Below are 59,292 nucleotides of genomic sequence, written 5' to 3'. Positions count from 1 at the left end.
TTCTCCACTGAGTCCCACCCTTTGTATGCTCCACTCTGTGCTGGGCCGGATCCTGGTTCCAGTTGTTCCCAGAACACAATTGTGGAGCCTTGATTCAGGCCCTGTTTCCTGCCCCACAAGGGGACGCCTGAAACAGAACGATCCGTGATGTCACAGATACTCGGCAACCCAATTCCGAAGCTTCTAGAACAACACGGTTGCTATTAGCAAGAGAAAGGAAGGAAGACACCTGCGGGAAGGAAGGGAGGAAGGGAGGAAGGGAGGAGGAAGAGGTGACACCCAGAATGAAAGACTAAGGCACGTGGCGATAGGCTTCCAGCAGAGGAGCCATGAGTCCACCTAGCCTTTGGGCTGCTTTGGGGAAAGACCGCTCCTGAACAAAGCAAGGAAGGCCAGAAGAGGGGAGTGCACCACTGGATCAGTGAGGGGGGGGCAGTGAGAGTGTGGTGGGAGCTCTTGCCCGACAGCAGGTGGAAGGATGGACGATTCAGAGTCTAGTCTGGATGGAATTGTTTCTGAAAGCAGTAAAGCCAGTGAAGAGGCACCCGATGCCGAGGGAGAGGCACAGAATCACGGAATCAACGGGGAGAGCGATGTTGAGGCTGCCTCCCACCCAGAGAGTGGAGACATGGCCCCAGCAATGGAACAAGACACTCCCAAGAGGCCAGCGCCTGGCAAACTGTTGGTAGATCAAACTCTGCAGACGGATAGCAAAGTGAGCATTTTTAGCCACAAAGAACTCAGGGACCAAAGTAACCAGATAGATATTTCTGGCAGTGAAGCCACTGTCACACCGTCTCCTAGAAAGCAGTCCCAAAGCAGCCAGCAGACCCCAGGCCAGGAATCCCACCGGAGCAGCCAGCAGATCCCAGGCCAGGAATCCCACCGGAGCAGCCAGCAGATCCCAGGCCAGGAATCCCGCCGGAGCAGCCAGCAAGTGCCAGGCCGGGAATCCCGCCGGAGCAGCCTCCAGGTCCCAGGACCAGAACCCTACCGAAGTATCCCGCAGATTCCTTCCCAGGAATCCCACCGGAGTAGTCAGCAATCCATCAGCTCCCACATTCCGCACAGTCAGAAGTCTTCCAGAATGCAACTCATAAATGAAGCTGAAAACAAGGAAGACATGAGTTGGATTAGCCAAAGAACAGGGAAAGTTATGAAATGTGAAATCCAGCAGACAAGTCAATTGTGGGAATACAAACCACTCGCTGACATTCTGCACCCTGTCAGTCTGCAGAAAAGCAAAAGTGCAGACCAGGAATCCATTCCCGTTCCTCCCGAAGGTAGAAAATTGGAACAGGCTGCTGCAGAAGAAACCAAACAGAGGACCCAACTGCCAGAGTGTCAAGAAACCAAGGAGGACATACCTCGGATCAGCAAAAGAACAGGCAAGCTCCTGAAATGCACAAGTCAGCAAACAAACGCATTTTGGGAACAAAAACCTCTTGCAGAAATTCTTCGTGCTCCTACTCAATCCCACATTGTCAGCAATGTTAGAGAAACGGTGCGGAATATTGAACAGGATTTCAGTCCTCCGATGGATATAGAAATGGAGCAGCTACCTCAGCATGGCAGTCAGCTGGTGGAAGAGCCTCAACATATGGAAGAGTCTCGGCGTAGCAGTCAACAGGTAGAACGTCAGGAGTCTCAAGTTAGCAGTCAACTGGCGGAAGAGCTTCGGAGAACAGGAGAATCTCGGCGTAGCAGTCAACAGGTGGAAGGACAGGAGTCTCGGCTTAGCAGTCAACAGGCGGAAGAGCTTCGGAGAACAGGAGAATCTCGGCGTAGCAGTCAACAGGTGGAAGGACAGGAGTCTCGGCTTAGCAGTCAACAGGCGGAAGAGCTTCGGAGAACAGGAGAATCTCGGCGTAGCAGTCAACAGGTGGAAGGACAGGAGTCTCGAATTAGCAGTCAACAGGCGGAAGAGCTTCGGAGAACTGGAGAATCTCGGCGTAGCAGTCAACAGGTGGAAGGACAGGAGTCTCGGATTAGCAGTCAACAGGCGGAAGAGCTTCGGAGAACTGGAGAGTCTCGGCGTAGCAGTCAACAGGTGGAAGGTCAGGAGTCTCGGCTTAGCAGTCAACAGGCGGAAGAGCTTCGGAGAACTGGAGAATCTCGGCGTAGCAGTCAACAGGTTGAAGGTCAGGAGTCTCGAATTAGCAGTCAACAGGCGGAAGAGCTTCGGAGAACTGGAGAATCTCGGCGTAGCAGTCAACAGGTGGAAGGTCAGGAGTCTCAGCTTAGCAGTCAACAGGCGGAAGAGCTTCGGAGAACTGGAGAATCTCGGCGTAGCAGTCAACAGGTGGAAGGTCAGGAGTCTCGGCTTAGCAGTCAACAGGCGGAAGAGCTTCGGAGAACTGGAGAATCTCGGCGTAGCAGTCAACAGGTGGAAGGACAGGAGTCTCGGATTAGCAGTCAACAGGCGGAAGATCTTCGGAGAACTGGAGAATCTCGACGTAGCAGTCAACCGGTAGAAGGAAAGACAACTTCTGCTGAAACGATGACAAATCAGACTCTTCAAACTGATAGCAAAATGAGCGTTTTTAGGCAAAAAGAACTATCGGACCAAGGCGAACAGACAGACTTCCCTAACAGTGTAGCAAGTAGCACAACAACTCTTAAAAAACAAGATAGCCAGCTTCATGAATCTCATCATAGTATTCTGCAACTTGAAGGACAAGAATTAGAATCTACTAACAAACAGCTTGAAGAGGAGGCCCTTCAGAGTGAAAGCGGGCAAATACACACTCAAGAATCTCATCATAGTCAGCAGCTGATTAGGCAAGAATCTCAGAAGAGCAGTCAGCAGTCCCTAGGGCCTGAACCCATGATGGAAGATGAAAATGTGCTAGACCAAAAATTACCTTTAGATGCAGATGACAACCAAGCATCTGTTTATGAAGTGCAAAGTACCTGGGTGGACATAAGAACTGGAATCTAATGAGATCTAGTAGTCAGCAGACTACAGAGAGCTTGTTCATAAGCTATCTAGAAAAAATATATAGGAAGGCTCCAGACCATGTGGGTGATGAAACAAAAGTCAAACAGGAGTCCCAGAAGAACATTCAACAGCCAGAGGTGCAGGAATCCCGAAAAGGAAGCAAAGACCAAGAGGTTGAAGGGTCCAGAAAGAGCAGTCAACCTCCAGAATCACAAGAGTCCAGAAAAAGCAGCCAGCACTCAGAAGCACAAGAGTCTCGAAAGGCAGCCAAGACCAAGAGGTTGAAGGGTCCAGAAAGAGCAGTCAACCTCCAGAATCACAAGAGTCCAGAAAAAGCAGTCAGCACTCAGAAGCACAAGAGTCTCGAAAAGGCAGCCAAGACCAAGAGGTTGAAGGGTCCAGAAAGAGCAGTCAACCTCCAGAATCACAAGAGTCCAGAAAAAGCAGTCAGCACTCAGAAGCACAAGAGTCTCGAAAAGGCAGCCAAGACCAAGAGGTTGAAGGGTCCAGAAAGAGCAGTCAACCTCCAGAATCACAAGAGTCCAGAAAAAGCAGTCAGCACTCAGAAGCACAAGAGTCTCGAAAAGGCAGCCAAGACCAAGAGGTTGAAGGGTCCAGAAAGAGCAGTCAACCTCCAGAATCACAAGAGTCCAGAAAAAGCAGTCAGCACTCAGAAGCACAAGAGTCTCAAAAAGGCAGCCAAGACCAAGAGGTTGAAGGGTCCAGAAAGAGCAGTCAACCTCCAGAATCACAAGAGTCCAGAAAAAGCAGTCAGCATTCAGAAGCACAAGAGTCTCAAAAAGGCAGCAAAGACCAAGAGGTTGAAGGGTCCAGAAAGAGCAGTCAACCTCCAGAATCGCAAGAGTCCAGAAAAGGCAGTCAGCACTCAGAAGCACAAGAGTCTCAAAAAGGCAGCAAAGACCAAGAGGTTGAAGGGTCCAGAAAGAGCAGTCAACCTCCAGAATCGCAAGGGTCCAGAAAAAGCAGTCAGCACTCAGAAGCACAAGAGTCTCGAAAAGGCAGCCAAGACCAAGAGTTTGAAGGTTCCAGAAAGAGCAGTCAACCTCCAGGATCGCAAGGGTCCAGAAAAAGCAGTCAGCACCCAGAAGCACAAGAGTCTCGAAAAGGCAGCCAAGACCAAGAGGTTGAAGGGTCCAGAAAGAGCAGTCAACCTCCAGAAGCTGTGGACAAAGCTTTGCAGACATACAGTGTCATTTCTCTTGAAGCTGGCATCTGGCTGAACAGAAAAACTGGCAAGTTTTTGATAAGTCATAGTTTGCAACTAGTGTGACTTCAGTTTGGAAAGCTAATGGGAAAGCACACAGAAGCCATGCCGACACAAGAGCAGTTCCAAAATTACCTGCACTTGAGGCAGATGCTGCAGAAGGAAGTCCAGAGATTGAAGAGTCCCTTCAAAGCAGTGTCCTTGTCGCTGGAAAGGATGAGGATGACCAGCCACCCACCAGCCAAGACTCACATCGTGGCAGCCAGGAAACCTCCCATCAGGAATCACACGGTGGCAGCCAGGAAGCCTCAGGTCAAGGGTCACACCATAGTAGTCAACAAGCCTCAGGTCAAGGGTCACTCCATAGTATTCTGGAAGCCTCAGGTCAAGGTCACTCCATAGTATTCTGGAAGCCTCAGGTCAAGGGTCGCTCCATAGCGGTCCGAAAGATGAGAGCCCAGAGCCACCCGAGAACGAGGACGTCCAGGGTCCAGATGAGATGGAGAAAGTCGTCAGCCGCCGCTTGAGCGAGGCCACGATCCAAAGCATAGCAGCCGCGGAGTTAGACACGAAGTCTGAGTTGATCTACAGTGCTGTCGAGAGAGAGGAAGGGAGCTGGGTGAACACCAGGACGGGCAAGCAGGTCGCCTCGCAGGGGCAGCAGACAGACGAGTCCTCGTTCCAGACCCCCAGAGGGGACGTGAACGTGCTTCATATCCTAGATGGAAGCGAGATGGAGATCCCCGAGCCAGGCCCATGTTAGACCCGTGGGGGAGGGGGAATAACACGTAGGAGTCCAAAAGAGAGGGTGGGCTTTGTGTTAGGACGGTGAGGGAAACGGTGGGGCGAGCCTGTCCAGGGACTTGGTGAGCTGTCTGTGGAACTAGGGAAGACCTGCGAGGCAGACCCCTGTGCCCTAGAAGAGTTGACGGGCATCTGAGACGGACGAGGGGCTACCAGGCAAAGCAACGGGGATCCCCTTTCATCTAGAATGGCTGGCCTTAAGAGGGAGAGGAGAAGAATAAACCAAGCAGTAAACTCTAGACTGGAAATTTGTTTCTTTAGATGTTTTCAAAATTTGGGGCCGATGGGAATTATCCCTGTGGCTGTCTTCATCTTGCAATGGGGTTATATTCTCCACCAATACGGCCGTAGCTGGATGTGATGCTTCAACGGGTGGGGATTGAATTGTGAATTGCAGGGGGTTGGGCTAGATGACCCTGGAGGTCCCTTCCAACTCTTTGATTCTATGGAACCTGGGTCCAGGGCTCAAAAAATCAATGGTTGCCACTTTAGTGCCAGCTTGTGGAACGGTTAAGTGTGACAGACTTTAATCTGGAGAACTGGGTATGATTGCCCGCTCCTTCTCCACATGCAGCCAGCTGGGTGACCTTGGCTAGTCACAGTTATCTCAGAGCTGTGATCTCAGAGTAGCTCTCTCAGACCCACCTCCCTCACGGGGCGTCTGTTGTGGAGAAAGGAAGGGAAGGATGTTTGTAAGCCGCTTGGGAATTCCTTTGGGTAGTTCAGCAGTGGAATAGGCTGCTTAAGGAGGTGGTGAGCTCCCCCTCACTGGCAATCTTCAAGCAAAGGTTGGATACACACTTTTCTTGGATGATTTAGGTTGCTTAGGGCTGATCCTGCGTTGAACAGGGGTTGGATTAGATCAGGGTAGTGAAACTGCGGCCCTCCAGATGTCCATGGACTACAATTCCCAGGAGCCCCTGCCAGCATTCGCTGGCAGGGGCTCCTGGGAATTATAGTCCATGGACATCTGGAGGGCCGCAGTTTCACTATCACTGGACTAGATGGTCTGTATGGCCCCTTCCAACTCTATGATTCTATGATTCTGTAATTCTGTGATTCTGTGAAAAGCAGGATATTTAAAAAGCTCTTCTCTTCTTCAACAGTGCTGTAGATTCAACCCTCCGAAGCTTCCATATCCTCCAGGGGAAAAGACCTCTTTAGCCTGGAGATGAGCTGTAACTTTGGGGCTCCCCAGGACCCACCTGGAGGCTGGCATCCCTAGTTGCCGATAATTGTGAGAAGTTTCTCCAGCAAGTTGGGTGTGGTCTTCAGGGGAAAGGGATGTCGTTTGCAGGGGGTTGGACTAGCTGACCCTGGAGATCCCTTCCAACTCTAGGATTCTAGGATTCTGACCTGGGTGCTGGCATCCCTAGTTGCCAACAATTGTGAGAAATTTCTCCAGCAAGTTGGGTGTGGTCTTCATGGGAAAGGGATGTCGTTTGGAGGGGGTTGGACTAGCTGACCCTGGAGATCCCTTCCAACTCTAGGATTCTAGGATTCTGACCTGGGTGCTGGCATCCCTAGTTGCCAACAATTGTGAGAAATTTCTCCAGCAAGTTGGGTGTGGTCTTCAGGGGAAAGGGATGTCGTTTGCAGGGGGTTGGACTAGCTGACCCTGGAGATCCCTTCCAACTCTAGGATTCTAGGATTCTGACCTGGGTGCTGGCATCCCTAGTTGCCAACAATTGTGAGAAATTTCTCCAGCAAGTTGGGTGTGGTCTTCATGGGAAAGGGATGTCGTTTGGAGGGGGTTGGACTAGCTGACCCTGGAGATCCCTTCCAACTCTAGGATTCTAGGATTCTGACCTGGGTGCTGGCATCCCTAGTTGCCAACAATTGTGAGAAATTTCTCCAGCAAGTTGGGTGTGGTCTTCAGGGGAAAGGGATGTCGTTTGAGGGGGGTTGGACTAGCTGACCCTGGAGATCCCTTCCAACTCTTTGATTCTATGGAACCTGGGTCCAGGGCTCAAAAATCAATGGTTGCCACTTTAGTGCCAGCTTGTGGAATGGTTAAGCGTGCCAGACTTTAATCTGGAGAACTGGGTATGATTGCCCGCTCCTTCTCCACATGCAGCCAGCTGGGTGACCTTGGGCTAGTCACAGTTATCTCAGAGCTGTGATCTCAGAGTAGCTCTCTCAGACCCACCTCCCTCACGGGGCGTCTGTTGTGGAGAAAGGAAGGGAAGGGTGTTTGTAAGCCGCTTGGGAATTCCTTTGGGTAGTTCAGCAGTGGAATAGGCTGCTTAAGGAGGTGGTGAGCTCCCCCTCACTGGCAGTCTTCAAGCAAAGGTTGGATACACACTTTTCTTGGATGATTTAGGTTGCTTAGGGCTGATCCTGCGTTGAACAGGGGGTTGGATTAGATCAGGGGTAGTGAAACTGCGGCCCTCCAGATGTCCATGGACTACAATTCCCAGGAGCCCCTGCCAGCATTCGCTGGCAGGGGCTCCTGGGAATTATAGTCCATGGACATCTGGAGGGCCACAGTTTCACTATCACTGGACTAGATGGTCTGTATGGCCCCTTCCAACTCTATGATTCTATGATTCTGTAATTCTGTGATTCTGTGAAAAGCAGGATATTTTAAAAAGCTCTTCTCTTCTTCAACAGTGCTGTAGATTCAACCCTCCGAAGCTTCCATATCCTCCAGGGGAAAAGACCTCTTTAGCCTGGAGATGAGCTGTAACTTTGGGGGCTCCCCAGGACCCACCTGGAGGCTGGCATCCCTAGTTGCCGATAATTGTGAGAAGTTTCTCCAGCAAGTTGGGTGTGGTCTTCAGGGAAAGGGATGTCGTTTGCAGGGGGTTGGACTAGCTGACCCTGGAGATCCCTTCCCACTCTAGGATTCAAGGATTCTGATATTCTGCTTTACATGCACGTTGTGGAGAACTGCCCTGGAGAAGGGCGATCCTGAGATTCAACCCTGGGTGCAAAGGGCCATGAAAAGGACCTCCCACAGCCAGGCTGAGAGAAAGGTCTTCTTGGGTTGTAGGAACCGGGATCCCTCTTCCCACAGCCCAAGAGAGCAAAGCCCAGTGCTGGCCAGGCAGATTACTATTCCACCCCCCCCCCCCCCACATGATGAGCTCTGCAAACTGGAGCTACATTTAATTTCATTCAAGGCCTGTCAGTCAACGGCAGGGCAGCCGGAGCCTCCAACAAGCACGGCTAAAAAGGCCGTTCGAAAGAGACGGCCCTGACAGCTACTTCATCTTTATTCCGAGCTGCCATGGCTGGTTTTCCTTAACTGCTTTTTAAAAAAGTCATTTATTAGCTTAACCAGGTAATTAATGTTTGAAAAATATTAGCCATCCTAACACAGAGCGATCTATTACGGCCAACGAAAGCTCGACTTAGCCCCAGGAGAGGACGTGGTTGTGGCTCGATCCGGAGCACGGAGAGGGGCAGGACCGCTGGGCAAAAACAGAGCCTGGATCCAGGGCCGGTGTGTCCAAAGGCCCCGCACTTCCAGAAGCCCCACACCGTGCCTTCCCCCCTTGAATCGCGGATGTCGCTTCCCTCCCCCCCTTTCCCTCTTTAAGGATACTCAGAGTGACACCCCTTCCCACTGCGGGGGTCCTCTCTGTTCCCTGCCTGGCTGCTCCTCCTGCAGTTGTACTTTGCTATGGCCCTGCAAATCCCCAGACCATTCCTCTGTGGATCGCAAAGTTATTCTCCTTCTCTAGGCCTATTCCGCACACAGAGGATAATGCACTTCCAAGGTGCTTTTGCAGCTGGATTTTCCTGTGCAGAACAAGATAATCTACTTCTACTGTGCAGAACAAGATAATCTACTTGACCCGAGAAACCACAGACCAGTGAGTCTGACCTCTGTTGTGGGGAAGATAATGGAGCAGATATTAAAGGGAGCGATCTGCAAACATCTGGAGGACAATTTGGTGATCCAAGGAAGTCAGCATGGATTTGTCTCCAACAGATCCTGTCAGACCAACCTGGTTTCCTTTTTTGACCAAGTAACAGGTTTGCTGGATCGGGGGAATTCGGTTGATGTCATTTACTTGGATTTTAGTAAAGCTTTTGACAAGGTTCCCCATGATGTTCTGATGGATAAGTGAAGGACTGCAATCTGGATTTTCAGATCGTTAGGTGGATAGGGAATTGGTTAGAGAACCGCACTCAAAGAGTTGTTGTCAATGGTGTTTCATCAGACTGGAGAGAGGTGAGTAGCGGGGTACCTCAGGGCTCGGTGCTCGGCCCGGTACTTTTAACATATTAATGATCTAGATGAGGGGGTGGAGGGACTACTCATCAAGTTTGCAGATGACACCAAATTGGGAGGACTGGCAAATACTCCGGAAGATAGAGACAGAGTTCGACGAGATCTGAACACAATGGAAAAATGGGCAAATGAGAACAAGATGCAATTTAAGAAAGATAAGTGTAAAGTTCTGCATCTGGGTCAGAAAAATGAAAAGCATGCCTACTGGATGCACACTTTTGGCTGTTTGGCTACCCTCCTTCCTTCCTTCCTTCCTTCCTTCCTTCCTTCCTTCCTTCCTTCCTTCCTTCCTTCCTTCCTTCCTTCCTTCCTTCCTTCCTTCCTTCCTTCCTTCCCTCCCTCCCTCCCTCCCTCCCTCCCTCCCTCCCTCCCTCCCTCCCTCCCTCCCTCCTTCCTTCCTTCCTTCCTTCCTTCCTTCCTTCCTTCCTTCCTTCCTTCCTTCCTTCCTTCCTTCCTTTCTTCCCAGGGGCCTGTGAATGGACCTGGAATGAGTAGGGAGGAAGCAGTCCAGCTGAGTGGGGGGGGGGCTTGCTTTGTCATGGTTCCTGCTGCCCAACCTCCAGACTGTGGTCCATTTCCATGTAAGAACAGGAAGCCTGGCCTGAGAACGAGCCTCCTTTCGGGCAGGTGGGCCTGAAATTTATCTCATGTCCAAAGGGCGCATCCTGATGCTGGGTTGAGGACGCTGCTATTTGCCTGCCGCAGCCTGGAGCCCTCCTCCCCGCCCCCCTTCCCGCCTGCCTTGTCGTGTCCCGTCTCTCCTAAAGAGGGTGGCTTTACATGCGCTCAACATGGCTGGAAGCCTGAGTACAATAACTTTCGTTCTGCCTACAAGGGCGTACGGAGCCGGGGCTGGGCAAACGGGGGCGGAGGGTGCTGTTAAGCAGCTTCCGCTTAATGTGAACAAGCTGACGAGCGTGTCCTAGAAGGCAGGCTAGCTGCAGGCCTCTGCTTTTTTCTCTTTCTTTTAAAGGAAGTTCTCTTCAAAAGCATTAAAATTAAATTACCCTCATTTAACAAAGTGTTCTGTTAAGTTCATTACTCAGATCCACTTCACCTGCCTGAGAGAGGGATGTCAGCTAATGGGGGAGGCACATTTGTGTGTGTGTGTGTGTGTGTGTGTGTGTGGAGGGGAGGCTTTGCCGCAATTCCCTACCCTGCCGCCTGGGGCTTGCATTGTAGGTGCAAAGGTGCTTGCATTGGTGCAGGTAGAGAGAGCAGAGGGCTGGGGGTTGGGCCCTTGCTGTTAGGAGCCTCACGAGGACAAAATAATCCTTCCTGACTCCTCCGCTGGCCCTGCATTGGCCAGGGGGAAGCAGCCGCAGGGTCACCTTTCCTGATCAAGGGGGCTGTCCCTTTCGGTTCCCTCAAAGGTGCTCCCTGGCCCCTGCCCTGGCAGAGCGGAGAAGTCATTTATTTGCATGATCAAGAGTCACTGGCCCTTGGAAGGTGTGATGAAGGCATCGCCATTTCTGTGATTGGGGGCCCTTCAGAAAGAGAGGATGCCACCCTGCCCTGAGAGGCGTCATGGGGGACACCCTCGAAAGCCGCCTGCACAGGAAAGGAAGTTCACTTGAGGCCGGAGGGAGTGTTTCCAGCCGGCAGCCCTGCTGTGGGATGAAGGAGATCGCCTTTCCTCAAGGCATGGGCAGTCTGAAAGACCTCAGCGATGGAGAACCTTCATTTGGTTAAAAGACCCGTATCCAAAAACAAGCGTTCTCAACGTGATGCGGCTCACAAGTTCAAAGATGGGCACACAGCTGGAGCTTAAGAGCCTTTGCACACCTGCAGAGTTATTAGGGTCCATCTGAAAGGCGTCCTTGGACAGTACATCAAACAGTGGCTCCCTGATGGGGTTTCTGGCCGAACGTTATTGCTGGCGTGAACACGGCTGTCGGGAGGCCTCTGCTGCCTGACGAGGTCAGTGCCGTCGCTTGAGAAGTCTGGATTAGCCCATAAAGCTCCGAAGACAGAGGTCGGTGGACTGTGGCCAGAGCCCACTAGAAGTGCTGGAACATTGGGGGAAATGTCCACTTAATCAGGAGAGCACCCAAGGCTCAGCTACAGAGGAAGCCACCTACTCCATGGTGAAGAAAAACAACCTGCAAACACAGCAAGGTAAGAAGAATCCTTCTTGCAGGGGTGGCCAAACCATGACTCTCAGGATGTCTATGGACTGCTATTCCCACGAGCCCCTGCCAGTGGTGGCATTTGCTGGCAGGGGCTCATGGGAATTGTAGTCCATGGACTTCTGGAGAGCCACAGTTCAGCCACCCCTGCATGTCATTTCTGGAAAGGACACTGGAGAGGCAAAGTCGTAATCTAATCTAGCCAGCTGGGTTGGAGGGGTATGCAAGGCACATCCTCCTCTCCTGTTGCCTAAGTGGGGAAGAGAGGTGTTTGCGAGAGAGGGCGATGAAGGATGAGGAGCAACAGTTTGGTCCCTGGGAATATCACGGGCAGCCATAAGGTGAGTGACAGAAGTCGGAGGCTGACAAGGTTCTCCCAAGGCAAGCAAAAAATGACAGGAAATGCAAGTGGACTTTAAAGGCGAAAGACACCGGTCTCCTCAACCCTGGAACAGATGGCAAAGCTCTCTCTATGAGCTGATTCCATGCCAATCTCCCCCCCCCCACACACTCACACACACACTAGCTTACGTTACGATCTGCCCTTGGCAGGAACCAGGACCTTTGCCGTACGGTGAAAGAGAGAGAGAGAGAGAGAGAGAGAGAGAGAGAGAGAGAGAGAGAGAGAGAGAGAGAGATGCAGGGATGTTTAGCTAGTGGTTCAAGAGGCCCAATACTTAAAGAGGGCTATCATGTCCCCTCTCAACCTCCTTTTCTCCAGGCCGAACATTCCCAAGTCCCTCAACCCATCTTCATAGGGCTTGGTCCCTTGGCCCCAGATTTGGTCCCTTGGCCCCACATTTTATGGCCCTCACAGTTCTGCCCTTCCCGTGAAACTGCATGATCAGTCCCCCATCCTGGTTCCCACAGTGGGCAGCCAGGTGTCCCCTGAGAGCCAGCGTCTCCCCTTGCCTTGGTCCATGGGGGCTCCCTTTAGCCACCAGGGCAAAAAGACACAGGATGATCGTTACCAGCTTCCGGTTGGGGCCCAGACAGCTCCTGGAATCATGCTGACTTGCATACCATGTTCATCGGTTCCCCTGGAGAATATGGCAGCTTGGGAGGGTGGAGACTACAGTGGTACAGCCCACTGCGGCATTATACCCCTCTGCCCCCTAAATTCCCAGGAATTCCCGAGCCCTTGAGCTCCACAGCAAGGAAGGCCCTAAGAAATGCTTTAATTAATTGATTGAACGATTAAATGACTTTGAGTGATTGAACGACTCTTATCCTTGACTGGCGATTAGCATATCCTTCGGCAGTGAACGGAGCTTTTAGCAAAGAAGTACGTCCTTTTTTACAATTGTAATACTCGTCGCTGCTAATTTGATAAAATGCTGGCGGTCCCTTCCAACTCTGTGATTCCATGCCACCAGGAACTGAATGGACTTTATTCACAGGGCTCACTGCCGTAACATTTCTAAAAATGGCCACTCCTATTTTCTACTGGTTCCCTTGAGAAATGGCTTCTCTCCAACTGCCCACTCTGGGAGGAACTGGGCCTCATACCTTCTGAGCCGAAACTTATTGCTTCCAGCACGGGCATAGAAGGGCTTTTGTGTGCGTTGAGCAGGGGGTTGGACTAGATGGCCTGTACTCTATGGTTCTAACTCTATGGTTCTATGATTCTATGATTCTATGACTCCGGGGAATGGTAGAGGACAGAGAGGCCTGGAGGATCATTGTCCATGGGGTCGCATCTTCACACCTAACAACCACAATTCTTGGTGCTTGTGGGGCAGGAAGGGGAGGCGTTCTGGCTCATGTATGGATCTACGGCTAGCCCCTGGGTTTTGGCCACTGTGTGACACAGAATTTTGGGCTGGATGAGCTGCTGACCTGATCCAACATGACTTCCCTTCTATTCCTATTTCTTAGTGCTTAGGGGGCACCAGTGGTAGCACTTTTAGAGTTGAAAACCCTGCTGGCCCTTGGGGTTTGGCCCGTGTGTGATACAGAGTGTTGGACTGGATGGGCCACTGGCCTGATGCAACCTGGTTTCTCACAGAATCACAGAATCCTAGAGTGGGAAGGGGCCATACAGGCCATTTAGTCCAACCCCCTGCTCAACGCAGGATCAGCCCAAAGCATTCTCTTATGTCCTTAGGTGACAACAATGCAAAAGAAGGAGCATTCCTTCTCGTTTACTGCTGGGGTGGGATCTGTGAAGCCCACCATCCCCACTGGGCACTGGATGGGCCAACATGGCTTCTCTTATGTTCTCACGTCTCTGTCTCCTTGATGCTTGGGGGGCCACAGTGGGAGGGCGTCTAGAGATCCGGCCTGACAGGTGGACCTCCTGAGGGCACCTGAGTTTTGGCCACAGTGTGACTCAGAGTGCCGGACTGGATTGGCCTGATCCAGCATGGCTTCTCTTATGTTCATAAGTTGCATGCAAAGAAAGCTTGAGCATAGAAATATATTGTTCGAGTATATTTATTTGTAGCCTGAATTGGGGCTTTTGCCTCTCCTACCACACAGCACTACGCAGCCTACGCAGCTCTGGTATGGCTCGTTTCCAAGGCATGGTGCGTGGCGACAGGATCCTAATCTGAGCTGGTGGAGACATTCTTCCAAATGCAACCACCTCACCAACCCCGGAGGAGAAACCCCCGAGGCCAGACGGCTGCGCTGTGTGCAGGAGCCAGCCTCCTAATCACGGTCAGACACAGGTTCAGCCACACCTCTGCTGGGTGCCTCGGAAGCCTATTTTCTGCTTTAAGGACGGCAGTGGCCACAGCTTCTGGGCTCTGCCGGTCCCATTTCCATGAGTTTGCGGAACATGCTGTGCAAGCGTTTGTTGTCGGCGATTTCGCCTGGGAAATTGAGTGCCCCAGCTGGGGGAAGGCGGCTCCGGCTCACGGATGGCCCTCATCCCCTCCGGAGCTTGGCAGACAAGGCTCTCCCCGGAATTTGAACAAGTGGATTAGAGCCAGCCTTTCATGGTCCCGGTGGGCGTGCCGTTGTAGCGGCTGACCTCAGCACGGCTTCGCACCGCCTGGATTAGCCTCTTGGTGAACCGCTGAAGCTAGTTCGGCTCAAAATGGAGATTCAGGAGAGGTTGCAAAATTCAGCGACAATGGAACAACCACACAAAAAAGGGCCTTGTTGTTATTATCGGTAGGGTCGCCAACTCCCGGGTGAGAGCTTCCTGGAGACTTTGAGAGTGGGGGGGGGGGGTTGGGAATGGGAGGAACGTCAGCCAGGTATAATGAAGAAGGAGAAGAGTGGGGTTTTATGCCTGGGCCTCCTGATGGACCTCCTGGTGACACCTTGGCTTTGACCAGTGTGTGGGCTGGAGGGGCCACTGGCCTGATCCAATATGGCTTCTCTTATGTGCTTATGTCTGGGCAGAGATGGTCTGTCTTCTTGTTGGTTGGGGGACATCAGTGTGGGGGGCCTCTAGAGTTCATGCCCCGCTGGAGGACCTCCTGGTGGCACCTGGTTTTGGGTCACTGTGTGACTGGATGGATCCAGTATGGCTTTTCTTGTGTTCCTGTGCTCCTGACTATACAGCTTCTGCTAAGGAATGCTCCAAACGTGATCATTCCCGCAAGGAATGCTCAGAACATGATTATCCCAACAATGTCTCCGGAAAACGTTTCCATTCTGACACAAACCTTCACCAGGTTGTTCTCCTGCTCCTCCCCAGAGTCCCGCCAAAGGCCTGGAAGAATTCGCTGCCAACTAGCATTTGGCCACAAGCAGGAAATATGAACAGGGCAGGCCGCTGATGTCAGACAAGAAGACAAATAGTGCCCTGACCGATCAAATTAGATCTGTCATTGTTAACTTGGTGCTTGAATGGGAGAAGTGATTTGTTCCTCTTTTCTGGGAAAGAAAGGGTTTAGGGAGCTCGCTTGCTGCTGGTGTGTGGATCACCTGTCTGCTTCGCATTTCTTCCAAAATTGTCCTCAATTTCGAAAGCCAAGTGCTCCCGAATGCACTCTGCAGAGATCCTGTGCTGCCGACAAGTCTAATTTGGACGGGAAAGATAAGCCAAGCGAAGGCATCTGGCCAGTTAACCCCCCAGGGTCCCTTTGCACGGCGAGATGGAAAGATCGTGCTCCCGGGCCAGCTCTGGCTAATCACCGTTCCGTTCAGTTAAGCATCTTGTGCCTCAACAGACGCCAAACAATGGAGACCAGCTAGGGAAGGGGAGGCGGGAAAGTGCAGAGTTAGGGGAAAGACCAAAGTCTCCAATCCCCCAAGGGTTGCCAACCTCCAGGTGGTGGCTGGGGCTCTTCGGGGATGCCAATATCCAGGCGACAGAGATCTGTTCACCTGGGAAAAGCAACGGCTCTGACAGGAGGATCTGGGGCCAAGGGACCAAGCCCGGTGAAGATAGGTTGAGGGACTTGGGAATGTTCAGCCTGGAGAAAAGGAGGTTGAGAGGGGACATGATAGCCCTCTTTAAGTATCTGAAAGGTTGTCACTTGGAGGAGGGCAGGATGCTGTTTCTGCTGGCTGCAGAGGAGAGGACACGCAGTAATGGGTTTAAACTTCAAGTACAATGATACAGGCTAGAGATCAGGAAAAAATTTTTTCACAGTCAGAGTAGTTCAGCAGTGGAATAGGCTGCCTAAGGAGGTGGGGAGCTCCCCCTCCCTGGCAGTCTTCAAGCAAAGGTTGGATACACACTTTTCTTGGATGCTTTAGGATGCTTAGGGCTGATCCTGCGTTGAGCAGGGGGTTGGACTAGATGGCCTGTGTGGCCCCTTCCAACTCTATCATTCTATGATTCTATGATTCTATGTGACTCTGTGGCATTAGACCCCGTTGAAGTCCTCCCTCCCTCCCTCCTTCCCTCAGGCTCTACTCCAGCAATATCCCAACCCAGAGCTGCAACCATCACCTCTGTGTAGCCCCAAACCTCATGGTTCATAAGCAGAAGGGCGGTGCCACCCACAAGGTCAGGAGGCCTCTTGGGCCCAGATTTGACAGATGCGAGAAACAGGAAGATGCAGCCTGGTGTAGAAATGCCCTTTTGTTTGACAGACCCTCACCCACTCCACTTAGTTTTAAATGTATTCTGTCTCCTTGCAGAAGATGGGCATGTGGGGGGTGGGGGGTCAGTGGTTCCCAAGGATCTCCTGAGTCCTGTCCTTCAAAGCTTTGGGAAGCCAATTGACCACTTTGACCTCCACTTTTCAGATTTGCTGGAGCCTGGGAAGTTAGGTGGTCAGTCGCTAAACTACTGTTTCCCTGGGAACGTGCAAGCATGATAAACTGCCCTCAGGGTCAACAATGCAGTCACAGATGGAGCTGTAAAATGGCAGCAGGGGAGGGAAGCTGGGAGCACTGGCCCCCTTGGAGGGTATTATCTAAAATAACCAGTTGGTGGCAGTGTATCACAGACTGAGTGAAGGGCCTGGGGGAGGGGGGGGGTTCAGTCCATTGCTTTCCATAAGGAAACTCCATGGTGAGTTTCCATGTTGAGTTGAGCGGGGGGTTGGACTAGATGGCCTGTATGACCCCTTCCAACTCTAGGATTCTATGTGCAAGAGTGTTTCTTTACTGGAAAGTACTATGAAGCTTACTACCTAAGATCTTTGCTAAGATCTTTGTTTGGTGTCCACTGCTCCACTTTAACCCCCCACCCCCAGTACCCCCTGCTCCCCATGTCATACAATGTAGGCACGAAGATTCCAGGATGTCACCTGTCAATTAGCAGGAGAGACACAGCCACCCTTCAAGACCACCGCCAGAGATAGCGCTGCCTTAGCATCCAGACAGAATAGGAGATCCTCCCAAGAACTAGCTACCCCACTGCTGTGATAACTCACATCTAAGATACCTAAGGGAATCAGTTGCATAGACAGAAAACAGAGGTAAACAATAAAAGAACAAAGGGTGAAATAAATGAACAAATGGCCAAAAGAAAGGAGAGCAGAGAGCAATGCAGCTCCAGGAAGAGACCTGGGGTGGTCACTGGGTGCCTGGGTGCCACGGGGAGGGGGGGGTGGCTGAACGGCTTGAGTGTGAGACAACAAACTGCTCCACCACAAGCCCAATAATTAGGATCAGCCTCCAGGTGAGTCCTGGAGGTCTCCCAGAATTACTCGTGAAGAGAAGAGCTGGTTTTTGTACCCTGCTTTTACCTGAAGGAGTCTCAAAGTCGCTTCCAATTGCTTCCCTTTCTTTACCCCACAATGGACACCCTGCAAAGTAGATGAGGCTGAGAGAGCTCTGAGAGAACTGGGACTGGACCAACATCACCAACTGGCTGCATGTGGAGGAGGAGTGGGGAATCAAACCTGGTTCTCCAGATTTGAGGCTGCAGCTCTCAACCGCAATCTCTCTATCATCCATTTGGACTATCTGATTCTCAAGGTCCGTCTGTCGTTTGTCTCTTTCGACCTCGTACTCCCCAGAACTTTCCAAGATCTGTGAGCGAATATACAGAGACAATCTTTCTAGAACGTGTCCAGAGGAAGGCAGCAAAGATGGTGAGGGGTTTGGAGACCGTATGAAGAAAGGTTGGGGGAGCTTGGTCTGTTTAGCCTGGAGAGGAGGCAACTGAGAGGGGATCTGATAACCATCTTCAAGTATTTAAAAGGGTGCCATGTAGAGGATGGAGCAGAGTTGTTCTCTCTTGCCCCGGAGGGACGGACCAGAACCAAGGGGAGGAAATTAATTCAAAATAAATTATGTCTAAACATCCGGAAGAAGTTCCTGACATTTAGAGCGGTTTCTCAGTGGAACAGGTTTCCTCGGGAGGTGGTGGGTTCTCCATCTTTGGAGATTTTAAAGCAGAGGCTGGAGAGCCATCTGATGGAGAGGCTGATTCTGTGGAGGCTCAAGGGGGTGGCAGGGGACAGTGGAGGAGCGAGAGGGTTGTGAGTGTCCTGCCTAGTGCAGAGGGTTGGACTAGATGACCCAAGAGGTCCCATCCAACTCTGTGATTCTAAATTCCGTCTAAACCTCCGGAAGAAGTTCCTGATGGAGCGGTTTCTCAGAGGAACAGGCTTCCTCAGGAGGTGGTGGGTTCTCCATCTTTGGAGATATTTAAACAGAGGCTGGAGAGCCATCTGACGGAGAGGCTGATTCTGTGAAGGCTCAAGGGGGAGGAAGGTGACAGTGGATGAGCGATTGGGATGAGAGTGTCCTGCACAGTGCAGGGGGTTGGACTAGATGACCCAGGAGATCCCTTCCAACTCTATGGGCCATTTCGCACAGAGCTCAAAGTGGCTATTTGGTTGCTGTTTGTGAAATCGCTACTTTAACTAGCGAAATGTAACTAGCTGTGCCCGTAACGCACAGCTGCGGTTTTTGCGGAATTTGGCACTTTCACTTCTCGCCACTTTCGTAACCCACAGGCTTCCGGTCTCCGTCTTATCGCTACAAAGGAGGTCCCTTTTTAGCGCTTCTGGCCTCCCGTGCCCGTCAATCAAACTGCAGGCACACCTTTGACCTCGACCCTAAAGCCGAACTTGTTGGGGTTCCCTTTTTTTTAAAAAAACCCAGGAAACCCCGTAGCAACGCGTCATCGTCAAATCATTGGCACCGTTGGAACGGGTTTTCTATTGTTTTCTATGAACCAGAGGTTGATGCATTGATATGTTTGATTGGTTAATCCCCGCCCACAGTACACGCCCACAGGTTACCTGCTTATATGCACCTAGGCAGACACGCGGTCGGCCTCACTCTTTGTTTGCGTAGCCTACTGCCCGCAGCACAGGTTAACGTTGCAATGGAGAGGATTATTTTTCAATTGTTGGCTCAGATGCTCGCGGTAGTCCAGCGTATCCATAACATCGTGCGGCACAGGAGGGGTGCTATCGAGGACTACCGAGAACGTATTGCCGGAACGATGACCACCAGCAGAAGACGTTCTCTACGGGCAACCATGGCGGCAAAGAAGCACTGGCAAGCTCTGGCAGAGGTCCGGTTCCCCAGACAGTTCTGGGTGGACGAAAGATCCTCTGACTGGTGGGAGAATTTTGTGTGGTCTCGCTGGGATGATGACCACTGGATTGCCAACTTTAGAATGTCTAGGGGAACATTTTTTGAACTCGTGGAGGCTCTACGTGGCCGCATGGAAAGGCAAGTCACTGGCATGCGGCGCCCCGTTCCAGTGGAAAAAAGGGTCGCAGCCGCATTGTGGTACTTGGCCACCCCTCAGTACTTCCGGACAGTAGCCCAGCAATTCGGACTCGGAGTCACAACGGTTGGCGAGATCCTTCAGGAGTTCTGCCTCGCCATGGAGGCAGAATTGTACAGCAAAGTGGTGTGCCTCGGAGACCGGCTTGGAGCGGTGAGTCTCCTTATATCCCCTTTTCCCTTTAAATTTTTTTTTCTTGTTTGACAGGTGAGCAACGAATACGCGATGCACCCCACGCTAACATGCCATGTTTTTTCCCCCTTATTTCAGAGTATGGACGGGTTTGCCAGGCTAGGATTTCCTCATTGTTTCGCGGCCGTCGATGGAAGCCACATCCCTATCCGTGCACCCGGGGGAAGCATAAAGGAGTACGGGAACAGGAAGGACTTTTGTTCTGTTCTCCTGCAAGGAACTGTGGACTTCTCCGGACGGTTCATAGATGCCGAGGTGGGGTGGAGTGGCAGGAGGCATGATGCCCTTGTTTTCAGGGAATCTAACCTCAGGAAAGTCATGGACGAAGGGGTCTTTGTTCCAGGAAACCCCACCGCCACCATTGAGGGCGTGCGTGTGCCGGCGTTGGTGCTCGGGGACGGAGCCTACCCATTACGCCGCTGGCTCATGACTCCCTATAAGCGGCCAAGGACAGACGTCCAGAGCCACTACAACCTCAGTCACTCCCGGGCAAGGAATGTAGTGGAGCGTGCCTTTGGACGTTTGAAGTCCTGGTTCCGTTGCTTGATGTCACGACTCCATGTACATATAGACAATGTGACTCCGCTGATCATCGCATGTGTCATTTTGCACAACATCTGCGAGGACAAGGGACATAACATCCCCTTCCCTGTGGATGAACCTGATCCTGTAGTCCTTGAGGACACACAAGACATCCCTGAAGCAAGGAAAAAAAGGATCTATGCGGAGGGGTGCAAGGTCCGGGACGCTATAGCCACCCACCTCTACAGAAATAGGAGGCGTCTTTGATTGTTTTTCTCTACTCTGTTGTAAAATAAAGGTTTATATTCTTTGTTTAACCTTGTCTTGTGCGGTTTGTCTACTTAGCCAGCCAAAAAACGGGGAATCTCTGGTCCAAAAACACTTTGACAAAAGCACCCTTCATGCTAACTCCACGCTGAAGTTGACAAACACAATACGGAAGCGCAGAACAGGGAAAGGTTGGGGAGGCGGGTAGGGCGACCCCTGTCAAACTGGAGGATAAAACCACTGATGTTCCAAGGAATAATTTTATTGATGGGCGGCTTTGATACATTTGAAATTGGGGTGGTCGATCGGAGCAACGCATGTTCGTTGCCTAACCGTCATTCCGAAGATGCCGAAGCCACGGAAGGGCTCCTTCTGGCAGCGCGCCGAGGCTGAGGCACTTCTGGAGCTGGTTCTCCAGTCCAAAAGCGTTGGCCGCCTTATGGCCAGCACCCACTGCCACACCAAGGGTGCTTACCTGGTGTTGGCATCCAAGCTGAGGGAGAGGGGCTACGTCAGGACCTGGGAGCAGGTCCGGACGAAATTTAAGAGGGTGTAGCTGGACTTCCTAAATAGTCTAGAACAGTGGGGGGGGGGGGGGGTTCCGCAGCCCAGTGGGAGAACGGTCTTCCACGATCTGATGGTACAGATATGGGAGAAGGCTGGGAAGCCCCCCCTGGAGATGAGGAGGCATATGGGTGAGTGCTGCCCTCGTTATGTTTTACCCTTAAGCATGCATGAATGTCTAGATGCCTCTTTCCCCTACTGTCTCCATGAAATTCGAGAAAGTATTAAGATGCTGTCAACTCCCTCTGACTTAGCCCGCCAGTACTGTCGAACCACTTTGGTAATGCGCTTTGGCTGTGATTGTGGTGTGGCCATCAGCTGTGTTTGATCTTTGGTTTGTGTGCTTTTAGTTATGAATTCTCTTTTTCTTCGCCCAGCTACACAATCACCATCTAAACTTGCCAAAGTACCTGAGCGTGAGGAAGGGGAGGAAGAGGGCCTTCCACCTCAGGACAGGCTGCAGGTGAGAGTTTTATTTCTTTGATGGACACCCATGTGTGTGTACCCCCATGGAGCCATAAGGGAGCCTGCCGTGATGCTTCCATTTGAAGTTTGATTGAATTCTTTATTTGATTTCTATAGCGGAAACAATGGAGGCCAGGATGCGTGCCATGGAGGCCAGGGTGACATCCTTGGAGGGGCTAGTCGAGCAGCAGAGAAGGGACTGTGAGTACTGCACCTGTGCTTGGGTGTGGGTTGTGTGACTTTCGCCTACATATATGGCTTACCATTTGTTTTGAACCCATTTGCAGGGCAGGCAGAAGTGGCTGACCTGAAAGGGGAGATGGAGAGGCAGAGGCAGCAGAGGGAGGCGGAAGAACGTAGGTTATGTTCCCCACTGCCCAACTCTCCTCACACTGTGGCTAAGGCCACTGAAAAGTGTATCCATGTAAACTCCAGATTGGAAAATATGTGTGGCACTAATGTGTACTTGTTCTCCCTCCCCACAGTTAAGAAGAAGGAGGACGAAGACTTGTTCCGCTGTAAAGTCAGGGGAAACAATGGGACGGTTGTGCAGAAGAGTGAGGGAGATGGCGGAGACCGGAGGGGAAGGGGCTGGTGAGGGGAGCAGTGGGACCTGAGTATTGTTTTCTGTGTGTGTTTTGGGGTGGTGGGTGGTGGTGGGGGTCCAAGTTACATTCCCTAATTTTTTATCCCTGTTAAATATATACATTTGTTAAAAAAAAGTTGGCTTTCCTGGAGGGTGGTGGTGGGGGGGGGGGTCCAAGTTACATTCCCTAATGTTTTTCCCCTGTTAAAATGTTTTTGAAAATAAAATGTCATTGCAAATTTTCTGAGAAAGACTCCAGTGTGACTCCTTAAACTCGCACACCTTTCACCCCACACTCCTAAAACTCCTTGAACTGACACCCCTCCAACCTCCAACCCACACAACAGTACCAGAATATACACAACCACCAGAGAGGCTGCTTTCGGCCTTCCTGATTCTACAGTAGGGTACACAGAGACAGAGTCAAAAATATAAACTTTATTTAACAAACAACAGCAAACACAGATAAAATTAAATAGAAAAACTGGGCCAAACTAGGAGGGGGAGAACTTGTCCGCTGGTTTTATTATTCTCTTCCCGAGAACAGTCCTCCTTCTAGTGTGGGTGGCGGCATTCTGAGACGGGGTCGGTGGGGTGGGTGCTGGAGGTGGTGGTGTTGGTGTGGGTGGGGGGGGGGGACGTGGACGGTGATTTGTGGAGGGTTGGCCGTTTCCATTACCACGACCACCCTCTCCATCAGTCTCCTTATCAGTCGCACCTCCTCCACGCTTTCGCGTAGGGATTGGTTCGACTCCCTAAGGATTGCCCTCAATTTTTTCCCCTCCTGGGCAATGAAGGTGAGCATGGCTTGGTCGGCGGCCGCAGCACGCCGTGACTCCTCCTGGCAGTGCGCAAGGATCCTCTCTCCCACGTTTGTCAAGATGGAGACGCGCCTCAGCCTTCCGCGTTCCCTCATAAGCCTCTCCTCTGCTGGGAGCGCACCTCTAGGTGGTGGGCTGGCTGGACCCAGGGGTGGTTCCTCCTCATCTGAAAGAACCTCTGTTGGCAAAAAATGAGAAACAAAACTGTTAGTACCATCGATACAGTCAAAACCCACCATGGTGCCCATGGTGTGCTTTTTTGTTTCCGTGTTTTCAAACCAAGACTCTAAACAATGCCCGGGGAGCACATGGTTAGTGTTTGTTTGCCCATGGTGGGCTTTTTCTTTTGCCTACTTTCACAGCAAGACTCTCAACAATGAAAAGGGAGCACATGGTTAGTGGCTTGCGACATTGTCCTGCAGCTATGGCTCGAAAGGAACAGTTCATGCACGCTCACCATCTTGAATCTGTATCCGCCTGCGCTGGGCAGGAGGTCCAGGCACCCCACGCTCTTCCTCCTCCTGTGTTCCGGGTATGAAATCTGCAAAAAGAAAAAAAACAGATCTAGGACTGAAGGGTGGCAAAGCTAGCTTCAAAGCCTACACCAGCAACGTAGAGGGACGCTCTTCTTTCTCTTAGCAGTGCTGCTGCCCTGCACAAACAGAAAAGCACAAAGCAGTTAAAACAGCCCCCCCCTATTGTAACTAATACTTACCAATGTTTGTTGATGCCCCCGAATCACTATCCACGTCCACCGCTGCTGGAGACTCGAGGGGACCCGTCCCTGGCAACTGTGTCTCTGTGGACAAGAGCAGAAAATAGTGAAAAAGGAGCAAGCATACAACATGAACCACACAGCAAGCTCCCAAAGCAGTGAACCAAAGTACTGCAGAAGGCCTATAGCCGAGGCATGCTGCAAATCTTTTGGGGTTGTTGGTTAAACATGACCATTTCAAATAGTAACCACAGCAAGCAGTCCACAAACAGCCTACCATCTTATGCGTTGCAACGAACACACGAGAAAACGATTCCCAAACGTCAGAACTCACATTTGCTCTAAATTAAATATAAAATTAAAATAAAAGTGCTTACCGGAGGCAAGGGGCGTCTGCTGCGTAATTTCTTCTGGCTCCCCAGGAACGATGGCGAGTAGGTCCAGCGTCACGATGTCCGCACCGCGTTGCTGGACCTGGGGTGGAGGCCGGACGGTGGACGAGGTGCCCTCTCCGGGATCCTCCTCAGCGGGTGGTTCCTCCACCAGGGCAGCCGGCCTACGAATCACCTTCAGGCTCCTCCCAACGCGCTTCGGCCTGCCGGCTCCGTCCCCCTCGCCGTACAGTGCCCGCTGCTCCTCGAAATACGGGCAGGTCACTTTAGCGTTGCTGGAACCCTTATTATGGTTAACGGCACGCATGTACTCTGCCCGCATGGTCTTTGTTTTTGACCGGCATTCAAGGCCGGTCCTCTGGTGGCCCAGGGCACGCATCCTAATGGCCACTTGCTCAAACACCTCCCGATTCCTGTGTGACGACTGGAAGGCGTCCTGGATTTTCTCTTCGGAAAATATAGCGATCAGGTCCCTGATCTCGCCGTGCCTCCATGTTGGCCCCCTGCCGGTTGCCTGGACGGACGACGACTGTGAAGAAGATTCCATGCTGCCTTCGCGAGTAGCAAAGCAAAATGGAGGTGCGAGGAGCAGGGTGCAATGGATCATATACCTTCCCGCACACAAAGACAAAGGGAATAGCCGGCTCCTGATTGGTGGTGGGCAGTAGGGGACACGCACATTGGCCATATGAGGTCACATGTCACGTTCAAAACTCCTCGCGCGGGAACAGGATCTGCCCCTAATGGCCAGATTGGCGCTCTTGTTGTTTGACTTCTCGCATGCGCTGATTCATTTACACGCGAGAAGAGCAGTTTGTACATGCAGCGGGAGCCATTTTACTGAAATGTCCGCCATTACAAAAACGCATGCCGGTGTTCAACCGAGAGCAAGTGCAGCGGTACTCGACAGTTCCCCAATAATATTCACCAGCCAAAGCATAAATCAACCAAACATGACATGTTACTGGCGAATGTTCGTTGGCACGCTCAGAGGGAAGTTTTTTAAAATAAACGGTGGACGGCGACTCCGCTTGCCGGAGGTCTAGCCGCCGATGGAAGGGGTTGTCCGCACCCAAGCACAACCACGCACCCGGAACCACACAAAGACCCACTACACATAAACCGCCCCTCATGATATCACCTCGAATCATTTCTATTGAACCCCTCTAAGCTAAACAGGAGACTGCGAGCGGCGAACGTTCGTTGGCACGCTCAGAGGGAAGTTTTTTAAAATGCTCCCTGTACGTTGACTCCGCTAGGACTGGCCGATGGTAGACGGGGTTTTAAGCTTTGGGCAAATTTTGGGAACGTGACGGTGTGTGCTACTGTGCTTTTGAAATACTCTTGTGGTGTTCGGGCACAAATTCCGTTAGTGATCGTGCTAGAAAGCCAGTCGCTGTCGCGTTGCCTCGTTGATCTGTGCTCGGTCCGAGAAAAAAAAATGGCGAACAGTTCGCCGGAAGTTTGGAGGACAGGCTCAGGAGGAGGGACTTTGAAGAAACCGCAACAATGGTAACGCACAGGTCTTTATCGCTATTGTTGCAGATTGATTGCAGGAGTGTATCGCTTTCCGGAGGGTGAATCCACTTTTTGGGATTCCCCTAAAAGCGCTACAACGAAGCGCTTTTTGCAGGTCGGTTTCAGGAGTGTTGCAGATTGTCTACGACGTCGTGCGTTATTCCAAATTAGTAGCGTTTTCAATTAGCAACCATTGTGCTATTTTGAAGCCGTGCGAAATGCCCCTATGATTATATGATTCTATGTGCCGTACAAAAGACCAAGGAGATAATAATATTTTGGGTGCTTTGGAACAAGAAGTAGAATCTCTCTGTGTGTGATCTTTTTCTTATTCTGTACATATATACATATGACTTTTTATTATTATTATTTTTAGCCATTTTGGTAGTTGTTTGAGCTGTGGAACAACTATATATCGACAAATACATGTAAAGTGCTTACATTTAAAGTTATCTTATGATGAGATTGTGCCACATCTGTTGACGGAAATACATGAAAGCGACTAAACTACAACAAAATTAAGTCAATGTTAGAATATAAAATCGTTTCTAGATTAATTTTTTGATAGATTATGTATTATTATTGTTATTGTTATTGTTATTGTTATTAGATTTATTTCCTGCCACTTCCGAAGCTGGCTGAAAACAGTCAGAATGTTTTGAGTTAAGAAATTATTAGAATTTAAGGAAATGTTATTAAGTGATAAAAACAGAGGACGTAAACAGAGAATATAACAAAAAAATATTGCAATGCAAGTTTTATTATAGGCTGCATTTCTGGATTTGTCCTTCCTTTCTTTTCAGTTTTTTTTTTTAAGGATGAATTTGTAGGCTTAGAAAAGCAATTAAAGGTCACATGACACAGAGTTTCCAAACTATCTGCATCACAGACTCTTTCAGAGGGTGGCCACTTAAGATATCTCTCTTGCACGTCTCTAGATCAGCCTTCCTCACCTTTTTTATCATTGAGAAACCCCTGAAATATTCTTCAGGCTCCAAGAAATCCCCCAAGTGTAAGATGGTGCAGAATATGCTTCCGGAAGCAGAGCTGGGTACATGCCCACCTGGGGCTCCTCCCCTTCCTACCTCCCCAGGCCCGTCATTGGCCATTTTGGGAGGGGGCCACATGACCATATGTTTGACAAATCTGGAAAAATAAAATTAACTATAAAATTAACTGTAACTATTAACTATAAAAATAAAAAAATGAACCCTTCCAGGCTGTCAAGAAACCCAAGGGCTTCAGGAAAACCTGGTCTAGATGGTTGGGCGTTAAGAGGAAACAGCATGAAGACATGCCTACAGCAAGGAAAGCGGGCAGGGGCTCTTGGGAACTGTAGTCCATGGACATCTGGAGAGCCACAGGTGGGCCCCATCGCCCACCTAGGTGGCAGAATGCTAGTGAAGAGTGTAGAAGCAACACGTGTTCAACACCTGCCAGAGCTGACACCGTTGCACAGGGCCTGCGAAGTGCAGCTCTCCCACCAGGCTTTCAGTCGGAATGAGTGAACCAACCCCACCAGCCGGAGCCCAGGGGCCCCTCCCGCCATCAACTGCACCCTCCAGATGAGGAGCTGGACCGCAGGGCGTGTAACGGCAGAGCTGTAACACTGGGCGGTGCGGGGAAAGGAGACGGCAGCGGGGAAAACGGCAGCGACCGCTTGGAGACGTTTTTTAGAAGGCTCCACCGAACCTTTTCAGGTCTGGCCCGATCACAAGAGTCTGGAAGTTTGGCGAAAACCGCTCAAACCTCACGCAAATTCTTTTCCATTCTTTTCTCACTTCGACTTTGTGCTAAGCCGCATCCCGGGCCATTCCAACTTCCTGGCGGATGCCCTGGCCCGCCTTCCACAGGATGACTGTAAACAGGAACCGTGAGTGGCCACAGTGTCTATCCCCCGCCAGTTGAGCCTTGTGACTCAGACTCACAGCCAAATTAGTGACGGACCTGAAGGGTCCAACAAGATGCATTCAGAAAATGGCACACAAGTGTCTAACCTGAAGGTTGTGTTCGCCAACCACAATGGACTCTTGTGCCAGGGAAAGGGAGTCTATGTTCCCACCAATCCGAGGGGGGAGACCTTGGCAGTGTGCCACAATAGCAGGGTGGTGGGACGTTTGGGGTTTGTGTGATAAGTGAAGCCCTTTGGAGCTTCCTGCCAGGTGGTCATGAGTCGCGGCAGGCAGACCGGGGAGGCCAGATGGTCGCTGAATAGATGGCTAAAAATGACAATGCCTGCGATGGCCCCTGATCAGGGTGGGGAATGGGAATGGGAAAGATTGTGGCCATACCTGGGCCAGTTTCCTGGGGTGGACACTGACCTCCTGGGTCCCAATCTAGCCTTGATGTGGTCGCAGAGAGCAGGTGCAAGACAGGTGCTGGCTGGGAACTTCGGGGAAAAGGCACCGCTAATACGGAGGGGTCCTCTTGGCCTTACAGCATGCAGGAAAGGGCCACCAGAGGCAAGCACCCACACAATCCTCTCTGCCCACCCACTCTGCCCAAGTCCGCAGAATCAGCCTCTTTAAAACTTCCAAGGAAGGAGAACCCACCACCTCCCAAGGAAGCCTATTCCCCTGAGGAACCCCTCTTTTTTCATCTTCTCCCAATATCCAGCGTGACAACACACGCCCTAGCCACACCACCCCTGTGGTCCCAGTTCAGCTCACTTGTTCCAATGCTATGCATGTCGACAAATGTCAGGAATGCCCTTCCGTTCTCTCCACAAAAATTTAAAAAGCATTTCAATCCGACAGTCCGTTGCCCTGCGTCAGATTTTGGGTGGGCCCCACACTCCCTGCTGGAACAGGAGAAAGGTCCGCCCCTCCAAAGATCATGACCCCCCCCTCCCCAGTCCAAATTAACTGAGAGCTGATGTAATCTATAAATATGCCTCCATGATGTCATTTGTAAGTCAACGTTATTGATTCCGGTCCTGATTTTATACGATGCGGTTGACGGTTGTTACCTGCCTGGAGCCACCCAGGGAGGGCAGGCTGTGAGGATAAAGTCCAATGGGACTCTTTCCAGCAAGACGGAGCAGGGTCCCTGGGCCCAGCCGACGTCTCTCCTTGGGGGAGTGGGGGACGGTGGCTTCTTTCAAGCTCCTCCGACAGGCCTGGAAGGGAGACGCCAGCAAACCAGCTTCTGGCTCCGAAGGGGGCCAGTGAGAAGCCGCTGTGGGCTTTCTTGTGTTCCACCTCCTGGTGGGTCCAGTTGCATCCCCCCCCCCTTGGCCTCCTTTGGGGGATGCACCTGAAGGTGGCACTGCTGCTACTTGGATGGCAAAGTGTTTGCTCACCCCCCACCCCCTTCCCTGCCAGACGAAACGCCACAGAGGGAGGGGGGGTGTGCTGGCCACAGAGCTGTTCTCAGCCTTGGAAGAGGCACCTGGCCAGGCATGGCTGGCCCCCAGGGGAGGTCTGAGCCCCCTTTCTGAGGGCAGCCCCTTCAGTTCACGCCTGCACTCAAGAACACCAGCACATGTGAAAGAAGAAGAAGAAGGGCTCTTTGAATAGGCCCATTCAATGTTGAACACGTCCCCGTTGTCCCAAAGGGGGACTGAGCCCCATGTCTGCACATCCCGAGTGGACTTTTAAGTTGGGGATAGCAGTGCCAACCTCCAGGTGGGGCCTGGAGATTTCCCGCAGTGACAGCTCATCTTTTACCCTGGAATCATCTATTGTCCTTTCTCGTCTGGCTGGTGTGTAGAGTAGTCAGGAGATCCCCCAGTTGTAAGAAGGGATGGTGATTGGAAGCCGCTTTGAGAGTTCTTTGGGGGTGAAAAGGGAGGTACAAAAACCAGGCCCTTCTTCTCTATTGCCCCCATCTCTGAAGATAATGATAACTTCATTTTGCAGTCATGGGGCTAAGATGGGCGGTGGTTGGAGGGAGACTGAGACGGATGCAGAGTGAGATATTTCTGGCATTCCTCCTTCCAAAGAGTCTGAAAAGACACTTGTCATTATTCCTCCAGAAGGCAGACTCGGCCTCCGCAATCAAAGTGAGAAATTACAGGTGTCCTCAGCAACCAGAGAAATTACATTCCTGTCAGGTGAAGGAACAGCAGGAAAAGGAGAGATGGATTGCAGCCCCCCAATCGACCGAGATCTGGGACTGACACCTCAGGGGAGCGTGAAGGAAAGGAAAGAGAAGCAGCAGAAGAAGAGAAGAAGAAAGGGGTCTCAAAGGACCTTCCCTTTCCTCTCCCCACAACAGACATCCTGTGAGGTGGGTGAGGCTGAGAGAGCCCTGAGATTACCGAAGAAGAAGAAGAAGAAGAGTTGATTCTTAGATGCTACTTTTCTCTACCCGAAGGAGGCTCAAAGTGGCTTCCAGTCGCCTTCCCATTCCTCTCCCCACAACAGACACCCTGTGAGGTGGGTGAGGCAGAGAGAGCCCTGAGATTACTGAAGAAGAAGAAGAGTTGGCTCTTATATGCCGCTTCTTATATGCTGAAGGAGTCTCAAAGCGGCTTCCTATTGCCTTCCCTTCCTCTCCCCACAACAGACACCCTGTGAGGTGGGTGAGGCTGAGAGAGCCCTGATATTCCTGATCGGTCAGAACAGCTTTCTAAGTGCCGTGGCGAGCCCAAGGTCACCCAGCTGGCTGCATGTGGGGGAGCGGGGAATCAAACCCGGATTGCTGTATTAGAAGCCTGTGCTCCTAACCGCTCCACCAGGTGGACAGGAGAACCCGGTCAAGAGCATAAGTGAACAAGGTTCCAGATCCAGAGCGGAGCAGAGGGACCATTTCCTGGAGGAAGAGGATGCACTTCCTCCAGGTCAGGGTCGCCAAACTGGACATCTCCTAGAGCCACACCCGTTCACCAGACCACAGAGCTCCAGTGAGAACGGACAGAGCGTAGCAACAGGAGAGAGACAATCAAGCTGCTTCCAACACACATGGGGAGCCCCACGGGGAGTGATCCTCTCTCCAGTTTTATTTAAGATCCTTATGCGCCCTCTTGCTCGGCTGGTGCGGAGGTTTGTCTGGCATGTCCTCAATATGCCGACCAGGCCCAGCTCTTCCTCCTGATGGCCGACCACCCTGATTCTTCTCCAGAAGCCTTGGCCAGAAGTCTGGAAGCAGTGATGAGGTGGCTGAAGGGTTATGGCTGGGCAGGAAGGATTCAAGTGAGGAAACGGGATTGTCCATCCCGGATGGGGTACAGCTAACAGTAGCTCTCTCTGCCAGGAACTTGGGTGAGACCTTCAATGCCTCCCTCTCCATGGAGGTGCCGGTCACTGAAGTAGCATGGCTGGCATTCTACCACCTGCACCAAGCCAAACTATTAGCACCCTAGTCCCCAGAACACCCAGCCATGCAACGGTCACCTCTGGACTGGACTTCTGCAACTCGCTCTACGCAGGCCTGCCCTTTTCCTTGATCCAGAAACTACAGCTGGTCCAGAATGCTGCAGCCAGGATCACCACAGGAGCTCCAGGGAGGTCCACATTCAGACCACCCTCCAACAGCTACACTGGTTGCCCCTCGAATTCCAGATCGGGCTTAAAGTTTAGGTAACCACCTTCAGGGACATATACGGTCTGGGCCCAGGGTACTTGAGAGGCGACCTCACTGCCTGCTCCCCCCAAGAGCCCTACGCTCCACCACCTCCAACCGGCTGGTGATCCCTGGCCCCAGGGAAGCACGTCGGTCCTCAACCAGGGCCAGAGCCTTCTTTGTCCCGGCCCCCACCTGGTGGCAGAAGCTCCTTGAAGAGAGCAGGGCCCTGCCTGAAGCCCCACAGTTCATAGAATCATAGAATCATAGAATCATAGAATCATAGAATCATAGAATCATAGAATCATAGAATCATAGAATCATAGAATCATAGAATCATAGAATCATAGAATCATAGAATCATAGAATCATAGAATCATAGAGTTGGAAGGGGCCATACAGGCCATCTAGTCCAACCCCCTGCTCCACGCAGGATCAGCCCTAAGCATCCTAAAGCATCTAAAGCATCCTAAAGCAGTTCTGCAAGGCCTGTAAAAGGGAGCTCCTCCAACCAAAACAGCAACCTCTACTGGGTCCCCAGTAAACCCTTTCCCATATATTGAACCCCACACGGGCCTTCCCATGGAGCCACTGTGGTTTAGTTAGCAAATTAGCTAGATGTTAAACACACCGTTAGTACCAGTTGAAACCACCTCAGTGGGATACAAAGTTAACAATGTGCTCTTCGGCTTGGTCTGGCCACCTCTGCGATCACCAAAGCCCGAGGTGGCACCTAGGAAGGCAGCACCATGGCATGGAGAGGAGGGGTGGGGGTGGCTGGGGGGCTGCCCCCTCTGCTCTCTGCGCCATGGTGCTGGCCTCCTACGCACCATCGGGCTTCAGTGATCGCCAAGGTGGCCAAACCGAGCTGAAGTGCACATTCCTAAATCCCACCATGCAAAGCAGCCGTTCTCTCCAGGGGAACCGATTTTTGCAGCCTGGAGACCAGTGGCAATATGGGGAGATCTCCAGGCCCCAGCTGGAAGTTGGAGGCCCAAATCCTCACTCACCCCTTGCACGGCATGCATTTCTGTGTGGGATGAAGCAAGACCAGCATGGCTGGGAGTCGGTTTTCAAGGTGCTGCACATGACAGGAGAAGAAGAGCTGATTTTGGCACCCCACTTTTCAGTCCCTGAAGGGGTCTCAAAGCGTCTCCCCCTCGCCTTCCTCTCCCCACCACAGACACACTGAGTTCGGAGGGACCAAAAGAGCTCTGTGCGAGGAGAGACAGAGAGAGGAAGTGACAAGTCACAGTTCTGTGGCTCTTAATCCAGCCACTTGGTAACTCCCACCATCCCTTACTTTTATGGTCCTGCACATTGTCAGAGAGGGCAGAGCCCGAGGATCGATGGCCCGAAGGGGATGTGTGAAGAGGCTGGCTTCCTTCCGCTCAAAGGCAGGCAAATATCAGCAAGAGGCAGGAAGGCTCCCTCTCAGCCCCGGACAAAAGAAACCAACGAGAGGCTGGAGGAAAGCCCACAAGAACTGTGCCAGGAGGCTGCCGATCACACGGCCCCGGCCCAATCCAGCCGCCAAGGCCTTTCTGAGGCTCTCCAGCGCTGCCTCCCAGGAGCATTGAAGGACAGGGCGCCTGTCGCTTCTGGGGTCCCACACGACGTCTGAGGCAGGCAGCAAAGGGGACTCTGAGTCCAGGGACACCTTGAAGACCAACTCAACTTTATTCAAGGTAAGAGCAGTTGTGTGCAGGCACACCTCCCCCAAGACAAAGGGGGAGGCAAAGAGGTATCAGTGACAAAATTGATACAGAGAACCGAAAGGGAAGTATTATTATTATTATTATTATTATTATTATTATTATTATTATTATTATTATTATTATTATTATTATTATTTAATTTTTAGACTGCCCTTCTCCAAATAGGTCTCAGGGTGGTTAAAACACAATAAAATCTCCATAAAAACCCCAATTTACATCAACAACAAGTCACATATAACATATAAGCAGCGGTAGTCACAATTCTGATCTTAGTTACCTCCCCCCAAGATCAGCCTGGTGGGGAGAATAATATTCAGAAGAGGGTGGCACCAAAGCAATGGATCTAAGAATGATCTCGATGTTAGAGATCTCAATATAGGTAGTAGGTATACAACAAGTTACCCCTGACACAACTTCATGACACCTTGCAAAAATCTGACCACCCTTCTATGTTCTTTCTGTCTCTGTCTCTGTCTCTGTCTCTGTCTCTGTCTCTGTCTCTGTCTCTGTCTGTCTCTGTCTCTTTATTATATTTCTAGCCGCCGTCCCTTTTGGCTCAGCCAGGTTTATAACAAGAGGAAGTACATATAACAAGAGGAAGTACAAGATGATTCATAAATTCAAGTAAACAATAGTAACCCCTCCATGTAATCCATGAGGTCCCTTCCAACTCTATGATTCTATGCAGGGGACAAGCGGTTTGGCTTAGCGGCTGAGCATCCGGTTTGCATGCCGAGGGTCTGGTCAGAAAAGGGCCAGGCGGGAGGTGCTGCTCCTTTGAGTAGACAGACTGACTCGGATGGAGCAAAGGTCTGAGGAGTAGAAGGGAGCTTCATGTGCATTCGTGTCTGTATCCAGCCTGCACCTTGGAGTGTGTGTGAGTCAGCTCCTGCCATTTTATTGTATTTTTATTTCATAATTAGATTCATGGGATTGCCCCTCTTGGCCCAGCCCTCTGGGGGAGGGGGTACAACAGCTTGAAAACAACAGAGTCGAAACCGAAACCGATTCACCCAAGTCATCGGTCTTGTGCAGGAAACAATGCAACCGGTGAGGACCCGTCAGCTGTGATACAGGAGAAAAGTCTCCAGCTGGCGATGGCGAAATGATTTCATGTCCAAACCAAACTGACAATATAGTGCAGGAAAAGCAGCTGCTGCGGCCTCACTTGGGAAAGCCCTTCTGGTGTATCCACAGTTTGGGCCTCGTTGCTTCCGAAGTACGTCACAGTCCAACCGGGAAGGTCTGCAGGGTCACTCTTCCCCCCCCCCCGCATGTCCCTCTCCTCCCTGCGTTGGTGGCCTCTCTTCCTTTTCGTCTCAATCCAGTGGGGGACTAGAGAGGTGTGGGTCTGCTGCAAAGCTGCCCTGTGGGAGGGAAGGAGCGCTGCCATCCCTCAGGGCCCCTTAGCTGCCCCACTTCCCTCCCCTCTTGCTGACCCTTCCCAGCCGAAGCAGGACCTGGGGGCTGTCCATGGTGCTGGCCTCTTACCTGCATGCGGTCGCTCATTCTCAAAGCGGAAAAAATGAACCTTACTTGCAGCGTTTGAACATAACAGAACGACGTCTGTCTGCCAGGATGTCTGGGCTGATGTTATTCCAATGGGCGATGACATATCGGTTTATACTGTATATTTAAAAGAGAGCTGAGAGCCAGCTTGGTGTTGTGGCTAAGGGCAGTGCCTCTGATCTGGAGAACTGGGGGTCACAGAATCACACAGTTGGAGGGGACCTCCAGGGCCATCTAGTCCAACCTCCTGCAGAATGCAGGAAACTCAGAACTACCCCCCACCCACCCAAAGTGACCCTAATTTCATGCCCAGATGATACCCGCCTCCCAAAATAAAACAGAATACCTGGCCGGTGTGGCCTGGAGGAAAGTCACCTTCCAATCCCCAAGTGGTAAGTAGCATTTCCCTGGGCCTGCAAGAAAGGGCCACAGGAGTCAATCTCAGACACAGTCCCTTCTGCCCACCCACTCACTATCTTGATTCCCCACTCCTTTTCCACAGGCAGCCGGCTGAGTCACCTTAGGCTAGTCACAGTTCTCTCAGAGCTGTTCTCACAGAGCAGTCTTATCAGAGCTCTCCCAGCCCCACCTACCTTGCCGGGTGTCTGTTGTGAGGAGAGGAAGGGAAGGTGATTGGGAGCCGCTCTGAGACTCCTTTGGCATGGTCTGACCAGTGCGGCATACAGCAGGACTATGACATCTTGCGATCGTCCACATCTTGGGTTCCCTCCTCCTCCCAATTTGGTGTCGTCTGCAAATTTAATTAACAGTCCCTTCACCCCTTCCTCCAGATTGTTGAAAAGTTTCCCCCTCCTGTGAGATCTCCCAGGGATTCGGGGACCCTCCCTAAGTTTGGGACCATTTAGGTCAAACCGCAGGGCTCACATGGGCTAGCTTGTGCAGCTATCAAGACATGCAGAGGGCAAAATCTCTGCTCCTTCACAAGAGTCTGTCCGGGGCAGGAGAAAAAGGGCTTATGGGAAGGTGACTTCCGTGCCGGTGTGGAGACAGACAGTGAGCCAAGCCAGAAAGGGGCGGAGAGCCTCCATCTCTGTCCCTGGGGCGGGTGAAGCACATCCATTTCCGTCACGTAAATGGAAAAAAATATAAATGTTGCAAATGAGAGGAATTTCAAATAAGAAATACTAATGCCATTTGCATACATTCATAATGCATTTTCCAAAATGCAAAATACATTAATTCAATAATGTCTTCCACGAACGCTGAAATAACTTTGCATATGTGTAATTTGTACTCAACTTTATATGCATTATTTGTAATTTCAGAAGGCCTGAAAAGGAATCTAATGGCTGAGAAAGGAGCATCAGTCACCCCTCTGATTCAAGGCGGTATTTCAAACAGGCAGGCCAACAAGGAGGGGGCTGGTGGGGCCGGCAGCTCAAGCCCAATTAATGCAGCAAAAGTCCCCTCCGTGCCCATCCCAGGCCTGAACCTTCCTGAGCAAAGCTGGTCACTGCGGGCTGCTCCTTCATCTCCGCTGGCTAAAGAGCAGGAGAGAACCCGAGTTCAAATCTTGCCTCCCCCCTGAGGGGGGAGCATCCAAAATGGCTTCAGATGCTCTCAGAGAATCCCAGAGGTGAACGGAGGCATGCAGGCCATCTAGTCCACCCCCTGCTCAACGCAGGATCAGCCTCCAGCATCCAGAAGGATCTGTCCAGCTGCTGCTTGAAGACGGCCAGTGAGGGGGAGCTCCCCACCTCCTTAGGCAGCCCCTTCCACAGCTGAACTAGACTCCTAGAATCCTAGAGTGGGAAGGGGCCATGCAGGCCATCCAGTCCCACCCCCTGCTCAGTGCAGGATCAGCCTCCAGCATCCAGGAGAAGGATCTGTCCAGCCGCTGCTTGAAGACAGCCAGTGAGGGGGAGCTCCCCACCTCCTTAGGCAGCCCCTTCCCCTGCTGAACTAGACTCCTAGAATCCTAGAGTGGGAAGGGACCATGAAGGCCATCTAGTCCCACCCCCTGCTCAGTGCAGGATCAGCCTCCAGCATCCAGGAGAAGGATCTGTCCAGCCGTTGCTTGAAGACGGCCAGTGAGGGGGAGCTCCCCACCTCCTTAGGCAGCCCCTTCCACTGCTGAACTAGACTCCTAGAATCCTAGAGTGGGAAGGGGCCACACAGGACATCTAGTCCCACCCCCTGCTCAGTGCAGGATCAGCCTCAAGCATCCAGGAGAAGGATCTGTCCAGCCGTTGCTTGAAGACGGCCAGTGAGGGGGAGCTCCCCACCCCCTTAGGCAGCCCCTTCCACTGCTGAACTAGACTCCTAGAATCCTAGAGTGGGAAGGGGCCACGCAGGCCATCTAGTCCCACCCCCTGCTCAGTGCAGGATCAGCCTCTAGCATCCAGGAGAAGGATCTGTCCAGCCGCTGCTTGAAGACGGCCAGTGAGGGGGAGCTCCCCACTTCCTTAGGCAGCCCCTTCCACTGCTGAACTAGACTCCTAGAATCCTAGAGTGGGAAGGGGCCATGCAGGCCATCTAGTCCACCCCCTGCTCAACGCAGGATCAGCCTCCAGCATCCAGAAGGATCTGTCCAGCTGCTGCTTGAAGACGGCCAGTGAGTGGGAGCTCCCCACCTCCTTAGGCAGCCCCTTCGACTGCTGAACTAGACTCCTAGAATCCTAGACTGGGAAGGGACCATGAAGGCCATCTAGTCCCACCCCCTGCTCAGTGCAGGATCAGCCTCCAGCATCCAGGAGAAGGATCTGTCCAGCCGTTGCTTGAAGACGGCCAGTGAGGGGGAGCTCCCCACCTCCTTAGGCAGCCCCTTCCACTGCTGAACTAGACTCCTAGAATCCTAGAGTGGGAAGGGGCCACACAGGACATCTAGTCCCACCCCCAGCTCAGTGCAGGATCAGCCTCAAGCATCCAGGAGAAGGATCTGTCCAGCCGTTGCTTGAAGACGGCCAGTGAGGGGGAGCTCCCCACCCCCTTAGGCAGCCCCTTCCACTGCTGAACTAGACTCCTAGAATCCTAGAGTGGGAAGGGGTCACGCAGGCCATCTAGTCCCACCCCCTGCTCAGTGCAGGATCAGCCTCCAGCATCCAGGAGAAGGATCTGTCCAGCCGTTGCTTGAAGACGGCCAGTGAGGGGGAGCTCCCCACCTCCTTAGGCAGCCCCTTCCACTGCTGAACTAGACTCCTAGAATCCTAGAGTGGGAAGGGGCCATCCAGGCCATCTAGTCCCACCCCCTGCTCAGGGCAGGATCAGCCTCCAGCATCCAGGAGAAGGATCTGTCCAGCCGCTGCTTGAAGACGGCCAGTGAGGGGGAGCTCCCCACCCCCTTAGGCAGCCCTTCCACTGCTCAACTAGACTCCTAGAATCCTAGAGTGGGAAGGGGCCATCCAGGCCATCTAGTCCCACCCCCTGCTCAGTGCAGGATCAGCCTCAAGCATCCAGGAGAAGGATCTGTCCAGCCGTTGCTTGAAGACGGCCAGTGAGGGGGAGCTCCCCACCCCCTTAGGCAGCCCCTTCCACTGCTGAACTAGACTCCTAGAATCCTAGAGTGGGAAGGGGCCACGCAGGCCATCTAGTCCCACCCCCTGCTCAGTGCAGGATCAGCCTCCAGCATCCAGGAGAAGGATCTGTCCAGCTGTTGCTTGAAGACGGCCAGTGAGGGGGAGCTCCCCACCCCCTTAGGCAGCCCTTCCACTGCTGAACTAGACTCCTAGAATCCTAGAGTGGGAAGGGGCCATGCAGGCCATCTAGTCCCACCCCCTGCTCAGTGAAGGGTCAGCCTCCAGCATCCAGGAGAAGGATCTGTCCAGCCGCTGCTTGAAGACGGCCAGTGAGGGGGAGCTCCCCACCTCCTCAGGCAGCCCCTTCCCCTGCTCATGTACTCTGACTGTAAAAATCTATTTGCCTTTGCCGTGTCGTCTTTGCCTCCTGGGACGGAAGTCGACTTGCGCTCCAGTCAGCTTCACAAGGCCTTTCTCCGGACAGAGCCGAGCCGATGCCACGCAGCTATGCTCACGTGTGGGTGTGAGACTCCAAAGGAAGTCATTATTCCTGCTGAGCTATCAGAACCTCTGTCCTTGAAAAGTGTGGCCTTTTTCTTTGCAGCAATTGAAAATCTCATTTCTGAAAGCCACGTGGGCTTTTAACAAAGTTAGATTTGAACCTGCAAAAGAGAAGTCGGGAAATGCAATCCGTGCCCGGCCCAGGTGGAGCTAACAATCCCTTTCTAATACACTGAGCCCTTCAGTGGCGATGTGCTAATTTGGAGGGAACCCAATATGGATAACCTTTCAAGAGCTTGGCCCAAATTGCCTTTAATTTTGCTCCGCTCTTTCAAGCCGGGAAGGAGGGAAGGGAAGGGAAGGGGCCTGTGCCCCTTTCCAGCCCCCCTCTTATGGCTCCATCATCTCTTGTTCAAGCCACTGGAGTTGTGTCCCCTGTCCCTTTCCCTCCCACCCAAGACTGGCACCTAATAAACACTGTGGAATTGAGGGTGGGGGGGGTGGTGCGGGGGGATGAGGGATATAATTTGTTCAGGTCCTGCACGTTTCAGGTTTGCTATTTTGTTCGCTGAACAAATTCTTAATTATCTCTGGGCGATTGAAATGCTCTACAAATCCTCCAGCCATCAAAGTTATTTCTGCGCATAATGTATAAAAACCAATCTCGTGGGAGGCTGTCGGGATTTGAAAGGTTTACTAATGGCTCCCCCTTCACCCTCCTTGCCTCGCCTGGATTTGAATTTCAAGCTGCCTTCCCAAAGGCGGCAGGATACTGGGACGAGGAGCGATAATTTGGGGGTGCCTCTGAATACGCCGGTGCACCAGTGGGTCACGGCCAGAAGGACCCTGAGATGTTAGTGAGGAAAATGTCTTTGAGTTGCAGTCAACTTAGTAACCCCCCCATCGTGTTTTCAAGGCAAGACCCTTTCAGAGGTGGGTTGGCAACACCTGCCTCTGCCTGGCAACCCTGGACTCCCTTGGGGGTCTCCAGTCCAGGCAGACCCTACTTATTATTATTATTATTATTATTATTATTATTATTATTATTATTATTATTATTATTATTATTATTATTATTATTATTATTATTACTATTGATTAGATTTATTTCCCGCCGCTCCCCGTAGGCTCGTGGCGGGTCACAACAGTCCTATCCCCAATAAAATACCCATTAAAAAACTTTAAAACAATCCCAACATGGCGGAAGTTCTTATTATTCCCACCCCTGCTATCAGAGCGGCAGGGAGGGTGGGGAGGAGATGCTAGGTCCGGGGGGGGGGAACGTTGGCACTCATTCGCTGACCCCGGCCTCAACTAAAAACCCGGCGGAAGAGCTCCGTCTTGCAGGCCCTGCGGAAAGCTGGTAAATCCCGCAGGGCCCGCCGCTCCCCCGGGAGCTCGTTCCACCAGGAATACTTAGCTTCTGAGATCCGATCGTGTCAAGCTAGCTGGGGCCACCTAGTTAGGGGCGACACACATTCATGGGGATGGATAGTGCTGTCAAGGCGCATCCAACTCATGGCAGTCCTATTGGGGTTTCAAGGCTGCTGGGATTTGGGGCTGTATCAAACGGAATATCGTGTCCAGATCATGGGAGGTGATGGTACCGCTTTACTCTGCTCTGGTTCGGCCTCACTTGGATTCCTGTGTTCAGTTTTGGGCACCCCAGTCGAAGAGGGATGTAGACAAACTGGAGCGTGTCCAGAGGAGGGCAACAAAGATGGTGAGGGGTTTGGAGACCAAGACGGATGAGGAAAGGTTGGGGGAGCTTGGTCTGTTTAGCCTGGAGAGGAGGCGACTGAGAGGGGATAGCCATCTTCAAGTATTTAAAAAGCTGCCATAGACCATTTATGCACTGGATGTTTCATGCTGGGCTGCAGGGTGGAGTTTTAGTCCTGGCAGGTTGCCCCCCTCTTTCTGCACCCACACGGGGGAGCATTTGGCCTGGTGCACCTCATCCACCCTCGATCTGTGTTCCTGACAGGGGGGGGGTGCAGTGAAATTCCCAGTGCATAAATGGTCATATAGAGGATGGAGCAGAACTGCCCCAGAGGGACAGACCAGAACGAATGGGATGAAATTAATGCAAAAGAAATTCCGTCTGAACATCCGGAAGAAGTTCCTGACCGTTAGAGCGGTTTCTCAGTGGAACAGGCTTCCTCCATCTTTGGAGATTTTTAAACAGAGGCTGGAGAGCCATCTGATGGAGAGGCTGATTCTGTGAAGGCTCAAGGGGGTGGCAGGTGACAGTGGGTGAGCAATAGGGTTGTGAGCGTCCTGCATGGTGTCCTCCTAGATGACCCAGGAGGTCCCTTCCAACTCTATTATTCTATGAAACGTTCAGAAGTAGTCTCCCATGTGCCTGGATATCCTTGGTGGTCTCCCATCCAGAGACTAGCCAGGACCAGCCCTGCTTAGCTTTCCGGATTGGACTATCTTGGGCCAACCAGAGAGATCAAGGGCATCTCCAGGTGTGAGGTCCAGGTAGGAGGTGGTGTGAAAGACTTCTGCTGGAGACCCCAGAGAGCTGCTCCCAGCCAGAGTAGGAGATTCCCACCCTGATGGACCGGGGGCCCAATTCCGTCGAGGGCGGATTCATGATGGTGCCGCCTACGTTGCCAAGAGTCAGCTGATGAGGCAAGGAGAAACTGCCGTTTGCTGCCATTTGATATTTGGTCCTGCAACTTCTCCATCCCCCTTTCTTGCTGTACTGGGTCGTCTTCCTTCCCAGGAGGGCCATCCTTGCTGCTCCGGGGACTGGAAGCTTTGGGGGCCTCCAGCGCAGGAGGAAAGAGGCCCGCCATGCAAACCTCCTGGATCCCGCCAGCGGAGCCCTGCCAAGAAGCTACTTAACAAGGCCCACCCGAAGCCAGGGATCCGTGCCGTAATGAGAGGGATTTGGAGGTGTGATCCCCCCTCCCCGGTCCCATTATGCTCTTTGTCAGGGTCAATGATTAATCTCATGACATTTGCTTTTTCATTACAGCCTCTGACGGGAGTGGCGACGTCTGATATGCCCATTAGGCCGGCAGGAAGGCAGGCCGCTCGGAGAAATGTCGCCCGACTCCCGCTGGCGACCAGGGTGGGGTGGGAGATTTCGCCTCCTTGCAGTCGGGACCTCGGCCAGCCCCTTCCGTGAGATGAGGCAGGCCGACTGCAGACCGGTAGATGCCTGGAGATTGGGGTGTGGGGCCTCTAGGGTGGGGAAAGCAGTCATGTGCTCCATGGGGACTTCCTTGGGGATTCCAAGAGAGCTGCTGGGGCCACCCAGAAGGCTGCAGTCTTACCTCGAGTCCCCCCAAAATGACAACGGATTCACAGACCACAGAGACTGCCTCCTCTCGAGAAAATGGTCGTCTCTAGGGCCGGGGTGGCCAAAATGCGGCTCTCCGGAAGTCCATGGACTACAATTCTCATGAGCCCCTGCCAGCTTGCGCTGGCAGGGGCTCATGGGAATTGCAGTCCATGTACAGCTGGAGATTCTCAGCTTGGCCACCCCTGCTCTGGGGCATTGTACCCCACCGAGGTTCTTCTGCAGGCCCGGATCTTTCCCTCCCCAGAGCAGCCACCCCTCCCAGAGGCGGAAAGGATGGCTAGCATCCTCCTGGGCCATCAGGCCCCGCCCTTCACTGCAGGAAGAAGAACAACATCATCCAGTAGGACCCAGGCCCCCCTGAGAATGTGGAGCCCCCTCCCCTTGGCCGGCCACCTCGTCTCCAAGCCAGCTTGGTGGTGTGCTCCAGCGTGACGGCCTCTAATCTGAAGAACTGGGTCTGATTCTCCACTCTTTCCCACGCAGTTCTTCAGACAGTCACAGTTCTCCCAGAACTCTCCCAGCCCCTCCTTTCTCCCTGAGTGTCTGTTGCGGGGAGAGGAAGGGGAAGGTATTTGGAAGCTGCTCTGGGACTTCTTCGGGTAATGAAGAGCGGGGCATTAAAAAGCAGTTCTTCTATCCAAACGCTGTGGCTGAAAAAGAACGGCCTCGGGTTGCATTGTCCGGGGACTGAGTCGCAGGCTCTGGGCTGGCCAACCGCTTGAACTCAGCGGCCTTCTCAGCAGCCCCTGCTGCTTCAACAAAAAACCCTTAGACCCGGCTTTGGCTCAAGTTGCCAACTCCAGCTAGGGCCTGGAGGTCTCCTGGTACTCCAAAGGATTTCCAGACTGCTGTTCCCCTGGGGGAAAGGGCTGCCTGGTAGGGTGGTCTGGGAGGTACAACATCCCTGCTGATTCTTTCTTAGGTGATTCTTAGGAAGGGTTCTTTCCCTTCCTAACTCACCCTCCCCCAAGCTCCACCCCCAAAGCTCCAGGAATATCCCTACCCGGAGCTGGCACCCCTAGCTACAGGCTGAGCTTGTTTGGGCTTGCTGCATAACAATAAGAATGCAACAAGCACTATTTTGGATCAGACCAGTGTTGCTGGTCCAGCCCAGCATCCTGTTTCACTCCAGCTGCCCTGGAGGTTCAAGCCACCGCTGGGGGTGGCTCAGTCCCTCCCCCCATGGCTAGAAGCCCTTGAGGAACCTCTTTCCCAGCCCCAAACCTCCAGGAATCTTCCAAGAAGGAGTTGGCTTCATGCACTGCATTGCTTTCTTTGGTTGGAGGCAGCCTGGGGGCCTGGGGGCCAGGCCCCTCGGGAGCGATCGGTGTGTTGGATAAATAAATGGCTACACTCTTGCAGAGTTTGCTAATTACAGCAATTGGTATAATTTAGGAAAAGCGTAAGGACGGCCTCTATTGAGCCTGTTTCTGGAGCGATTAAGGGGGATCGATGGCGTTTGGCTTGTCAGGCCGGGAGAAATGGCTCCTCTCCGCTTGGCCGGCTCTGGACTTCAGTCAGAAGGCCCGGCATCAGGAAGACCTCCAGGCCAGCTGCAGCCTGCTCTAGGGTTCCCAGACCCCCTGGCCGGGGCAGGAGCCCCCCCGTTCTCAGGCCACACCTCTGCCCCCCAATAAAGAAGAAGAAGAAGAGTTGGTTCTTATATGCCGCTTTTCCCTACCCGAAGGAGTCTCAAAGCGGCTTCCATTCGCCTTCCCTTCCTCTCCACACTACAGACACCCTGTGAGGGAGGGGAGGCTGAGAGAGCCCTGAGATGACTGAAGAAGAAGAAGAAGAGTTGGTTCTTAGATGCCGCTTTTCCCTACCCGAAGGAGGCTCAAAGTGGCTTACAGTCGCCTTCCCTTTCCTCTCCCCACAACAGACACCCTGTGAGGGAGGGGAGGCTGAGAGAGCCCTGAGATTACTGAAGGAGAAGAAGAGTTGGTTCTTATATGCTGCTTTTCTCTACTCGAAGGAGTCTCAAAGTGGCTTACAGTCACCTTCCCATTCCTCTCCCCACAACAGACACCCTGTGGGGTGGGTGAGGTTGAAAGAGGGCTGATATTCCTGCTCGGACAGAACAGCTTTATCAGTACCGTGGGGAGCCCAAGGTCACCCAGCTGGCTGCATGTGGGGGAGTGGGGAATCAAACCCGGATTGCCAGATTAGAAGTCTGCACTCCTAACCAAATTGGCTCTAACACCCCCCCCCCAATGGGAAGTATGCTCTCTACGTGATCCAGAACCAGCCTTTCTCAAGATATTTACCATGGAAAACCCCTGAAACATTCTTCAGGCTTCAAGAAACCCCAGAAGTGGCGCAATCCCACAGAATATGGTTGGAAAGCATACTGGTGCCCTTGCCGCCCCCTTCCCACCTCCTCCAGGCCCATCACTGGCCATTTGGGGCGGGATGGGCAGATCAACAAGACCATAGGACCATGTTTAACAGATCTGAAAAATATATTAAAAATGAATTAACTCCCACCCATTCAGGAAACCCTTCCAGGGCTGTCAGGAAACTCCCGGGTGCCACAAAGCCCTGGTTGAGAACGCCCGGTCTGGATTAAGGACAAATTTACCAAGGAGTTTGTGTACACGAAAGCTCATCCCTCGAATAAAATGTTTTTGGTCTTAAAAATGCCCCTGGACTCAAACAGCTGCCCGTTGGCTCTGCTGTGAGCACTGCTTATAAAGAGTAAGAATAAGAATTTCTGCCCTGATTTTCTCCACCTTAAGGAATCTCAAAGCAGCTTCCAAATTATAAGCTTCCGGGTATGTGCAGCCAGTCAGGGTCCTCCTCTCCAGCCCTTCATGATAAGGACTGCCATTTTCTGACCTGGTTTGTCATTTCCGTGTTGTTTTCGAGGGCAGGCCGACCAAGAGAGTGCTCCAGTAGCCCAGCTCTGACATAAAAGCCTTCAAAGATTACCTTGGAATGAACGGAACTCAGAAACAAACCACCAGTCACAGTTCTGCGGGTGAGTTTCCGAACAATAACAGGCCTGCTGTCGTCTGAACCGGTTGTAATTTCTGCAATGTCTTCAAGGGCAGCCCCACAAAGAGAGTGCTGTAGTAATCCAGCTCTGAGGGTACAGAAGCATGGACTGGAAGGGCCGGAGCTGCTGAGTCTCAGAAAAGAGAGAACTGGGGAGCCCAACACAATCGACAGGATTTACTGGACAGTTCTCCGGGTGAGTGTTTGTTATCGCTGGAAAGTTCAGAGCTGCCTCTGGTGTCACTCCTCCTCAAACGTGTCTGAGTGCACCAGCAGCAGTAACCTCAGCAGGAAATGCTCATACGGAGGGAAAAAGACAGGTCGGAAAGAGGCTGAATGAAGAGATCCGGTTCCTGCCGGTGCTTTTGCAACGTCTCTTTCTCTCCCCCGGCTGGCGACGGTTGGGTCAATACAGCAATTGGCAAAGAAAGATGGGGCACGGCTTGGTGTTCTAGAGCAGGGGTAGTCAACCTGTGGTCCTCCAGATGTCCATGGACTACAATTCCCATGAGCCCCTGCCAGCATTCGCTGGCAGGGGCTCATGGGAATTGTAGTCCATGGACATCTGGCGGACCACAGGTTGACTACCCCTGCTCTAGAGCGCCTTAACAGAGTGACCTGCTTTGAATAAAGTCCTTTTCCTGGGGCCCAGTCTTCCGTGTGGAACATTGATCCCCTGAGAATGCACAGTCTGCAGATTTTGCCCTTCCCCTCCCCAAGAAGATTTCCGTTGTTTGGTGGAAGGGGTTGGTTGCCTAATGACAGGCATATTTTTGTGTAAAGAAAGGAAGGAGTTAAGCTCTCCTGTGGCACCAGGGAACAGAGTGACCAGGTCTGGGTTGGGAAACTCCCAGAAATTTTGGGGAGGGGGGGTATATAGCCTGGGGGGGGCAGGTTTTGGGAAAGGGTGAGGCCATGGCAGGGTTTAATGCCAAGGAGTCCCTCTTCTATAGTAGCCCTTTCATCCAGAAGGACTGATCTATGATGGTGGGAGACCACTTGTAATTCTAGGAGATTGCCAGCCAGTATATGGAGGATGGCAACCTAGTCCTAAGGACATCAGGAGAGCCCTGCTGGGTCACACCAGTGGACGTTATAGCCCAGTATCCTCTCCCACATGTTGGCAAACCTGGGACAAATCTGCACTTTGCTTTTTATCCCCTCCCAGCCCAAATAGACCCCACCCCTCTGCACTGTATTCCCCACCCTTTTCAGACTAAACTAAGGTGGAACAGATTGTCCCAATTTTGGAGGGACATCTGGGGGCACCTGGCAACTTGTACTTTGCGTTCTGTGCGTTCTATGAAAATTTTTGTTGCTCCACATAGACCGAATTTTAATCAAGAACTCCCCCCTCCGGTCAATGGTTTCCCGCTTTACCAAAGTTTACCAAAGTTAAAATCTGGTCACCTTAGACTAAACCCCCCAAACTCCTCTTTATACTGCCCCTGAACAGCCCGGACTGCTCCTCAGAAGGCCAGATCCTGAAGATGAAACTCAACTACTTTGGCCACCTCATGAGAAGAAAGGACTCCCTGGAGAAGAGCCTAATGCTGGGAGCGATTGAGGGCAAAAGAAGAAGGGGACGACAGAGAATGAGGTGGCTGGATGGAGTCACTGAAGCAGTCGGTGCAAACTTAAATGGACTCCGGGGAATGGTAGAGGACAGGAAGGCCTGGAGGGTCATTGTCCATGGGGTCGCGATGGGAAGGACACGACTTCACACCTACCATCAACAACAACAGTGAACTGCAATGGGCCCTGCAAAGGGTTTTTTAAGAAGATGAACATGTGGCATTTTACCCCTTGCTGAGCTGGGCTCAGAATAAAACTTATGTAAAAAATCCCAGGGAAACGGAGCATAATTAAAATGTATGAAAAATGCCTCCCATGATTTAAGACTTAATCCCTGGATAGCAAATTGCATCGGTAACACAAAGCCCCTGCCTGTGGTTTCTCATTTAAGAGGTTTCAGGCAGAGGGACTCCTAAACCTTGCCGATTTGTAGGGCAACCGTGGAGAAGGGCCAGGCATGCACCCTCCTCCTCCCCAGTTTAGCTTATCTTAAGTACTATTTTATTTGGGGGGGGGCTTCTAACTATGAGATTAAAGGCTGAGGCCTCATTGTAAGGCAATGCCAGGTTTCTGGGTGTGTGTGTGTGTGTGTGTGTGGGGGGGGGTGTAGACATAGACTTCAATAGGGGAAGGTGGTCTAGTCTTGAATATATTTGAGCCTGACTGATGGTGACCCTGTAGGGTTTTCAAGGCCAGAAATGGCCTGCCTTTGTATTGCAGGCCTGGACTTCCCTGGTGGTCTCCCCTCCAAGCCCCAACCAGGCCTGACCCTCCTTACTTCTGGTGAGGTCAGGCTAGCCTGGGCCGTCCAGGTGAGGGCATATTTGAGAGAAAGAAGTCCCATATTTAGGGAGCATTTGCTGCTGGGACTTGGAAATGCCTCCTCTTCTGCGGCTCTGCTCTGCCAGCGGCTGTGCTGCCTTCCGGCTCAAGGGCCTTTCCTCTGATGCAAAAAGCCGTTCCACAAAGCGGAAGGCCCCTGGGGCCAGAGGAAGGCACGGAGAGCAGAGCAGCCGGAAGCTGGGACTGACAAGCTCTGCAGGGTGCATAACTGAGCCGGATTTAAAGGGTGTCCTGCAGGGGGCATCGGAGGAGATGTATATTAAGCATAGTCAGAATAGACACTTCCTGATCTTTTTCAAATAAACTCCAGTGTTCTGATTGGATCCTTTGGAGACTTCCTGCTCCCTTGAGCACAGGCCCTCCCTACTCGTCTCCGGAACAGAACAGGCAGAGTGTTAATCACGGACGTTTAGAGGGCAGAACTCTCTCTCCTATCTCTTTACGTACAAAGTTGTTTCTCTTCTAAATAAAGCTATTTTATTCTTTGAAGCAGACGGGTGCTTCGACCCACTTGGACATCTCAACTCTGCCATCACCATCAGTTGCTGCTGAACCTGTGAACAGACAAGGTTTAAAGTCAGAAGGAAGCCCCGGCTGAGAAGTTGCTTCCTGACAACCTATCCACTCATCCGAGCCATCAAGTGATATCTTCACGACAACCCATCCACACATCCAAGCCATCAAGTGATATCTTCATGGTAACCCATCCACACATCCAAGCCATCAAGTGATATCTTCATGACAACCCATCCACACATCCAAGCCATCAAGTGATATTTCACGACAACCCATCCACTCATCCAAGCCATCAAGTGATATCTTCATGAAAACCTATCCACACATCCAAGCCATCAAGTGATAGCTCTTATTCAAGTGATGAATGCGCAAGATTGAATCGGTCTTTTATCCATTTGCACATCTGCTTGACCAAGTCCAACCTGATCTACTGTGGCCCCTGAATGTTAAAAAAAAAAACCCCAGCCATTTCGACTGAGGGCGATGGGCTCTGGAGATGCCTAGCGACTCAGACGCCACATAATTCCTCTTACTGGGCTGCAGCTTTGCTTTGTGGGCCTCTAATAGGAATCAAGACAGACTAGCAATTAATTGTGCTGGGCCAGCCCAGAGGGGGTGTTAATTTGGCCCTGCTGTTCTGCAACACTCTGCTGGTATGCTGGAAACCATAATGAGATTACCCGGGATAATTTGATTATTGCGTGCGCTCACCAACCAGAAAGGAGCGCCAGCATCTCACTTGTTTTCTTTTGCAAGGATCCTGGGGACACATCTGGAAGACTCTGGGGCTGCTGAGAAGATGAGACGGGGTCTCTGCCCCTCTTTGAGCCACTGGGGGCTGCAGGGGGGAGGATCCAAGGGAGGGGAGCCAACAGATTTCTCTATGGAAGTGGAGGAAGGAGAAAGGCAGAAGACTGAGGCAGAGATGAGTTGCCAGGATCATCTAGTCCAACCCCCCACAGAAATGCAGGAAATTCACAACCCCCTCCCCACCTGACTTCCATGCCCAGATGATGCACTAGGCCTGGAGGAACTCCACATCCTGATCTCAAAGTGGTGATTGGCATTTCCCTGGGCATGCAAGAAAGGGCCACAAGAGCCAAGCATGGACACGATCCAATCTGCCTAAGTTCACAGAATCAGCCTCTCCGTCAGATGGCTCTCCCACCACCTCCCGAGGAAGCCTCTTCCACTGAGGAACCACTCTGACTGTCAGGAACTTCTTCCGGAGGTTTAGACGGAATTTCTTTTGAATTAATTCCAACCTATTGGTTATGGTCTGACAGAAAACAACTCCGCTCCATCTTCCATAGGGCAGCCCCTCAAGTACTTGAAGATGGCCAGCATATTGCCTCTTAGTCGTCTTCTCTCCAGGCCAAACTGACCATGCCCCCTCAACCTTTCTTCACCTGGGAAACTCACCTTGGGATGCTCAGTGGCTCACAAGCCTCATCGTGCTCTTTAGTCGAGAGAGGCAGAGAGATTTCTGGGTCCTTATGTTTCCAGGGCCCATGGATTTCCACTCTGAGCAGCTGAATGAGGTGCCTTCCATGAAGATATTTTCATTGAAATACAGTGACCTGGAGTTAGAAACTAGTGTTGTGTACTGTGGTAAATCTCCCCAAAACAGGCAAACTCAAGCGTTAGCAAAGAACTCAGTAGTTTATTTCAGAGAGAACTAACAGCCTCACAGGCTCCTGTGATGCTAAGGACAAAAGCCAAAGGGATCAAAAGGCAATTATAGAGGCAAATCTCTCCCCCCCCCCCATATACACACACATACACACACACTTATACACAATGCTGGTTCCCACAGGATGGTTCTTATCTTCAAAGGATACAACTAGCACCTCCAGGCAGGAAAGAAATGGCCAGAACCTCTGAAGGCGTGCTGGAGGGCCATCTGGTCCAGAGGACAGGGAACAAGCGGAGCAATTCTCCATGGAGAGTTCTGGGCTTCTGGTCAAGCAACTCTTGTCAGGAGCTGGTGGCTACCTGACAAATGGTGTCTGAAACCATGGCTAGATAGAAGAAGAAGAAGAAGAAGAAGAAGAAGAAGAAGAAGAAGAAGAAGAAGAAGAAGAAGAAGAAGAAGAGTTGGTTCTTTTATGCCGCTTTTCTCTACCCGAAGGAGGCTCAAAGCGGCTTCCATTTGCCTTCCCTTTCCTCTCCCCACAACAGACACCCTGTGAGGTGGGTGAGGCTGAGAGAGCCCTGAGATTACTGAAGAAGAAGAAGAAGAAGAAGAAGAAGAAGAAGAAGAGTTGTTCTTATATGCTGCTTTTCTCTACCCGAAGGAGGCTCAGAGCGGCTTACAGTCGCCTTCTCTTTCCTCTCCCCACAACAGACACCCTGTGAGGGAGGGGAGGCTGAGAGAGCCCTGAGATTACTGAAGAAGAAGGTTGGTTCTTAGATGCCTCTTTTCTCTACCTGAAGGAGTCTCAAAGTGGCTTACAATCGCCTTCCCTTTCCTCTCCCCACAACAGACACCCTGTGGGGTGGGTGAGGCTGAGAGAGCCCTGATATTCCTGCTCGGTCAGGACAGTTTTATCAGTGCCGTGGTGAGCCCAAGGTCACCCAGGTGGCTGCATGTGGTGGAATGCAGAATCGAACCCGGCATGCCAGATTAGAAGTCCCCACTCCTAACCACGACACCAAACTGGCTCTCACAGATACAGAGCAGGCTTTCTCAACTAGGCGTTCATGAAACCCTGGGGTGGGAGTTATTTTTTTTTAATTTTTAGATTTTTCAAGATTGTTAAACATTTACTAGGTGATATGACCATATCCCCCTGGAGGGGGTGGGGAGGGGAGGGTCCCTGGATGGGCATGTCCACAGCTCTACCTCCCAACCCTATTCTCCATGATCGCGCCACTTCTGGGGTTTCTCAAAGCCTGAAGTTTTCTCAAGGGTAAAAAAGTTGAGAAAGGCTGATAGAGAGAGAGAGACAGATATGGAAAAAAGAACAAAAGTCTAGTTGTACCTTAAAAACTAAGAACATTTTGTCAGGAGATGGATGACCTTTCCTGAGTTGCCGTTTACTTCTTTACGGACCCTTGCTCATTTATTGTTACAGGCAAAATAACACAGCTACAAATCTAGACAGTTCTAGAGTCAGATCTAAGATCACTCTTCATATCCTTCCTCCTTGTTCAAAAACAAACTCAGGAAAGTCATTCCCAAAACTTCTCCTAGAGAAAGGTGAGGGGAGGGGGGAGAGACACCCCCCCACGTTATCTTTCCCAGACTCATAACAAAACCCTGTGCCCATCGCCCCTCTGCATCAGAGCTTTCCAACTGATATGCTTCAATAATGGAATAATAATTATTTTTATCTCTCTGGGCAGCATCTTTACTTTAGACGGGGAGATGGTAAAGGAAGCGGAGATGCTGGATGCCAGAAATAACTTATCATGAAATATCAGCGGCCTCTTGTGAAATAAATACACACAAATAAGGTTTTTGAAACTGCACAATTGGTGTTTAACCCTTGGACTCTCTGGTTTCTGGCCCAAACTTCAGCCCCCTCTCAAGGCTTCAGATCCAGATGTCCATCTGAGTCTCAGATAAGACCAGAGAGAAGCAGGCCACGCACCCAGGTGTGGCCAAGCCTTGGCTCTCCAGATGCAAATGGACTACAATCCCCAATGGATGCTGGCAGGGCCTCGTATTTGAAGATGACATCACTGGGTGGGCCATCAGAAGCCAGCCCCCCCCCATCCACTTAGCTCCCCTTCAGTCCAGCTCAGACCATGAGCGTCTCCTCGCAAAATGACTTTCTCTCACTTTTGTTTCCTGGGTGATTCAGGATGAAAAATCTTGCTCCATAATTACCTTCCCCTTGTAATCCCTGTCAGAATTAAGGGTGGTGTCACGACAGCCATTTACAACCCTGCAGGAAGACGGCAGCAGCTCTCTTTCAAGAACGACATCCGGAACTTCGGACTGTGTGAGGATTGTGTGACCCCAAGAGGTGGGAGACCCACTTTCTCTAGGAGACAGAAAACTGTTAGCCAGATCGGGCCGTCTAAACGAAGTGCGTTATAGACAGGAGCTTCCTGTCCTGCCCTCCTCCTCCCCAGACACAGGAGCAGGATCAGGGCCCAGCTGCTGCCGGTGCGGCCCATGAACTGCCTCATGTGTGGGTTCCACACCAACTCCTTCCACTCGCCCAGCAGCTGCCCGCACGTCTTCTTCTCCTACTCCACGGCCATGGCAGGTGAGGCGGGGGCGAGGCAAGCAGGCAGGGGGCATCGGGGAGATGCTCCGCGCTGCTCTCCACTGCAAGCAAGAGAGGCTGTAAGCCGTGACCTTCCACCAGGTCTATGGTTGAGGCCGGCACACTAAGGTAGATCTGACTCCCCTTCCTAAGGGCTTATAACCGTCCCCATGTGCACCCCCCAGTCAGGGAAAATTAGGGATTTGTTATGATTTTTGCATCCCATTAAATCCTGAATTGTGGTTAATGGGGTTGTAGCTTCGTTTTAAGGGGTATTTTATTAGGAGATTTTAAGATGTATTGTATATTGTGTTGTGACCGCCTCGAGCCTCCGGGTAGGGGCAGGATATAAATCAAATAAATAATAGTAATAGTAAATAATAATAATAATGCCAGGTCACATTACTGAAGGAGACCAAAATGATCCTCCTTTGTGCAGGGGGTGGGACTAGATGGCCTCTGTGTATCCTTCCCACTCTAGGCTTCTATGGGTCTAGTTCAGCAGTGGAAGGGGCAGCCTAAGGAGGTGGGGAGCTCCCCCTCACTGGCCGTCTTCAGGCAGCGGCTGGAAAGATCCTTCTCCTGGATGCTGGAGGCTGATCCTGCACTGAGCAGGGGGTGGGACTAGATGGCCTGCATGGCCCCTTCCCACTCTAGGCTTCTATGGGTCTAGTTCAGCAGTGGAAGGGGCTGCCTCAGGAGGTGGGAAGCTCCCCCTCACTGGCCGTCTTCAAGCAGTGGCTGGACAGATCCTTCTCCTGGATGCTGGAGGCTGATCCTGCACTGAGCAGGGGGTGGGACTAGATGGCCTGCATGGCCCCTTCCCACTCTAGGCTTCTAGGAGTCTAGTTCAGCAGTGGAAGGGGCTGCCTAAGGAGGTGGGGAGCTCCCCCTCACTGGCCGTCTTCAAGCAGCGGCTGGACAGATCCTTCTCCTGGATGCTGGAGGCTGATCCTGCACTGAGCAGGGGGTGGGACTAGATGGCCTGCATGGCCCCTTCCCACTCTAGGATTCTAGGAGTCTAGTTCAGCAGGGGAAGGGGCTGCCTAAGGAGGTGGGGAGCTCCCCCTCACTGGCCGTCTTCAAGCAGTGGCTGGACAGATCCTTCTCCTGGATGCTGGAGGCTGATCCTGCACTGAGCAGGGGGTGGGACTAGATGGCCTGCATGGCCCCTTCCCACTCTAGGATTCTAGGAGTCTAGTTCAGCAGTGGAAGGGGATACCTAAGTAGGTGGGGAGCTCCCCCTCTCTGGCCGTCTTCAAGCAGCGGCTCGACAGATCCTTCTCCTGGATTTTTGAGGCTGATTCTCCACTGAGCAGGGGGTGGGACTAGATGGCCTGCATGGCCCCTTCCCACTCTGGGATTCTAGGAGTCTAGTTCAGCAGTGGAAGGGGCTGCCTAAGGAGGTGGGGAGCTCCCCCTCACTGGCCGTCTTCAAGCAGCGGCTGGACAGATCCTTCTCCTGGATGCTGGAGGCTGATCCTGCACTGAGCAGGGGGTGGGACTAGATGGCCTGCATGGCCCCTTCCCACTCTAGGATTCTAGGAGTCTAGTTCAGCAGGGGAAGGGGCTGCCTAAGGAGGTGGGGAGCTCCCCCTCACTGGCCGTCTTCAAGCAGTGGCTGGACAGATCCTTCTCCTGGATGCTGGAGGCTGATCCTGCACTGAGCAGGGGGTGGGACTAGATGGCCTGCATGGCCCCTTCCCACTCTAGGATTCTAGGAGTCTAGTTCAGCAGTGGAAGGGGATACCTAAGTAGGTGGGGAGCTCCCCCTCACTGGCCGTCTTCAAGCAGCGGCTGGACAGATCCTTCTCCTGGATGCTGGAGGCTGATCCTGCACTGAGCAGGGGGTGGGACTAGGTGGCCTGCATGGCCCCTTCCCACTCTAGGATTCTAGGAGTCTAGTTCAGCAGTGGAAGGGGATACCTAAGTAGGTGGGGAGCTCCCCCTCACTGGCCGTCTTCAAGCAGCGGCTGGACAGATCCTTCTCCTGGATGCTGGAGGCTGATCCTGCACTGAGCAGGGGGTGGGACTAGGTGGCCTGCATGACCCCTTCCCACTCTGGGATTCATGTAAGAAGCCAAGATTAAAAGGATATTGTCACAGACCAGTGTGGCAGAAATGGCAGCTGTGTGACAAAAGGTTGCCCACAAGCAAAGGGTTTGTCACCGTGTTAAAAAGAGGGTTTGTTCTGCAGTCATTTGGGATGAGAAAATTAGCACTTGAGTTCATTAACAACACTCCTTTTTCATCACCAATTAATTCAAATGTGAAAATTACAGCTTTTCATTTGCTAAAATCCAACCTGTGGCAGATCTTTATCCCCTTGTTGTTAAACCCGTGAATAAAAAGAGCGGAGCAGAAATCCTCCAGGAACGGTCCTGCACGTGGCCTGTCGAAATGTGTCGGGACTTGGAAGTGGAGCCTTGAAACAACCAGGGAGGAAGGTTCAAGGAGAAGCTGGCTACTTTGGAAGAAGGCAGAAGGCAGGAGCTTTGAAGATATGGGATTGCTTTCAAGAAACTTCTGTTCCTTGACTCTGTCATCAACCGTAAGGAAGACTGCGACCGAGAAATCACGAGGTCAGCCCTGAAGGAACTAGAAAAGAAGCTTAAGTAGCAGGATGAGGTTTTGTGACCCAAATTACAATTATTTAGAACTATTCCCCCTGATCAAGAAAGGGTGTGAAAGTGGGACAAAGAAGAAATCTCATGGGAAGTAAGTTGACTGATTTGAAACTTGGTGTTGGATGAGAGTTTTGCATAAGTGGCTTCTAGGTACATCCAGCCTGCCTCCTCCCTGGAATCTAAAATGACCAAACAACTGAATCAGCCCCCTCTGGCAAGCCATCTCCCCTGGAGAGGAGTAATCATGAATTGGCAACTGCCAGGTACTGCAAGAGCCTCTTGTGGTGCAGGGTGGTAAGGCAGCAGACATGCAGTCTGAAAGCTCTGCCCATGAGGCTGGGAGTTCGATCCCAGCAGCCGGCTCAAGGTTGACACAGCCTTCCATCCTTCCGAGGTCGGTAAAATGAGTACCCAGCTTGCTGCTGGGGGGTAAATGGTAATGACTGGGGAAGGCCCTGGCAAACCACCCCGTATTGAGTCTGCCATGAAAACGCTGGAGGGCGTCACCCCAAGGGTCAGACATGACTCGGTGCTTGCACAGGGGATACCTTTACCTTTACCTTTAGGCACTGCAAGTAATTGTTTTTAATCCCCCCTTAATTATTGGTCTAGTGGTTAGAAGTGCAGACTTCTAATCCGGTGAGCCGGGTTCGATTCTGCACTCCCCCACATGCAGCCAGCTGGGTAACCTTGGGCTTGCCAAGGCACTGATAAAACTGTTCTGACCAAGCAGCGATCTCAGGGCTCTCTCAGCCTCACCCACCTCACAGGGTGTCTGTTGTGGGGAGAGGAATGGGAAGGCGACTGTAAGCCACTTTGAGCCTCCTTCGGGTAGAGAAAAGCAGCATATAAGAACCAGCTCTTCTTCTTCAGTAATCTCAGGGCTCTCTCAGCCTCCCCTCCCTCACAGGGTGTCTGTTGTGGGGAGAGGAAAGGGAAGGCAATTGAAAGCCGCTTTGAGACTCCTTTGGGTAGAGAAAAGTGGCATATAAGAACCAACTCTTCTTCTCCTTCAGTAATCTCAGGGCTCTCTCAGCCTCCCCTCCCTCACAGGGTGTCTGTTGTGGGGAGAGGGAAGGGAAGGCGACTGTAAGCCGCTTTGAGCCTCCTTTGGGTAGGGAAAAGTGGCATATAAGAACCAACTCTTCTTCTACTTCTTCTAAAATAGTTTTATTTTGTAATTAGTTTTATGTTGTTACCTGCCCTGAGCCGGCTTGCCAGGCGGAGTGGCATATAAATGCAATAGCAAACAACTAACCAAATAACGAAATAATCTGCAGCTCCTGTATTTTGGCCATGCAGTGCGGACCAGGACTCACAGGGAAAGAAAACCATGCTGGGAATAGTGGAGGGACAAAGAATTGGGTACCCCTCTCTGGTCTGGGGATTTTGTGGCTGTAGCTTGGGGAGGGTGGAGTTTGTGGTGGGGAGAGACTGCCATAGGGTATATAGCCATGCGGGCCACCCTCTCAGGATTGCTGAGTTTGGTTGCCTGGAGGTCAATTGTAACAGCAGGATCTCTCCAGGTGCCCAACCTAAGATGAGTCGGCTCAACCCAGGAAGCCATAGCCCTCAATTTGCAAGACCTGAGCAAGGACGTTAATGGCAGGACATTGTGAACATAATTACCTCATACTTGGCAAGGGAGTCAAAAGCCAGCTTGGATGTGACCCAGGACTTCTGAGAACCAGCATGGTGTTGTAGTTAAGACTAGGATCAGCTTGAAATCTGGTGAATAGGCATTAATTCCTTGTCCCTCCATCTGCAGCCAGCTGAGTGACCTTGGGCTAGTCACAGTCCTCTTGTTAGAGCTGTTCTGAAAGAGCAGTTCTGTCAGAGCTCTCTCAGTCCCACCTACCTCACAGAATGTTGTGGGGAGTGGAAGGGAAGGGGCTTGTAAGCTGCTCAGAGACCCCTTCAGGTAGTAAACAGCGGGGTTCAAAACACCCAGCTCTTCTTCTTCTACTTCCAAGACGGGGCAGCATAATTTATGAGGACCTTGGGGAATTCCTCTTGATGGATCTTCTGCCCTGAGGCTCTCTTGGGTCCTCCAGGTGCCGCTGGACCCAAAGCAAATTCTTCTCCTGCAGGTCGAGGCAGCTGCCCTCCTGCAACCATCTTCAACTGAGAGGCAGTTTGCCTGTCTCAGAAACTGTCAGAAGGACTTCCTGAAGACACCTGGGCTGAAAGGTGAACTCTGGTCCTTTCCCGAAGCATTCAAGGAGATCTTCAAGAGGACTCTCCTCCGTGCTCTGTGGGGCCTGGCCTTTAGGCAGAACAGACTTCAGTTCCTCACCTTGGAAGGAAATCCCCCACTGCTTTTAGCCCTTGAACCGCATTCCGAATTCAGTTAGAGGGGATGGGAACGTCTCAGGGACTTGGGGCTGATCGCCCTCCCCTTTGGCCATTCTCAAGCTACCCAGAGAAGATTCTGGTCTGAAGCAGCACAACAGTATCAGAGTCCAGGAGCACCTTTAAGAACAACCAAGATTTATTCAAGGCGGGAGCTTTCAGTAATATCAGGGATATCAGGAATAAATAAATAAATATCAGGAATAAATCAGTAAGATCAGGAATAAATAAAGCTCACGCCTTCAATAAATCTTGGTTGGTCTTAAAAGTGCTACTGGACTCTGATTTTGTTGAACCCAGAGAAGAGCAAGACAGGACTCTCACACCTGAGTGGTCCAGAAGCTTCAAAAACTCACAAAAACCTGCCGATTGTGAAGGGAGGGCTTGTGAGCAGAACGCAGCTGACTGCCCCCAGCGGTGCAGCCGTCCCTTTGATGAAAGTTTCATAAATAGTTTATTTTTTCTCTTTCATCTTAGGCATCCTCTCGCCTTCCTGCAGGCCTCGTCTGTTCAACTAAAAATGGGGGGGGGGGGGGAAATACCCAGCGGCATTCGACAGGCAGGCGAGAGCTGATGGACGGAGAGGTCCCGGGGTTCCCTCCAAAGGCCAATTGCTTTCCAAAATGGCAATTGGAGGTATTCTGCATGGAGCCAAGTAAAACAGTTTAAAAACAATTAGTTTAGACCGCTTTATTATATTACAATCGTTGTTCTGCATTGAATATAGTCTGTTGAAAAACTACATTGCAATGCTCTCTGTCTGGAACAATTCATAGCCCTGCCCCCTGTAGTTTTGCCAACTCTGCTTTGTTCTCTAATGCAGTCACTAATCTGCATAACTAAGGAGCTTCTCTGCATGGCTAATAGGGCGTCTCAGGCAGGCAGGAGAGAAATGAATCAGCGAAAAGCATCTTAAAGCACCAAAGAGGCAGTTTACCATGCAGAGCAAAATCAGTTTCGTGGAGTAAATTCACTCTTCTATGCAGAGATCAGAAAAACTACTAAGCATTTAGTGAGTTTTCATCAGCTTATCCGTTATGCAGAAGAGGGTTACCCGGAGGATCTCCCTGTCTTTTACTGCCTTGTTGTCCATCTTCATAGCCCTCGTTCCCCTCTAGCGGGGAGAGGACCCCACTGGGCAGTTTCAACTTGGGACAATGGAGTGGGAGCGAAGCCTGAATGAGGAGAAAAGCAAAGAAGCTAAGGATGCAAGGGGGGGGGACCCATTATTCATCCACAACATGTTCCACTTGGGCTTCGTCAGATGGATCTGGAAAACAGCCCTGCTGGAAAAATGCTCCAGCCGTTGAACATCCTCTGTTGTTCACAGCAGGTAAACTTCCCACGGGCAAAACAGAGAGGGGCTGTCAAATGGAATAAATGATCTTTCCTATTGGACTTGTCTGCATTTGCCTTTTCTGACTCAGTTATTCATGCAATCCGTTTTTTTTTAAGTCCTCTTTTGGCCGTGCCACACTTGTAAGCTGAATCTGACCCCAAAGTGCTTAGGAGGTTATATTGCAAATGAGGGGACACCAAACATGACTTGCGTCACACATGAAAACATAAGAACAGCCCTGCAGGATAAGACCAGTGAGGGTCCATCTGTTCAGCATCCTGTCTCACATAGAGGCCAACCACCCTAGTGCTTTTCCTGGGCTACATCTGAAGAAGAAGAGTTGGTTCTTTTATGCCACTTTTCTCTACCAGGAGGAGTCTCAAAGCGGCTTCCAGTCGCCTTCCCTTTCCTCTCCCCACAACAGACACCCTGTGAGGGAGGGGAGGCTGAGAGAGCCCTGAGATTACTGAAGAAGAAGAAGAAGAGTTGGTTCTTATATGCCACTTTTCTCTACCTGAAGGAGGCTCAAAGTGGCTTCCAGTCGCCTTCCCTTTCCTCTCCCCACAACAGACACCCTGTGAGGGAGGGGAGGCTGAGAGAGCCCTGAGATTACTGAAGAAGAAGGAGAAGAGTTGGTTCTTATATGCCGCTTTTCTCTACCTGAAGGAGGCTCAAAGTGGCTTCCAGTCGCCTTCCCTTTCCTCTCCCCACAACAGACACCCTGTGAGGGAGGGGAGGCTGAGAGAGCCCTGAGATTACTGAAGAAGAAGAAGAAGAGTTGGTTCTTATATGCCACTTTTCTCTACCTGAAGGAGGCTCAAAGTGGCTTCCAGTCGCCTTCCCTTTCCTCTCCCCACAACAGACACCCTGTGAGGGAGGGGAGGCTGAGAGAGCCCTGAGATTACTGAAGAAGAAGAAGAAGAGTTGGTTCTTATATGCCGCTTTTCTCTACCTGAAGGAGGCTCAAAGCGGCTTCCAATCCCCTTCCCTTCCTCTCCCCACAACGGACACCCTGTGAAGTAGGTGAGAGGACTCTGATATTCCTTCTTGGTCAGAACAGCTCTGTCAGTGCCGTGGCTAGCCCAAGGTCACCCAGCTGGCTGCATGTGGAGGAGGAGAAGTGGGGAATCAAGCCCGACTCACCAGATTAGATGTTCCCACTCCTAACCTCTACGCCAGGCTGGCTCTCAAAGTGTACCCAAAGTGTATCCATCCAGGGTGACCTCACGTTTTGGCAGAATCTCCAGGACACATCCCCACCAGTCTCTTGAGGTCGAGGCCAGGCTCTGCATCCCAGGAGGGTGGGGGAC

General features: G+C 51.8%; 2 protein-coding genes across 2 annotated transcripts; both read left to right on the top strand.

Annotated features, from left to right (window-relative positions):
- Window positions 1–207: 207 nt before the first annotated feature.
- Window positions 208–5,209, top strand: LOC143830941 (uncharacterized). Its single transcript, XM_077324139.1, has 2 exons — window positions 208–4,556; window positions 4,592–5,209. The coding sequence occupies exon 1, from the start codon at window positions 479–481 to the stop codon at window positions 2,939–2,941; it is 2,463 nt and encodes an 820-aa protein (XP_077180254.1). The 5' UTR covers window positions 208–478; the 3' UTR covers window positions 2,942–4,556; window positions 4,592–5,209.
- On the top strand, window positions 3,020–5,209 carry LOC143830942 (uncharacterized). The gene is made up of 2 exons (XM_077324141.1): window positions 3,020–3,142; window positions 3,250–5,209. The coding sequence occupies exons 1-2, from the start codon at window positions 3,020–3,022 to the stop codon at window positions 4,180–4,182; spliced, it is 1,056 nt and encodes a 351-aa protein (XP_077180256.1). The 3' UTR covers window positions 4,183–5,209.
- Window positions 5,210–59,292: the final 54,083 nt, after the last annotated feature.

The sequence above is a fragment of the Paroedura picta genome, chromosome 2 (assembly GCF_049243985.1).
Source record: "Paroedura picta isolate Pp20150507F chromosome 2, Ppicta_v3.0, whole genome shotgun sequence".
In the NCBI taxonomy this organism is placed as follows: Eukaryota; Metazoa; Chordata; class Lepidosauria; order Squamata; family Gekkonidae; genus Paroedura; species Paroedura picta.
Note: the sequence above shows the minus strand (reverse complement) of the source record. Positions and strands in the feature narration are given on the sequence as shown.

What these genes read in the sequence shown, in the direction of transcription:
- LOC143830941 (XM_077324139.1), top strand. Translation starts at nt 479, where the DNA reads ATGGACGATTCAGAGTCTAGTCTGGATGGAATTGTTTCTGAAAGCAGT.
- LOC143830942 (XM_077324141.1), top strand. Translation starts at nt 3,020, where the DNA reads ATGTGGGTGATGAAACAAAAGTCAAACAGGAGTCCCAGAAGAACATTC. An exon ending in GTCCAGAAAGAGCAGTCAAC is followed by an intron (nt 3,143 to 3,249) that starts CTCCAGAATCAC and finishes AGAGCAGTCAAC; the next exon opens with CTCCAGAATCACAAGAGTCC.